The sequence below is a fragment of the Convolutriloba macropyga genome, chromosome 9 (assembly GCF_964194025.1).
Source record: "Convolutriloba macropyga chromosome 9, txConMacr16.3, whole genome shotgun sequence".
Taxonomy (NCBI): Eukaryota; Metazoa; Xenacoelomorpha; order Acoela; family Convolutidae; genus Convolutriloba; species Convolutriloba macropyga.
In genome coordinates, this window is record NC_134476.1 from 24,986,438 (window position 1) to 25,058,526 (window position 72,089).

At 36.4% G+C, this 72,089-nt stretch overlaps 2 protein-coding genes across 2 annotated transcripts in view; both read right to left on the minus strand.

Moving 5' to 3' along the window:
• The window catches only part of LOC142345679 (vacuolar protein sorting-associated protein 41 homolog), a 54,055-nt gene extending 47,253 nt beyond the window's left edge, over positions 1 to 6,802 (minus strand). The window contains exons 1-4 of the mRNA XM_075397902.1: positions 4,188 to 6,802; positions 3,258 to 3,779; positions 2,584 to 2,772; positions 79 to 274 (exon numbers count right to left, since the gene is read on the minus strand). Of these exons, the coding sequence (XP_075254017.1) occupies positions 79 to 274; positions 2,584 to 2,772; positions 3,258 to 3,779; positions 4,188 to 5,882 (2,602 nt within the window). The 5' untranslated portion in view covers positions 5,883 to 6,802. The remainder of the gene's footprint in view (positions 1 to 78; positions 275 to 2,583; positions 2,773 to 3,257; positions 3,780 to 4,187) is intronic.
• A 14,413-nt stretch (positions 6,803 to 21,215) lies between these two features.
• On the minus strand, positions 21,216 to 50,764 carry LOC142345283 (uncharacterized). The gene is made up of 4 exons (XM_075397264.1): positions 50,635 to 50,764; positions 49,238 to 49,406; positions 34,927 to 35,096; positions 21,216 to 21,522 (listed from the first exon to the last, which is right to left on the minus strand). The coding sequence occupies exons 1-4, from the start codon at positions 50,680 to 50,682 to the stop codon at positions 21,304 to 21,306; spliced, it is 606 nt and encodes a 201-aa protein (XP_075253379.1). The 5' UTR covers positions 50,683 to 50,764; the 3' UTR covers positions 21,216 to 21,303.
• Positions 50,765 to 72,089: the final 21,325 nt, after the last annotated feature.

Consider the following 72,089-nt stretch of genomic DNA (forward strand, 5'->3'; position numbering starts at 1 on the left):
TTCATATTTTCATATTAAGCTCATAAACGTATCGTTAGTAAATTTCTCCTCAGTTCAAGCAACTGCTAAACCACTCACCAAAGCAGTCCTTGACGAGTATGTTGCTGCATCCTTCTGTGAGGTTGCGTTGGAGATTGTAGTCCTGTAGGATCTTCACCAGGGAGTCCCTCAGACCAGGGATCTCCAGACCCAACTTAATCTTCTGGATTATTTTGATTGGGTCCACATGTGTGCCAATGTTATTCAGCAGGCCTGATATGTATTTGGGGTTGTCCTAAATGGCATTAATTTTACAAATTTTGTTTAAGAGACACGTTACTGCATTATTTCTAGACTTGAATGCTTGCGGATCTCTTCACGTCCATATTACAATTTCCGCCAACTCATAGAGATTGAAATTGGGTCAACTAAGAACCGCCCTTCACACCATAAGTATAAATCTCCAAAACAGTTTGTGAATCGCATACTTGGAGACTAGTGAGCTGAAAGGCTCTAAGAGCACTTAATGCCCGCTGGGCGCTACCTGTTTATCCCGTTTTTGAGGACGCAAAGTCAAATGGGTAAGACAAAAAATAGGTCAAGCGAAAAATCACATTAAAAAAGACCGACAGGACTAATATAATTGCAACAAACTTCGTTTGAGAGCAATTAAAAATGTATCTCTCGCCTCTCAAAATTGCAGTTATTACGCCCAAACTCAACCGGGCGCGAGCAATCTTTCGTGTTTTCAAAAAAAATCAGTTGTTTCATATTGAAACCTGTAGTATTAGAGAAACCAATACAGCATTAGAAGACGGGTTCTGCCTTTTAATAACAACGCGAAATGACAAAGTCTAAGAAAACAGCAAAAAACATAGCTGGCAGATTGCCAGAAAATAGCCGCAATAGATTCGTAGATCGGCAGTCTAAAAAAACAGTAAATAAGACAGACCAAAAAAATTTGTCTTTTCATTGAAGGCCGATATGTTACATTTTGGTTAAAAATCTGTATAAGTTATTGCTGCCTCTATTACCTCCTCCCAAATAACCTTCATTTAGAGTGACACACACCCATTTGACCTTATCTTTTTGAATTAAAGTAAATAAAAGTCAATTTCAAACTGAGGAGGTCATTTTTGAGAGTGAGGTAAGTCAAGTGTGACCAAAAATTTAATCACGCGAATGAACAAAAAACTCGCTCCACTAAGAGCCAAAAATGACGTCACGCATGCAATTCAGTTGAAATTGCATGAACGAATGAACAAAAAGTGGCTGTGACGTCATATGATCGTAACAAAAATCATGACGACGAAATAAAAAACATAGCCGGAAGAATTCCGGAAGCGACTCGAAGCGTCAAAATTTCACTAACAAAACCGTAATTGCAACGGAAGCCACTAGCTTTTGTACTAAACCAGAAACTCACTACTTCTCCAGGTCTGCTCTAAAAATTGAAATCATTTTTAACAAATGAAAAAATCAATATACCGAAAAGAAATGTAGGTGCCAGGACAAAGCTGGAATGATACCAACTAGAAGGTGAAGAATATGGGCACAATGTAAGGAACACCGTAACAAAGACATTCTTGATTTTTGAAAGTTAAAAATCAATTTAAAAAAATCATTAAAAAGGAATACACTTCATTTTTCAGCACTCAAGACATAGAAAAGATAACTAGTCATCCGATACAAAGATATATCCTCCTGAAGAGAAAAAAATTAGGAAAAAGCAGAATTCAAATACGAAATATTGGAACATGTTGCAAAAAAAATGGTCAAAAAACATTTAAGACTGAATTTACGAAAAAGTTTTAACTGTTTTTCAAAAACTTAACGCCAAAAAATGATTGAATTTTTATTGCAGCGAAATTAAAGTCCCTCATGTTGCACAAAAAGACTATTTCTAGCAATTACAACCAAAATACAAACAGACGAAAATCGGGAAAAATCTACCAAAATCGGATTAGCATATGTACAATTTTATAAAACGAAATTACATCGATGTAGAAAGAGGCGATGACTATATGAATGATAAAAGAGAAGTTGCACTATGAACTGATTTTTGACAAAAAGAGGGATAAAAGATCCAAAAATGAAGAAATTAATACAAAAAAAATAACTAAAAAATCAAGAAATATGTGCCAATTTTCAACTTGAAAGGCATTTTCAGGCTCTGCAAAACACTGTGGCATCAATTTCCGAGATTGACATTTCAATATAGTATCGAATAAAATTTATTTCTACAAGAAACCAAATTAAAAGCAAAAAAATTGGGCCGCTTAGACGAAAAAACGGCTAAAAACGATTATCTATATGTGCAATTCAGTCAAAAACTACTTTTCAAAGTCAAAAAGTCATTCACTAAACGCAGCGCATGATCAAAAAACTTCTCTCGCTTAGCGAAAATTTGTTCACCGAGACAGCTTTTCTCACTTTCGCTTTTAGGTCAAAATCCGCGTGAACAAATCTACTTCCTGTAAAAAAAACCAATACTCCTCTTCGAGTCGTAAAAAACCAAGAGAAGGACAATAATAGCCCCAGCTATCGCTGTGCGGCTATTAAAAAATAGCAAAACTTGAAAATGCGTTCAATTTTTCACTTAACCTTTGAGGACTCGATGAGCTGATCCCACAGGAACTGTTCGTCTACATCTTTGCAGTATGCAATTGCATCCTCCACTGTTAAGATGTCACTCTCATTAATGGCCTGCAGTGCTCTAGAGTGATCCCCAGTCCTCTTCATTATGTGGATCATCTCTTTCGTCAGATGCTTACTCTTGCAAACTTCGAAAGCCTGCAATATAAGTAGTATGACTTGAATTTACCCTAAAAGGTTTTTTGATAGTACAAAAATAATCTTTACAAAAATACAAATTAGCATTAAAAAATAATATAATATACTATCAACCTGCAGACGGAACAGCGGAATTTGATTGACCACCCAATCAAAATGTTTACTGTTATCAAGGTTAATCCAGACAGCACAAAAAGAAAGGATTTACAACAATTAATCATTGTTCATTTATGTTAAATATTCACTTTGAATGCAGAATCAGCATAGTTTTAAATACCTGTTGCTATGTTACCATAATTTAAACAGGCTCAAGTTAAATTTCACAATTGAGTAAACGCCGTTAAAAAGATCTTTCTTCAAATTCACAACTGGTACATCTACGGAAATCTACAAAAGCGAATTCTATCGAGCTTTCGAATTACATAACTGTACTTTATTATCATATAAATGCACGCCGAATGATCTTTTTTCTTGACCGAGCTCACCTTTGGGAAGTCAATTTCAGGGTCCTCTTTTAGGAACCCGAGCAGTTTCTTCGGCTCATACTCTGCAAACAGCTCGACCAGAAGATCCTCATAACCTCTGCACAAATTTGGATCTTTCGAATAGAGTAAATCTAGATAATCAAAAAGATATCTTTTCGCTTTCTGATTCTTACTGCGCCTCAGACAATCCACACAGTGCTTCACAGGCATTTCTTCAGTGTGGTTTACAAACAGTTCCAGGCTTTTGGCCTTGTCAAAATCCATTAAAGCTTCAACTTCAGCTGTCATGTCTGAATACAGCTTTCGTTTCTCGATGATTTCGAAAACGAAGTTAGTAGCACCAGTTGATGAGTTCATGTTTGCTCCCAAAGCGGGACTTCCCAAGATGGCACCCCCATGCAGGTATATTTTGAGAGCTGCTCCATAGTCTCCGATGTGTTGATAAAGTATGGCTAAAGCTTGTTGAAGGGTTCTGAATATCTGGCTCTCACGAGATGAAGGGTTCTTCAGTTGTTCTACTCCCTGCAACAAAACAGCAGTCAGTGAAGTTGTGTCTGACCTCAACTATGACCTATTCGTTCGTGATTCAAGGAACCTACGAGAACAGTCAGATCAATAACTAAGAAATTAAGTGTCACTTTTCCTCCTCGCGCCATCAATCCGACAATTCGAGAGAACAGTCTAGAACTTCACTAGATGTTTTCAGTTGAGACATTGATAAGTTTAAAAATTATTGATCTTTGATTTGATATTGGATTAATTCTGTTTCTGCCCTCCACCCAGCTCAGTGAGCATATAAATAATTTTTACGCCCCAGTCGCATGTGTTATATTTTACATAGTAACGTGCTATATAACCCAAAATTTAAAGAGACGGGGGGGGGGGTGGGGGTTAAAACCGTAAATTGTAAGAAACTAATCGGAAACTTACAACATTGTCTCGGTCGTCTTTCTTCAATTTATCCAACTGATCAGCCACTTCGTTCATTATAATGGTTGGGTTATATATCTGAGCAGGCCACTTATTAACCAACTGAAGAAACTGCTCTTGGTCTTTTTTCAGGAAGATCAACAGAATTAGCTCATAATATTCACATTTCAGCTGTGGTTCTGATGTTGGAATGTACAAACTCAGAATCTTAAGCTGGTCCTTTTTAATAAACCCATGAATAAATTGTTCCCAATCTTGCGAGTTTTTGCCAAGAATTTCCTTGCAGTTCTTGGCTGCCTTTTCAAACTCTTCCTGCTTGAACAATATATCCAAATAGCGCAGCCCAAACTGCCTGAAAAGATCTTCTTTTAACTCGCTTCGTCTATTTTGCGCCTCTTGGATCGCCTCTTCAAGATGTCCGTTGTCGAATAACCAATTCAGTCTGTCAACTAAGGTAGTGGGAATTGCTAATATCAAATCACTTCCGTTATATACAATGTAAATATTCTCTTGATACACGCTAGCAATTTTGTAATCTGCAGCAAAACAGTCTTTGTAATTTGTTAACTTCATCAACTTTTCGTTCACGATTTCATAATCGTCCAATTGTGTCGGCTCAATCAAAACGAAACTTGGAATGTCCTCGAATTCTGATTGGCTGCCATCTCCCGTCTCGGAGCCGTAACCTCCGCTGTCTGATTCAATTTGATCTGGGTAGCACATTATGACGTAATATTTATGAACTTTTTCATTGTACGGTGCTACGCCACATATGAAATCCTCAAGATGTATACATTGATGCAGCTCCAGGCGTTTGTCAGCAACACCTCGTGTGTCTGTCAAGGAACTTTCAAATATTCTGTAAACACTAAACGTCTTTCCCCACCCTATAATCAAAACAGAATCATCAGATTTCCAGCACAGGTGGCAAGGATACAGATCGTTCCGCAAAGACGTGTCACTTTTCTCGATGGATTCGAAATTGTATCTCTGTCTAATGTCGTATATTTGGACTCTGTTTGGTAAAGCGTAAGCAATAAAATACTTATGCCAGGCTATCGTAGAAACCGATCCGTGGACTCTGGTTAAATCAGTTCTCCTGTATTTGAAGAAGACTTTCTCCCAAAAAGAGGGTTTCTCTCCGCCAGTTACGAAGGAACGACTAACCGCGAAGTTGGGATCAAGGCATATGGTTTCAACTTTATAAGGCAAGCACTCTGCAACGTCAAACTCAGCGCTGAAGAACCCAAAGATATTAATACGCCCGTCATTAGAACATGAAGCGTAATATTCCCCACTTTCGTCAATTGATAAAGCTGTAACTGCCACTGGGTGAACAGGAAACTTTCGTTGACTAGTTACTTCATAACCATTATGATCGAATTGATGTACATGCCCATTTTGTGTTCCTATCATTAAAAACCTATCATTAACAGCTACAGCAGTTACTTTGCTCTTCTGGATAATTTTGACTACGTCATTGGATATACGCACGTACTTCAGAACCGGCTCTGCTTCAGCTTCTGATGAGCTCGAGTATGAATTTGATGGAGTGGACGAACCAACAGATGAAGTTCTTCTGATCAGACCATTGGAAATGTTAGGGTCGTTCAGTTGGATGCCACTGACCTGCATTGACATTGACATATCCATCTCTGACGGATGGAAGGGATTCGCAACTGTCATAAAACTCATGCCCCATCTGAATCAATACCTGGGGGTCTTTTCCTGTGGGGACTTTTTGTACCGGAAGGGACAATACTAGGCCCAATTCCACAAACGAGACAATAATAATAATAAAAGTTTCTGGACAAACAATAGGTCCATCCGGGGGTCAACCCGGTAAATAGATCTGTCAGTTTATCAAGTTCAGTTTATTCACTTCTGCAGTTTGAACATTCGCATAAAATTCGCCATGTCCAGGACTCTTTTTCATTGTACTTCAATTAGAAAAACTCCTGGTAGAGGTGTACAAGCTTCTTCTTGTATCTCAAAGATGTCACATTTGAAGAAACCAATGCAGATATTTGCTAGTTGAATTGCTCTGGTCCAGAAACCACATTCGCACTTTTCAGTCAAAAACGTCTGAACATTCGTGTTGATTGTGCACGTGTGCAAACCCACGTCCTGGATTGTGATATAGTCCCTCCAGTTTATGGCAACGCTACCATTTCAGCAAATAGAAGAATCAGATGATGTTCTTGGTAAAGTGACATCGGTAGGATGAAAAGGTTTAACAGAGCATTTTTGTAAGACTATTGGTGCCAAGAACCCATCCAACTGCTTTGCGTTGGACGCTTTCGAGTACAATGAGGTCAGACTTGCTGGTCTTCTACAGTGAAGAGGCATAGCTAATAATTGGCACTACACAACTAGTGAGTGCGTTTCTCTTATTCAGTAGCGTAGTGTTTGATAAGATTCGCTTACACCCGAGGGGTTTGAGTGCCTTGTGTAATTATTTTTGAAATGTTCTGTCCAACTAAGATTTTTGGAATGTTCTGTTACGCACGAAGAAGAGCGAAACGTTTCGAAGAGTCACGAACTTGGAACACGAAGACCCGTCATCCAAAGACCCGTCGTTCCTAGCTTGACGGGCACTTTTTGTTGCTGTATATCCCCAGATGCGCTATCACGTCTTCAAGAGTTCGGCCTCAACAAACATAATTCTCGGAGACTCCCAAATAAAACATCTCAACATCCCAAACTTCAATATTTTGTCACTACCCGGTGCTCAAATTCGCCACCTTTCAGAGTTTTTCCCACCAGCCCATTCCTACGACCGAATTGTTATCTTCATTGGCGGAAACGACCTATTCAAAGGCGATTTGCCGTCAACCCAAGAACCTCACGAAGTAGCCGAGGAACTAATCTAGCAAACGAGCTAGTTCCGCTTGCAAACAAAAAAGTGTACGTCATTGGAAAACCGAATCGGGGAGATTCCTCTGATAACAAAAAGCGCACCCAAGCTACTAACAATTTAATCCAAAAAGATGCCAGTAGGGCCAGCTGGGTATACAGAAGCATCAGTCATAAAGTCTACAACAGCCTAAAACACATTAGCAACGACAACGTCCACCTGAATCAACTAGCCCTTAGTAACTTGGGCTCAATCCTAAAGTGCAAAATCCTAACCCCTGTTAACTTTTCTACTGCCCTGAACGTAGCTGGTCATCTTGAAGAGTTTCAGTGTGAGAGGAATTTCTGCAAGTGTGGCTGTTTCAATCCAACCTACTAACTCAAGGTAACGTATTTTTTCTTATCTACTTAAGCCGTCGGTGCCAGTATTGGTTCTATAGGCTACTTATTAAATAAAATCATTTGTTAAGCTTGGCGTCGGTGCCAGCATTGGTTCCATAGGCTCCTTAACTCTTGGTTTTCAATCGCCATCACCCTCATCCTTTCTTTTCCTTTGTCGTCGGTGCCAAAATTGGTTCCATAGACAACTAGTCGTTTCATCTACTAAAGCCGTCGGTGCCAGTATTGCTTCCATAGGCTACTTATTATAAAAATTCGCGTCCGTGGGTCGAGTACCAGAGCTCACGTCAAAATCGGCCGACGAACGAATTCACGCTGAGATGGCGGCTGTAGAAGAGATGCTCGACTTTCTCAGTATCGAAGACAAGAAACTTAGCAAAATTCACCGCACTGCAAGATACGACTCCACAAAGACAGTCCCACGCAACCTTCTGATACATCTAGAAAACCCAATCAGCAAAGACTTAGTACTGAAATATGCTTATCGCTTAAAGGATTTCAACAAGCAAGTCTTCGTGAGCCTTGAGTTGTCACCAGTCGATGCTAAAGAAAACGAATGTCTGAAAATCCACCGAAAACTAACAGACGAAAATAAGTTTGATCGCAAGGAAATTCGTATTCGAAATCTAACAGTTGAAGTAAAGGTATATGTTGCATGGGTGACCAACACCGACTCCAACCCAAACATTGAAGACTCTTCCTCAGAGGATGAAGATGGGTCTTGACTAACCTCAATCAAAATGCTAACGTTTAACGTCAGAAGCCTTCTAAGCCTTGAAAGAAGAATGGCATTCTCAAACGCAATCGCAACTTTGAAAGACGATCTCCTTTGTCTGAAAGAAACTTGGCTCACACCACATGTGCCAAATACTGCCTTGTTCTTGCCAAATTACAGCATATATCGAAACAATAGGGACCCAGATATGTTCACTTCTAAACATGGCGGTGTTCTAATAGGAATCCGAAATTCGATTGAACATGAGCAAGTAAAACTAAGCATAGTACATGACGATTATGTGGCAATCAAAATCTACACTAAACCAAAACCTATACTAATCTGCTGTGTCTACAATCCACCCACTGGAAGTCCATTCCTACGGTCATCTGCACAACTATCAAACCTACTTTATGAAATTGAATTAACACGCTCAAATCAGATATGTCAAAACTTGATACTGACGTGAGACAAAATTTTTTTCTAAAACTGACTGGGAATCAATGAGCTCAAGTGATGATTATGAGAATGCATTCATTGAAAAGTGGTTTGAATTAAATTTTTCAAACATTGCTAAAAGACAACTTGATGTAGTCCTAGACAACACCCTCGGCCCAATTATAAGCTGCGACTTGGACAATAATCTTTTTTTCTAAATACTCCACAAATCAAAAACCTTGCTGTGATCACATCCCAATCTGCACTTACTTGAGCACGTTCATCCATCCCCACGCATCTGCTGAAGATGTCAAATTTGCTTTCAAAAGAGCAAACTTGGAGCACCTAACTGAGCAAATAACGAAATCACCTTTTGATCCGTACTGCTACAGCAATGTGAACGTCCTGGTTCAAGAATGGTACAAATGGATAAACAAGATCCTCGAAGCAAACATTTCTTAGTCACGCGGCATCGAGCCTCACTTCCCCCGTGGGTAACACCATCAACATCCCATCAAATCAAGAAACCGGGAACTAAAAAGAAACGATGGCAGATAATGAATCTGAGCAGGAGCCTCAAAATAAAGAAGCTTGAAAAACAAATATCAATTGAAATGGAGAAACATCAGTCAAATTTTGAATCCGAAGTTTTCGCAGGTTAACGGTTCTTTAATATACAGAAAAATTTTTGGGCAATAAGAAAGAGTCCTGCCATACCACCCATTGTAAACTATGCAAACACGAGCGCTAGAACCGATCAACACAAAGCAGAACTGTTTAGCTCATTCTTCCAAAAAGTGTACAGTAACAAAGTTGATTACAAACCAGCAGTCTCGAGGAAAAAACTTAATTCTCTGCATATAACAGAAAAATTGATAAGAGATATATCAAGTGAACTACAACTCAACAAGTCAAACGGGCCCGATAACTTTGTTAACATAATTTTTAAATTTTGCTCAGCAATTTTGAGCAAGTCTCTCGTCCTTTCTTTTACAAACAATGTCCCATAAAGGAAAATTCCCTTCGATCTGGAAAAGAAGTCAAATAACTCCAATCTATAAGGAGGGAAGCAAAGCATAAGTGAATTGCTAGAGACCCATTAGTTTACTCTGTTGTGGGTCCAAAATTTTTGAAAAAGTGATTTTGACGAAATATATTACCATTGTTGTCACAGATTAAACAAAAATCAATTCGGCTTTCGAAAGAATAGATCGGCAACCACTCAGCTTTTAATGTTTCTCGACACAGTATATCGCAAATGTGACACAATTTCGTCGGACGACATTAGTTTCCTCTATTTAGATAATGCAAAAGCTTTTGATAAAGTACCACATCACCTTCTCATGAAGAAACTTGAAAGTTTTGATATAGGAGGAAAAATAATTTTGCTCTTGCACTCATACTTAGAAGATAAAAAACAATTTGTCAAAATTGGAAATTGTTATTCAAGTTTGGAGAACGAAACAAGTGGAGTCCCACAAGGTTCCATACTTGGACCACTACTGTTCTTAATTTTTATAAATGACTTGCCAGATGCAAACCCCGATATTGAAAGTTTCGGATTTGCAGATGGCTATAAGTTCATTGTTCATGATCAGGCAAAACTGGACAGAAGTGCAAAAAATATTGAAGACTGGTGCCGAGAGAATGGAATGGAGTTAAATGCGAACAAATGGAAGTTGTTAAATGTTAGAGGTAATCTCACGACATCTATGTGTGGCCAGGAAGTAAAACCAACTGAATTCCAAAAAGACCTTGGTTTAATAATTACATCAAATCTCTCATGGCAAGGCGACTGCGACCACAGAGTGAAAAAAAGCGACCAGTAATTTTTCCCAAATAAAACGAAATATGTCAGCAATCAGCTCAACGTCAACCAAAAGGAACTGCTATACTGGTTATATTGTTCCAATACTGACGTACTGCTCACAAGCATGGTTGCCACACCGCACCAACATGTACAAATTTGAAAAAGTGTAGATCATGGCTACTAAATGGATTCTAGGAAACTCACTTCAAAGTTACAAAGAACGTCTCATTAGCCTAAAACTCCTCCCACTCTGTCACTACGTTGAACTACATGATCTTCTTCTCTTTCTAGCTATTACACGTTATGAATTTGACATTCCGACAGATTATAAAACCCTTGAAAACGAGAGGACAAGGCAACACTGTAGAGGTGAACTGAAAATCGAAAATAACCGACTAGTCAAATCCGAAGGAAACAACTGTACAACGTTGTAAATAGAAATATTCAAAAATTTGGAGGCAAAATAAACAAACACACTATCACAAAAGCATACTGGCACTTTTTCACAACTCAATTCAGACTGACAAACAAATGTTCTTGGTGTATAATTTGCAGATGTGACAATTGCAACAATTGGAAAAAACTTGACAACTGAAACTGGACTGACTCAGGGGCACAAATTGAAGCCCCGGGAAACATAGCCGAATTCTCTACTACTACTACTACTACTACTACTACTACTACTACTACTACTACTACTACTACTACTACTACTACTACTACTACTACTACTACTACTACTACTACTACTACTACTACTACTGTTTCAACACTTTAATTCCAAATATGAAATAAAGGCACGGTTGGCAACAAATACAAATACAAATACAAATACAAACAAAACAAGAAGAGTTATTTGTTTGGTTATTCTGTGAAGTGCTGTACGACGAAATTGTTGAAGGCATTCTTTGACCCGGTTGCTGCTTTCTCCTGCAATCTGGTGAACGATACTTTGTTTCGTACACAGTCTCCTTCGATTTGACTCATCCACGTTTTCCGTTGCCCCCCAGGAGCGCGTCTGGCATGGGCGTATTGATCGGGCGGGTCCCAATCGAAGGCACTGCGGGCTAATCTTCCTGGTTCCATTCTCTGGATGTGTCCGTACCATTTTATCCGTTTGAGCATGATCATCGTGGATAGTTGGGGCATTCGTGATCTTGACATAATTTCATCGTTCGTTGCTTTCTCCAGATATGACACACGTAGAATTCTCCGAAGACAACCACAGTGGAAACTCTCAAGTTTTCTCTCCATTAATTTCGAAAGAGTCCAAGTCTCTGAGCTGTATAGCACGGCTGATAAAACGAGTGCTTTGTACAAATTGCACTTGAGGTGCACGCTGAGCTGCTTGCTCTTCCAGAGATTTTGGAAGTTAGCAAACCGTTGTCTACCTTCTGCAAGTTTGCAATTGACTTCCTGGAGGTCTCCATGCTTGAGGCTGACATATGATCCGAGATACTTGAACGCTTCTATGTTTTCAAACTCGTTTCCGATAACATCTTGTACTTTGCAGGAAAACACGCGTGTGGCAGCTGCTTTAGGTTTGCCACAGTATCTCGATTGATGAACTTTTCGGCCATTGACTGTTTTGAACTTCCTTTCACACTTGTCACAGGTGAGGCTCGCCTCTAGTTGCTCGAACTTTGACTTGTCGACGACATTCTTTGACAAACCGGCTTTGCAGAATCTTGTTTGGTGCACTTTGCGTCCGGTAACTGTACTGAATTGCCGCTGACAGTTCTGACATCTTAAAGACTCTTGATCAGCCACCGCTGACCCACTCTCATTTTCTAGCGACTCTAAATCCGCTACTGCAGATTGTTGTTGTGAAGCTACCAACGCTGGCTTAGCCTCCGCTAAGCTTTTCAATCTGAGCTTCCGGCCATCTTGTGTTTCGAACCAGCCCGCTTTCTTTTTCGTTCCCAGCAGCACCTCCGTGCCGATGGTTAGTCGTGACTGGCTAGATGTCTCTGCCAGGAGTCCTAGTTTGCCTTTATGTGTTCCAGTGAGTATCTCCACGTTCTGTTGGATACTAGGCACTGCAACAACATTTGGGCTGTCGCATTTTACGCCCATATTCTTTGTTTTGGCCACATTAATCTTCAGACCAGCGGCTTCCGCTAGGGCCTCGATTCGATGTAGGTTTTCTTGCACCTCACTGTCTGAGACCCCCACGAGAGCAACATCATCAGCAAAATCTAAGTCAGCCACCAATCTCCCAATGTCTAATCCTCCATGCACCGAGTTAGCTAAAATGTAGTTGATGACAAGGCCGAATAGGATTGGGGACCACACATCACCCTGCCTAACGCCTGTTCTGACATACTACTACTACTACTACTACTACTACTACTACTACTACTACTACTACTACTACTACTACTACTACTACTACTACTACTACTACTACTACTACTACTACTACTACTACTACTACTACTACTACTACTACTACTACTACTACTACTACTACTACTACTACTACTACTACTACTACTACTACTACTACTACTACTACTACTACTACTACTACTACTACTACTACTACTACTACTACTACTACTACTACTACTACTACTACTACTACTACTACTACTACTACTACTACTACTACTACTACTACTACTACTACTACTACTACTACTACTACTACTACTACTACTACTACTACTACTACTACTACTACTACTACTACTACTACTACTACTACTACTACTACTACTACTACTACTACTACTACTACTACTACTACTACTACTACTACTACTGTTTCAACACTTTAATTCCAAATATGAAATAAAGGCACGGTTGGCAACAAATACAAATACAAATACAAATACAAACAAAACAAGAAGAGTTATTTGTTTGGTTATTCTGTGAAGTGCTGTACGACGAAATTGTTGAAGGCATTCTTTGACCCGGTTGCTGCTTTCTCCTGCAATCTGGTGAACGATACTTTGTTTCGTACACAGTCTCCTTCGATTTGACTCATCCACGTTTTCCGTTGCCCCCCAGGAGCGCGTCTGGCATGGGCGTATTGATCGGGCGGGTCCCAATCGAAGGCACTGCGGGCTAATCTTCCTGGTTCCATTCTCTGGATGTGACCGTACCATTTTATCCGTTTGAGCATGATCATCGTGGATAGTTGGGGCATTCGCGATCTTGACATAATTTCATCGTTCGTTGCTTTCTCCAGATATGACACACGTAGATTTCTCCGAAGACAACCACAGTGGAAACTCTCAAGTTTTCTCTCCATTAATTTCGAAAGAGTCCAAGTCTCTGAGCTGTACAGCACGGCTGATAAAACGAGTGCTTTGTACAAATTGCACTTGAGGTGCACGCTGAGCTGCTTGCTCTTCCAGAGATTTTGGAAGTTAGCAAACCGTTGTCTACCTTCTGCAAGTTTGCAATTGACTTCCTGGAGGTCTCCATGCTTGAGGCTGACATATGATCCGAGATACTTGAACGCTTCTATGTTTTCAAACTCGTTTCCGATAACATCTTGTACTTTGCAGGAAAACACGCGTGTGGCAGCTGCTTTAGGTTTGCCACAGTATCTCGATTGGTGAACTTTTCGGCCATTGACTGTTTTGAACTTCCTTTCACACTTGTCACAGGTGAGGCTCGCCTCTAGTTGCTCGAACTTTGACTTGTCGACGACATTCTTTGACAAACCGGCTTTGCAGAATCTTGTTTGGTGCACTTTGCGTCCGGTAACTGTACTGAATTGCCGCTGACAGTTCTGACATCTTAAAGACTCTTGATCAGCCACCGCTGACCCACTCTCATTTTCTAGCGACTCTAAATCCGCTACTGCAGATTGTTGTTGTGAAGCTACCAACGCTGGCTTAGCCTCCGCTAAGCTTTTCAATCTGAGCTTCCGGCCATCTTGTGTTTCGAACCAGCCCGCTTTCTTTTTCGTTCCCAGCAGCACCTCCGTGCCGATGGTTAGTCGTGACTGGCTAGATGTCTCTGCCAGGAGTCCTAGTTTGCCTTTATGTGTTCCAGTGAGTATCTCCACGTTCTGTTGGATACTAGGCACTGCAACAACATTTGGGCTGTCGCATTTTACGCCCATATTCTTTGTTTTGGCCACATTAATCTTCAGACCAGCGGCTTCCGCTAGGGCCTCGATTCGATGTAGGTTTTCTTGCACCTCACTGTCTGAGATCCCCACGAGAGCAACATCATCAGCAAAATCTAAGTCAGCCACCAATCTCCCAATGTCTAATCCTCCATGCACCGAGTTAGCTAAAATGTAGTTGATGACACGGCCGAATAGGATTGGGGACCACACATCACCCTGCCTAACGCCTGTTCTGACATCAAATAAGCGTCCCTTCTCACCTTCGGCTTTGACTCGACATTTGAATCCATCATAGCTGTTTCTTATGATGTTTATCACTTTTTGCGGCAGACCATAGTGTTTCATTACTACTACTACTACTACTACTACTACTACTACTACTACTACTACTACTACTACTACTACTAATACTACTACTACTACTACTACTACTACTACTACTACTACTACTACTACTACTACTACTACTACTACTACTACTACTACTACTACTACTACTACTACTACTACTACTACTACTACTACCACTACTACTGCTAATGCTGAATATCACTGCACTGATGCCCACGTTTAATTCTTTATGACAAAAACAAAACCAAATCATATCCCTCCCCAACTTTTGGGGACTATTGGCTGGTCCAGGCGACTACTAGCACTACTTCACTCAGGGACAGTAAATGTACCTAGGGCATGATGCGCAGATGTCAAAATTGCAACAGCAATCAGAAGCTTGGAGAAGTGAATGGTTGCTAAACCCTGAATAAATAACTACACGTACTCTTCTACTCTTACTACTCTTCCATAACTTTTTTTCATTTCTTTCAGAAAAATGAAAACAACGTAAAAGAACGTAAAAGAAAAAAAGACAACACCTGAAAACAAAGAACTAATGATAAAAGTAGATGAGTTAAACTAACAGCCTCTCCTCTTCACCATTAGGTGCCATCGAAGTTTGAACAATTTTGCGCCACTCAGGTGCCCTAGAACCTCGAGTGCAGAGAATAGAGAGCGAAGCTGTTTTGTTTTCAGCTACATCATAAAGTAAGCATCGCTGTTTTTTTGTGCAGAAAGCTTCAATGCCAGTTGGAGCTTACTTAAGTCGTTTATGATTTAGAAGTTTACTTGGCGCTCCCGAAACAAGCGACTACCCTTATAAGGTAGGTGGCATCTCTAATTTTTTTTTTCATTCTGAAAAAAATTCGAAATGAAAATGGAACCGCTGATTGGCAACAAAAGGTTCACAACTGCCGTAAAGTGTACGTTGTACTAACGGCCAGTTTTTAGCTACACCACACCCGGAAATCAACATGTGCTTAAGAAAATATTATCATTGTGCTGCAAATTGTATTTTGGATGTTATTTTGCCGTAAAATTCCCTTAGTGTGCCTCTTTCCCATGACAATTTTGCCAAAAAGAGCAATTACCGCAAACATTGCAACTACTGATTAATTAAATTTATTTTTCTGTCCATTTTTTTCGTTTTTTGTAGTAATATCTCTGGCATCCATTTTTTTTCAAACAGACGGAATTTATTTCACCCCTAAGGTCTGACAAATTGCGCTCTATATCCGGTAAAAAATCGTTGAGGGAAATTTTTATGTTTACATCCTGTCAGAATGTTGTTTCAATTTTCTCCAATTTTTGCAAATCCTTTATGTCATTCCCATTCCAATCCATTATTGCAATTTATTTGACGTCAGCAATCAATTTTTTAAGCCAATTAATGGCTAACCATTGTAATTTTAATTAATTTTTCCAAACCCCTGGTTTCTACTATTCCTTTTTATGGAATTACCTTATGCATTGGTTTTACCGGTGAGCTGATAAGAAAAGAATAACGTCAATTTGAAAATCTTTTGGACAGAACGTATTGTAACAAGGTTCATCACTCGAGCTTTCGGAAAAGAATATGCAACCAGTAAAAAGATCGCGACAGGTTTCCACTATACCATTTGATGGAATTACAATATGCTTTGATTTTACCGCTGAACTGGTAGGAAAAAAATGACGTTCTTGTAAAATACGCAAAAACTCATTCAGAAATGACCACATGCGAAGACTTAAAGGTGTTGAAGGTCCAGAAAACATTACGTAAACCAACCATTCGAAGAAGCTTAATCCTTTCCATCATCAGTCCCACAACGGGGGAAAAATTTACAAAAAAGAAAAGTGATTCATTATGTTCAACTTACTTATTATGTTCAAACGTATTTGACAATGTTGGTCGGTTGAGGTTTGGGAAAATAATTTGAAAAAGTAAAGTATCCGCTATGCGTTGGCGGAGTCTGAGAACTGTATTCTGAAAAAAAATTGGGTCCTAATTTAATTCCCGCGGAAATCAGATTTTTCCTCACGAATTATAACTGAAACATATTAAGCAATACTCGGGTAACTCAATTCTCAACATCTTGAATGATAATCCTACTAAAAATCACTGTGAAAATATTTGAAGAATAGATTCTGTAACTTACTAATTATTTAGCAAGTGGTAAGAGATATGGAGTCACATATATGGAGATAAGAGAAACAAGAAAAAAAAGATGTTTTTTAATCATGCAGGCAATATGTATAAACATTAAAAAAATGAAGGTGAGGAAACGCAAAAAATATCTCAATAATTAACCTTATTACGTCTGAGTCTGGAAATTTATAAATTAAAAGAAGCACCCGATTGAATACCCCTCTGCTTTTTCACATTGCACTCGAATATATAATTTTATTCTAGAATTGCCCTTCACATGGTAAAGGACCTGTTTTTAAGGAACATGTTTAGTTCCAAACAGATTTCCGTTTGGTTTGTATTTCAAATGAGTTGACTGGATAAAGTTTGTAAATCTAAAAACGTACAATAATAACAGCCTCTGGCGACTGTAGAGAGATACAGTTGTTCAGAAGAGGATACTACTACTACTACTACTACTATAGAATAATATGAAGGTGATTATTGTGAAGGAACTGAATAGCCTCTCTACGAAAGCTTATTTCTTTATCTCGTATATTTCCTTCTTATATTTAACCCACAAGGTCTGACAAATTACTTAGGATATGCAGTAGAAAACGTATGAGGGAATTTTTCAGGTTTTCAACCAGTTAGAATGTTGTTTCAATTTTCTCCCATTACTGCCAATAAATGGGGTCATTTTCATCAATTATTGTGATTAATTTGTTGTCATCAATCAACCCCTGAAACCAATATACTGAAAAAGAATATACATAAATGGGAATATTTTGTTATGTTATTTCCCGACAATATATTAAGGCAGACCCGATGTGGGCTCCTTTTACAGCCTTAAAGAATAAAGAGCTAGGGATACTTATTTCTGCGCGCGAAGTAGACTTACCTATATCTCTAAGACTAACCGACCCTGTAAAACACTGAGAGTAAACTTCTATTATTACGGTGGTTAAGAAGTATAGCACCGCAGTCAATGGTATACACGTGGTGTATCTAACTAATAGACTGACTACAGTTAGTTCAGTTCTCTCTATAGAAAAGAGAACAGTGTCTTCTCAGTCTCTGATTGGTTGAAGGTGCACATTCAGTATTTCCACTGCTACAATATATATATATATATATATATATATATATATATATATGTTTATATATATATATACAGTTAATCGAACAAAAAATATGACACAGGCAGCTAATTTTTTTCAAACTACAAAAAACTCAATTCTGAGTTCAATTTGTAACCCATTTAAAAACCAAATCTTTGACAGCAACATCCTTTATGCAAAATCCTCATATCCATCTAGCTTTTTTGACTTCTTTATAGTTTTGATTAATTTAGATTAGGTTTTGCATACCCAATAAGTGAGTTCAAAAGTCAATAAGAACACTTTTGCACTCAGTTATCAATACGAGTTGAAAATGCAAATTCTAATCAAGCTTATATTGGGATTTCACAAGCAATATAATTATGAGCTAATTGAAGGTCAAATTATTTTTTCCTATAATCAACATTTTTTTGAAACCATATATCTTACAACATCTCGTACAAAATGCAATAACGTTTTTCAAATATATTCAGATGAGTGGTACAATATACAAGAGGAAATATGATATTTAACTTCCTGGCGCGAAATAAGAATGTCAGAAGCGAGTAAAGAAATTGAGGCAAAGTATAAATAATCATCAAAACAGCTCCTGAGCTATCCAGAAAACTGATAATATAATCAACGACCAACAACTTGATAGTTATCAGAAGATATAACCCCATATATGCGAGAAAACTGAAAATCAAAAGTGATGAAATAAACAACACTGTTTTCTTACAAATATTTTGTTGCGAAAAAGATCCAAGGTAACTACGATAATTGAAGAAGCAGTTTCTCAATTCGTAAACAAAGCTATATAAAGAATATAAGTGACGTTGGAAAATGGTCAATAAAAAAGAATAAATGAAGAAGTCTAAAAGTTCTTAAAAATCAATTGGGTCAAAAGAGTTTCGACTCTTAACCAAATTTTGGAAACATTTTATTTTCAAAGATGAAAACGGCGAACTGAAATTCCTGCATCCACTATTCAGCAAATTTAAAAAAAAAGACATCGATCCAAATGATTACAGAAAAGTGAAGACAGTTTTCAGAAGACGAACAGCACTGTTCAAAAGAGCCCATTTAGTCGCAAGAATTAGCTGCAGGAGAAAACTTTTAATTTAAAAAATAATTGCCTTGTTAGAGGGTTGATCAGACTAGTTAATATAAATCTTAAGCTTAGGGACAATTCTTGAATAGGGACAAAAATATAAGAACAAGTCTTGAAAACTCCACTATCTTGTTATCAAAAGCATATAGTATCAAACAGATGTAGAAAAATTTTACATCATGATGTAGTTTCACATCACATTTAGTATAAAGCAGATAGGGCCTGAAAGTATTAACCATAAGTTACATGTCGACAAAAATTAAATGTGAGCGCTAATATAAATTTAAAAGACAAAAATCCGCTCAAGTTTCACAATAATTCCAATTAATTCAGTTTAGCAATATTCAGACTAAATGATATGACTAGAAAATGCAACAAGTTTGGTTGCAGCTCAAAAAGAAACCAAAAATAAACGTAATCGAAATCTGCCAAAAAAGATGGATTAATTTATGCTTTTTTGATATTTTGATAACTGCCATCAACGAGAATATGAGGCAAGGCAAAAAAATAGGTACACCAAAAAAATCATACTTATTTTCCTGGAAACAAATTTGTTAGAGTCAATGAGCTTCGATTTCAAAGCATAAGATTGAGTGAGGCCTCATTGGCAACCCATAACAGTTGTCAATAATCAGACTAAATGATAAGACAACAAAAATTTAGCGCTTTTCTAATATTTTACGTTCATTTTTTTTGTTTTTACTTTGCATGCTATGCATATTGAGACCCTTCCATTCTATCTGGGTTTCCATAAATAGTTTTTTAATTCATCTGATTTCTGATATATATATATATATATATATATATATATATATATATATATATATATATATCAGTACATAAATTTATTTTTTTGTTCTGTAATTAGAAACGTGAAAAAGCCGGAAAATGAAGCCTTTTTTTTGAAAATTTTAAATGTCAGTAATTTGTTGCGAAACCAATTTTTTAAAAATATTTTGTCAACGATCAGCTTACTCTTACATGGGCTTTTCAATGATAACATCCGTTTTAGATATCATCCGTAATAGATTGATCGGCCGAAATTCTCATAAATAGCAGGGCTCGTAAGAAATTTGTAACCCCCGTTTGATAACCAGCTAGAGCATTTAATCAAGTTACCTATCAAATTTTGAAATGGATAAGATTATGGGGTCTGCGTTGGCTATGGTAAGGTGCATATGGAGTATTCGGGTTTACAATAAGATGTTTAGTTTGGCGCAATAGAACTTATTCTCAAAAGCCGAAGCAGGTTGAACCATAGCTAAGATCTTTTAGTGGCGAGATTATTTGCTCGCATTTTATGTGCAGTTAAAACACATTAACTACCAATATTAACGATGATAGTTTGTTAATATTGATTTTTCAGGAATTATTTCCGCTTCCTAACTCCTATCACTGCATTGAACGTTGAAATTTGAGGACATACATTCGTGACAGGAAATCGAGACAAAAAATATTTGTGAAGTCTATTTCCTATGTAATCATAAAAGAATTTTAAAGAGTTGTTTTTAGTTGGCAACAAAAATTTGGAAGTTTATTTTCCATTTCTTTTTATCTTAATACCTTCTTCATGTCAAGGCTATTAGGAGACGCCCTGCCGTTGTATTTGGCAGGAAAATCTGTTTGGAAAGTTTCTTCTCTGTCATTTATATTTCGATTAAATGTGTCAATTAATTATACAAAGCTCATGGTGAATGGTTTGAACATTATTTGTTTGAACATTATGAGACAAACAGTTGTTAAGAGTTTGCCAGTTCGATTCACCTGGCATTGAAGATTTTTTTTCCTCGTTTGGATGTACTCAATGTACCCAGTGTTTTTTTACCCCCAGCTACAAATTATATGTTGTTATATAGCACGTTACTATGTAAGAAAATAGCATGTGCGCATGGGGTCATAAAAAATTTATGCTCACTAAGCTGGGGGGTGGGAACAGAATAGAATCATCTTTTTCAGTCACTTACGCGAGTATATTTAATTGACTCTTACATAAACCTGTAGAACTGAATGTTAGGGTATTTCTAGTCGTAAGTAAAGAATTTTATGTCTAATGAATATTCTCGATGAAATTTAAAGGAGGGCATAGAAGTCAATTCAATTTTCTCGAAAATTAAGACTTGTTTTCAGGAAAGAAAAGAAACACAGTGGAATGTTTGATTAGCCATCCAGATTGTTCCGTCCAAATTGCTTGGCGAACCATTTCTTCCAAACAATTAGTGGTTCATGGAAAGGTTTGATGAGGATAATGAGCAGTATGGAATTGACAAATCCAAAGCTCATTTTGAGGATTCTTAGAATGGGCTCAGCCACTGAATATGCAACTAGAAGATTGTGTTTCTCTCTTTGGGATGACCAATACTCAGCACTGTGATGTCTCTTAAACAAAAAAAACTAACGTGAGTTTCACACTTAAATGCCTTCGGATCAGCCTTACATGAACTAAACAAATTAGTAGTAAATAATAAGAGCGTCAAGAGCGGGGGGGGCATTCATGCGATACTAAACATGGGAACATAAGGAGTGATCATAAGTGAGAAATAGGTGAGGAGGGATTGAATAGTTTGTACATGTAAAGACCTTTCCTTTCCGCTGTATTCCAATCTTTCTTTCTCGCCGCTTTCACAGTAGTCTTAGCGCTGTCAAAACACTCAATCAATTTAAATTGAAACCAAATACTTAACTCCATGCAAAATCAAGACTTGCACAGTTTTGCGTGCGCTTTTCTGCGCTATTAAATTTAATACACAGTCTAATAACGCCTTGCAGTTTTAAACACTGTTTCTTCTGGCTCACTTTCACTTGCTTCCTCGGCTTCAAAATTAATAAACAGGTTATTGGGACTGGAGTTTTCATCCGAAATTGCATCAAAATTGACTATATCATTGCTCTCAGTATCGGAATCGTTTATCAATTCAGCCGCTAGAAAACCAGGGTCGGGTGGCTGCCATGTGTTGGAGATTTGGGTATTGGTTCCTGGAGACAATAGTGACACAAAGAAACTGTTTTCTCACTCAGGACTTAAACTCAGCTGTAAGTCACTAAAATTGCCAGAATTTTCATAATCCCACTCGACATCGTGGTCGCTATAATTTATTTCATCTATAGCATAATCACCCAGTTCATAGTGGCCAAAGGGCAGGGTTTTTATGCCATCGAGTAGTATGTAGCGTTCATTAATAAACGCTGACAAGCAGATTTTGTTTGTAAGTACATTGCGCAACGAGTGGTGGTCAGAAACAATCCGGGTGTACTCTGAACGTACACTGATGCTTGACAGCTGAATATTCACAAAGTCTTCGTGCCTTCTTCACTCGTTTTGCGCAGCCTTCTTCACTCCTGATGTTGTTGCGCAGCCATCTTCACTCCTTTTGCTGACAGTTTTTTACAACCTGAAAAGATAGAAAGAAAACGAGAAAATATAGGCGCAGCTGTTTCTTAGGCGCAACTATTAACTAACAACTTCCTGACGTTTACTAACCAACTTTATATTTTTATTGTAAGACTAATATTATTGATTTCAAAGAGAAGAAAATTACTTGTTGACAGAAATGGAGTATAGCTTTGGCTTCAAGCAGATGAATTCGGTAATATGGTCGCCGGAGAATTCATCCTTGAATTTAAGAACTACTTTCTTGTTACTGGTATTAACCAAGAAATGATCAGACGGGTAGTTTAAAACATCGAAGTGGCTCAGAACTGACTGTGGCTTTTCTGATAATTCCTTGTAGAAGTCTGGACTTTGAACAGAATATAAAAGGCTGTTCATATCACTATTTAGTTTTATAATAGTGCTTATTATGAATAAGTTGATAGTATTAGTTTCTACTCAACACAGCAAACGAAGAACTATATGCAATATATTTAGTAATCAAGAAAAACAGGCAAAGATTTTTTGTTTTTCTTGTTCTATTGAATTTGCTGAAACAACTAATTTTTACTTTTAGTACGTTGAATATTTTTGTCCAAAGCACACCATGAACGAGTTTAGTTAAACAAAAGTTGATACTTATGTTGTAAACGTGATTACCATTGGCTAAAACTCTCCTAGGCTCTGGCTTATGGGAAATTTGAAAGACAGAGAACAAGTGCAAACATGTTCAATTTGAGAAAAACTGAAATCTTTGCAATTTTTTCATTTATAAACACCAAATAAACGCTTACATATGATTACACAAAGAAAAAAAATATAGGAAACTTTCAAATTAAGCAGAGAAAGTGATGCTGATAAAAAGTTTAGTCTTCGTAAAACACCGAGAAAGAAGTGTCCGACTTTCTTTTTTTAGGTGCTCTGCATACTTTTGGCGTCTTCAAATTGTTTGGGGTCCTAGTATTGTCCTCTCCGACGCTCGCTGGAACTGGTGTGTTTGGCGAATCAAACTTTGTCTCTGAAAGCATTTTAGTATTGGGAGTTTCTTGGCTTGTCTTTCCAATTCCAAATATCCAAGGAACTTGATCTCTACTGAGTGCTTCAAAAACGAATGGTTTGTGCTCTGAGGCGTTTTTTTAGCGCTCGGGTCACTCAGCGGAGTTGCTGGTAAGCTTTGTCCTGAAAATCTTGATGGTGATTTTGGTGAAAATTGAATGACTCAAAGACCGGCTAAATTGTCACGAGCATCTTGAGCTGCAAGTTGGTTTTTCAATAGTGGCACACAATCATCGCAATCGTACTTGAAGAGAAGTTGCTTTGTCTCATCGGGCAATGTTGCAATGTCTTGCGCTTCACACGACTGCAGTTATTGTGGGGCACTAGACTACCGGAAGTTATATCACTTTCATGCGTAGGTAAGTTTTTTCCCAGCAAAGGGGCAACAAAAATGATAATTTGTTTTGGGATAATGAAGCGGTCTGAAGTAATCCAATTTTTCATAGAAAAATTTTTGTACTGTTGACTAAAAACAACATAATTCTCGTACATAGTCTGATATACTAAAGTTCCTTGCCAGGACTCTTCAGAATCAGAGAGCAAATAAAAAGACATTCCGAAGTTTTGAAACTTGATAATTTATTCAAGCGAGCAAAAGAGATTAGATAAAGAAAGAGATCGAGAGAAAGAGAGATAGCGAGAGCAACTTCTATTTCTTAGGAAATGGTCTGAGTTGCTGTGAAACTAATTTGATTTAATGGTTTGGGCACTCCCTTAGGTCACATTTGTTTTCAATCAATTAACTAAGATTTTGATCCCCTGTATATTACCCATAGCAAGACAAACTAATTGAAGCTACGTGATATCAGTGCACGAGACAAATGTTTAACGACATATGTATTTATATGTCCCATGTTTAGGTTTATACTGATTTATGCACACGATTTTTCTAGATAGGTTTTGAACTTTCCTTTTTATTGCCCGCTTTCTCTAGTACGTATATGTATAATTGACGGCTTATTATCAACTTGATCTCCGACTTGAATTGTAATAGAGTTTCATAGACCAAATATGTTTACTGCACGTGTTTATTGTTAAAAAACAGGTGCTTTATAGAATTGTGGTTTTCCTGAACGTTTTTCTATTCCCCAAAATTTCTGATACGTGTTTTATGTCTTCAATTTGATCTTTGAACTTTCTTTATAATAAAATTCCATGGTCCACGCACGTGTTAATAATTGAAGGAATATGTGCTATCCAGAAAATTTTCCTAGTTGAAAAGAATTAACAGACTCAAGTACGCCGCTGGCGTACTTGAGTCTGTCTTTTCACACATGTAAACCTGTTTGCAATTAAAAACAGAGACGACACTTGTTTAATCCCAGTTTGCCGCTCCATTTTAGAGTGACTGTTTCTCCAAGGTGGTCGTTTCATTTTAGTTTGAACTTTTACAAAAACTTGCTATCAGTATAACCAGAGAATTGATTGAAAAATGCCGTTTTCTGCCAAAAGGATTCTGAGATAGTTATTATGATATTTCAAAGACGGGAATACGTCTAATCAGTGCCACCCTCAAAACGTATGAAAATTGACGACGGTTACGAATTTCAATAACGGCTCTCAATTACTACCGAAGAATTTGACAAACTTATTAAAAAAGCGCCAAATATTAGGGAAACTTTTCCAATAAAAAAGCGGAATCAAAATTGAAGACTAACGGACCTTCTCCTGCTAAAAAATCGAAAATAGGCTCAACGTAAAAGTTATGGTTGAAGGAATGTTTGAGCGTTCACCTAGTTACTTCAAACAGTTTCAGAAGCAGTTCAAGTTTTTAGTCACAAATGAAAAAATTAACCTGTCAAGCGTGAAAACTTTTGCAGTGTCTTCTCATTTTGATTCAGCATTTTGTCAGTTGACAACAACAACAGAATCTACTAAACATTTTCATGTTCTGATAGACTCATCAGAAGCAGCAAGAAATTATGATGACATTTTTAATCGAAACAATGTTTTTCCCGGTTCCTGTCCTTTCACAACTCTTTGATACTTGTTTTCATCAGCAACAGATTTGGAGACAAAAGGTGATGTCTTTTTAAACTGAAATTAGCGATAGATTTCATCATTAAAAACAAAAAAAACATGAGTCTGCAGCAACAGTGCGGAAGCGTTTACCAGCAATTGTTACATCATCACAACAGCAACTGCTTCAAACCATAACTGCTGGAAACTCAATCAAAAGTAATGAAAATATTGTCAAGTCAGTGAAGACAACGGTGATTCAGAAGTCATTGCAAAACATGATTTTGCTGGGAAAACATACTCAAACTGACAATTTCAGTAGTGAAACCTTACGTAGATTTGAATCAATTTTAACTGGTCCCCATTCTGGTGCTTTTTGCCAGATTATGGATATTTTTCAGAGTGGGTATGGAAATTTGAGTATTGATACTGATTTGTTGTTCATTTGTTTTGTGTATGAAGAAGAAAAATTTTCTTTCAAACATTAGTAGTGTGAGATCATCATCATATGAAGAGCAAACCGTATCAAATCATTATCAGTAAAATTAACAATAAGCCGAAAACTGAAAATAAGATCAGCAAAATAAATACAAAACAGTTCACATAGTTTTGATTGTCGTCTTTGAGTGGGCTGGTTTTCTAGAACTTGACATAGCTGAACGTCTCCTTGGGTAAAAACCAGTCTTCGATGTACATCGTTATAGAACAATATTGTTTGACCCACAGGATCGGTAAAAATCAAATTCTTGTTTTTGACGAATAATAGGAGCCAATGTGTTCCAGCAATGTCAGGCGTTGATGCATTGACTATTATAACTGAATTTGGTTGCAAAATTTTAGGGAAATTGTTTGCTGCAAAGACACCTAGAAATTTGTGCTTCAGGAGCTTGCTGCGCTGAATTAAATCGTTTACTTCATCTTCATACATTTGTTAGTCAGTATATTGTTTTTCGACACTCATCGTGCACTGTCAATGTAAATTGTACTTGTTTTTTCGCCAATTATAGAAATTTCAATGTTGTTTGGAAGAACCGCTGAGAACTTCAGCTCAAGGGCTATTGAACTGTTTGTCAGCTCGGGTGAATAAAATCATGGGAAGCCTCTTGCGTGCTGGTTAAGTCAAAAACCATAAGCAAATTGCTTTGATACTCGCTCAGTTTAATTCCATGACCGTTGTCAATATAAGCCAAGTCGGATATTAAAGACATTAAAATAAAGATGTTTATTGCCATTTGTTGACATTGGACTATCCGCTACAGGCAGTCCGTTGCGATAAACATATATTTGTTTGAGACAAATTTCCGATATTGAAACGGGTTGAGTCTGTTATTCCCTAGGAAAGCTTCGTTAGTGTTTAAGCAAATTGCAAGTCTGCGGATTGGCTCCATCGAGAAAACATCCTCTTGCTTCCAACTATGAAGACCAGCTGAAGCTAAAAATGTTTTTGTTATGGTTTCGAAGTAAGGATAAGATGCGGGACTACTTAACAAGGTTTTTCAATGGCTGACATAACGTCATCATTTACCGTCATCCTTCGGACATACAAATCGGCCTATGAAACTTCTACCTTGTTGTGTTTTGCAGCGTCAACGGACATGATGACAAAATCATCAATAGAGCGTCTGAAAACAATGCGAAGCGTAACAGCGTTAAGCAGTTGTCAATCACAGGTGAAGGAGTCAGTAGGAGCACCTGCATTGTGTTTCAAATCAGCTCCAGACGTCTGAACAATTCTACATTTGATTTCGAGAAAAAATTTTTGTAATCTACAAAATTAATCCGATCAACAGAGACTTCAAACACTAACATAGGTCCATTCGGACTGTATACAGGTCCCAATTTTTGGCAGAAACTTCCACCAAACGTTACCAAGAGAGCTGGTTTTCCAAATAAATCCAGAGAACTGTGAGTTGCTTCTGATGGCAACAAATAAGCGATCATCGTTAACTTTGGCGAAAAAATCTGACTGACTTCTTTTCAGGGGTCTCCCAGTTGAACTGATGTTTTTCCTTTTGGTTACTGCTGTTGACACTTTGGATGAGCTCCTTGACCAACTTCTTTGTCTACGGTGTCGTAATGTTCTTTTCCCTGATCCACCATTTTTTCTACTGTTTTGGAAATTGTGTTTTTGAGCGCTTGCTGTGGTGATTTTTTACTGCTTACTACGTCCAGTAGCTCTGGAAAACTCTGTTTCAACAGTTCCTTTCCAATACCTTTGACAGTCGGTAGAATGAATTGACGTGCTAAGGGTAGAGCAACACGACCAATGCCCGCGGCCAAAGCTCCAAAGCCACTACCTCTTTGTGGGTAGTATCCAGAAAAATGCGGCAAAGAAGTTGCTTGATTTGCGTAGTATGAATCCATTTTAACTTGAAAACTTTTTGAATTAAAACCTCAAGAGAAATTTTCCTGTTCATGAGAAGGGAATCAAGTCACCTGTTTCTGCTCGCAGTTCAATAGAAATGGACTGAATTGTGTTTGTCGATAGCTTTTTGTAATCCAAGATCGAAAAAACTATTCGATGTGTGGGCTCAACTTTGAACACACTGCCTTGTTTCGACTCGAAAAGGAAGTGCTTTGGCATCACCCACGTACTGATATTCAAAAATGTTTGAATACACAAATATCAAATGTTTACCAGCCAACGGATCTGCTGGTAGCTATGCATAATAAGCTTTCGTGTCGTCACTTTTCATTAATTTAACTGCAGTCATGATCGTTTTATAGCCAATATGGATACCATTGCCATCAGGAACTCACTCAGAACCAAAGATACCTGGGTTTTCTTCGCTTAGAAACGTAATCCTTTCATGTTTTCTACGCAAAACTTCGTATTTTCCAGAATTTTTTTGTTTCTCTGAAGAAAAAGTGAGGCAGTCTGGCTGTACGCTTAATTAATGCTGATTTACGTTGTCAAATGTCCCTGGAATAAACGCTAGTATTGATCCATTGAATGGTCGTGAGATGACATTGGCTTCTGCAGCCCTTTTCGTAGCTTCTTCATATTCTTTCAAGCTGAAAACAATAAAATCCCCCTCCAGAAAGTTTTCAATTTTCGTTGGAAAGATAATTTCTTTTAACGCTACCCTCCAAGTGCCAGAAGATTGAATTGATCTCAGATTGAATTTCATCCTTAAAAATGTTTCGAAAGGACGCTAGAGTATTTGATTTTAATGTTTGCATCGATGCAGACGATATAACATGTGCTATGAACTCATCTTCAAATTGATTGCGCGCCACTTTTTTCGCTGCGTTCACGAGCCAGTTGTAATTCTGGCTTAAAGAGTTTACCCTCTATTTTTTCTTTGTTTGCGTCAAAAATAGAGTAGAGTGGAGTTGACAACGTCGGAATATCTGTAATCTCAAATACCTCGTTAATAAAGGATTGTTTGTATCGTTTTCTGAACGTTTTGTTATTTTTGACAATTCTAAGTGAGTCTCCGATATAAAACTTGGGTTTTTGAAGGATAGTAGTTTGAGCACGTAGGGAGATTTGGGGCAAGTTTAGTGGCCCATTTAACACGTGTATTACTTGTGTTCACAAACTGATCCAATTTATCGATATAAGTGCAAGTCCACCTTTCTTCAAGGTATCTGTAGATGATATCTTTTAGCCAGGCAACATTTCTCTTCACAAAAGCAGACTTTTCTTCACTAAAGGTGCTATTAAATTGAATGTTTTCTCACACAAGCTTTTGGAAGCTCCAAGAAACTCTTTAGCATCGTCAACCCATACTTTTAATGGTTGTTTGCACTTGATCTTTTTTTTGAATGCTTGGGCTGCCTCTGTTGCATATTTCTTTTCATTGGTTCCACTCTTAGATATTGTGACAGACAGTCAACTGCTACCAAAAGATATTTGACATCTCGATTGTAATTTGCAAGTTTATCAACATGAGCTCAATCGAGAGACCAAATTTCATTTATGTCCTTTACAATGACTCTTAGTCTAGGAAACTTTAAACGAAATGAGCGGTATTTTGTAAGGAATGTTTTTTTTCTAAAAATAACTTCACTTTAGCCATTGACATTATGCTTGGGGCTACTGAAGTTGTTTTGGGCTACCAAAAGAAGCAAGGCCTTTTGAATAAAGTTGCTCCAGTTTTTTCTCAGAAGAAGAAGGGATCCAATTTTATCGGTTCGCTCTGTTTTTTGTTTGGCTTTTTGATTTTGTCATTTCTTACTGTTGTGGCTCGTTTTGGGTTACCACTTCCTGATTGTGGACTTTGTTGGTTTGGGGAGAATTCTTGTTCACTTTCATAGGCTTGTATAATTTGCTTGGCGTAAGTATTTGCAACGAGTTCAGGCTCAATCAGAGAAGAGAACAGCTAAAATTTGGGAGTACTCTAATTGATCAATTTTTTTAGTAGGCTGTTGTAGACCATACAAAAATTTGGATACATGTACACTTGTTGGTTCTTGATTGATGTAGAGTTACTTGCTTTCCTCTGTAATTGTAACGGCTTCTGATTGGAGGATAAGGTCAAGCAAGATTTCTGCACGTCGGATTTTGTGTTTTTCTTTCAGTTTCAATAGCGCCATTTTTGATTCAAAAATTGCGGGGGCACTTTCCGCTTTTTTGTGACAACTGGATCAATTTCGGTCTCATCAATAATCGAGTCAATTTTTTGGGCTCTTCTACTTCTTTTTTTCCGCTCAGTTAACACTGGTTCTGTTTGAACTACTCCATCTGCTCTTCCCACGCTGCCCTCCGAACTTAGCATATTTCTTTGCATGAATGTTAACTGAGCTGCTTTGTTTCTATAGGCTTGGTTGTCCAGAATTTCGCCTTTTTTGGTTGTTTTGACATGAACATTCGCTTCGGAATCAGAACGATTTCTTCTGCATGCTTTATGGTTTCTTCAAGTACAGATAACAAGCAAAGCTAACCGTTGTTACTAGTTCTATTTCTCTTAATAAAATTTCCTTTCTTCCCTCAAACTTGTCTGTTTAGATAAAATTTTTTCTGAATGAACTTCCTTCGGTTTCCATTAGGTTTTTGTTAATGGAAACGTTACCATTAACTACGCTCAGGAAGCATTCGCAGAGAAAACAAATAAACGTTTCAGTAGCTGACTTGATTAACTTTTTTAAACTTGATATCCGCTACCTATAGCATTTGCTGAAGCATACATACTTCGTTCACTTTCATCGGTTAGATTTGTAATAACAGCTTTTGCTAAAGATAAGTAAAAAAATTGAGGAGCCTGGAGGCAAAATATTAGAAGAGTAATGCAATGCGTCTGAAGTTTCTGGGACTAGATCAATTAATAAATGGCCAAAAGGTTGCTTTGTTGCTAACTCGTAACTTTCTCTCAAAAATTGTGTGTTGTTGAGTTGTCGACCAATTACACCATTTTGTTGAACATCACGAAGCGATTTAGAAAAAACAATGTGTGTAGTATTAAGATCAGTTGTTCTGGACCATTTGCTCTTTTGAAACATGTTGTGCTTCACTTAAATCACACTGATTTTTTTGACGTCCAGTTAGCGCTAATTTTGAAAAATACGAAAAAGATGATGAATTGTCAAATACCAAAAGGCAATCATCTAGTTCTGATATTTGCTCAAAACTGTAAAACTTCATAAACTGAAAGTTTATTTTTCCCTCAATGAACTGAAATTTAGATTGATCATGCTAGCAGAATTAAAAAATCGATTCAAACTTGGGTGAGAAAGCATTGTGAAGTAGGATTTTGAAACTCATTCAAGTATTTCCACAAACAGTCATAAAAAGTCTATCGGTAGTTGAATTTATTTTTTTCATAGTTTCGGGTTATGTGAGCGTATCCAATTGTAAAAACACCAATTTGACTACAGAACACCTATAAGGAAAACTATTATGAAAATTTGGGTAAATGAAACTACCTCAGATCTTTGAACTCTGGAGTTAAAAAACCGCCAAGATCGCCTTTCTGGTGATTTTTGTCAAAAACTAAATCAATAATAGCTCCTCCAGCGTCAATGGTGTCCTCGGGTTGGTTAATTTGAAAAGTTTTTTTAATTAAACAATGAATTGAAACTCAGGCTCATGCATAATTAATTGACAATAAAAATTTCATAACAAACAAATTTCGGGTCTTCATCCGTTTTTTGGTAAGCAGTAGTATAGACTGAATTCACATACTCAGTTTTATCTCTGAACAAAACTAACTCTTGATTTCAGCCGGAAGACTTTCATCTGTTGTACATATCTGAACTGGTACTGCATTTTTGGGCATAGGTAAAGGGTTTAGATTCAGTCTTCGCGCTTTCTCTTGCATAGACCTGGTATAATATGAAATACTCCTAGAGGCAAAAGTACTTTTTCAGGGTCTCTATTGCTGTATCAGTACATGTAACTTGTTTCTTCCTTAACACAGTTTGACCACGAGTGTGACTTTTCTCTTCTTGAACAAATGTAACAGCCAGCTGGTCTTCAGCCGTTATGTAACTGTAGACTGTCAAATTTGGAGAAAAATTCACTTGAAGGAGAGATGAAGTTGATTTTTCCAAACGACGACTCATTCGTCAGCCAATGGTTAAACATTTTGGACTTCCCAGTAGCACAGTGTCTGCTTCGTTGTCGTTTGGGACAACTTACCGCATGTAATTCACAAATTGGTATTTCGCGATATGTTTTTTAGTTTTCAGCATTTGGACATAACAACGTCTACAAATTGATAACATCGTTTTGGAGTAACTTCTTCAAAGTGTCCGCTTTTTCAGTTTTTTTTCGCATAAAACTTGGCAAAGGGAAAACGAAATTTAATGCTGTGATAAATTTGCTGCAAATGGCAAGGGGGTTAATCTCCGCCCGCCCAAGCCAAACTATGAAGAAATTTTGAAACCCACTGGTAAGACTTTTGTTCACTTGAGGAAAGTATATTGAATGAGCTTGGAAGTCGGAAAGAAACAGTATTGCTGTAGTTATGAGTACAAACAGAAAGCTCTTTGATTATAAAACCCGACTTTTTATGTCGAAAGCTTTCAATATCAAGAACAACTGGTCGCAGTTTCAACATTCCAATAAATTGAACAAAATTTTCTTAAAAGTTTTCTCATAGAGACAGAAAGCTATGCCTGTCACGTGACCGAGATACTCATTTGTGACTGGAAAGAGCCAGACTTAGGATTAACTTGGTCCTTTTTCGCTGTGTTCAAAGACAAAACCGGAAGAGTCATGGAGAATAGCATGCAATCTTAAAATTTTGTATGATTTGAAATATTTGTCAAGTGTAGAATTGTCAAAACCAATGAGACCACCATAAGGTCTTAACATCACTGCAATATCCCAATCAAGGTTAGGGTCCAGGTAAAAACAAATTGCTAAGTAATACAGATACCTTTCACTATACCCTGAATATTCTTTTTTCACTTCCTGATATAGCTCGTGAACCCTTTTCAAATCTACCGTTGCAATTGTTGCCATTCAGTGCTCCTTGAGAAATGACACTTCAAGCCTAATCACCCAATTTCTGTTGTATAGGAAAGAGGTATACATAGAAAACAATAATATTGAGAAAGAAATTGCAATTTTATCCGACCAAACCCATTTCACTATTAAGGTTTTCAACGATTACCCATTTACGATAACTCCCACTATCCTTCCACCCCTCTACTGTTATGCCCGCTTAGGATAGTCCCCTTTAATCCCATTTTTATTCATCGTAAAAATACCCACTTGAAAATACCCCCTATATTCCCATGTTTAAGTAGCGTAAAAATACCCATTTAAAAACCCTCTAAACTCCCATGTTTAAGTATCGTATTATTACCCACCCAGCATAGGGCCCTATATGCACACGTTCAGGATCCCAGTAATGCCCACTTGGGATCACTTCCTATATTCCCATATTTAAGTATCGTAAAAAATACCCACTTAAAAAAAACCCCTATATTCCCATGTTTAAGTATCGTAAAAGACCCTATTAATATCACCCCTATATTCCCATGTTTATGTAGCAGAGGATTACCCTCTCACCATGACCTCTTGAAATCAATTATTCAAGATCCTAGGAATGCCCACTCATGATCACTTCCTATATTCCCATGTTTAGTATCGCATGAATACCCCCACCCCTCGCTCTTAACGCTCTTATTATTTACTACACACATTTCTCTCAGCTCAAGTTAGCTTCGGCGCTCATAGTCATCAAATCCAACTCAACCTGCGTCAAACTATCTTCACAAAAACGTATGATGGGGGGTGGGAATCAGTTGAAAAGGGGGGTAATGATCGTAACCATTGGGTATTTAGATGCATGAGAAGCTAAGGAGAAGTTAGGGTATAAATGGATCTAAGAAGGGGGGTGAGGGTAAACTGGAGGCAGAAGTTGGCTCCCAGAACTCAACCAACAAAAACCATCCTAAACCCCCCCCCCCATCCCCCAATCGTATAACAGTCTTCTAACACCCTTAAACTGAAAGAGTGACAGGTAATGATGGCAATTATCTGCAATTCCTACAACTTTCGGGTGTTTTTTGTTGGACATTTATTTGAATTTAATTTACCCGGCCAATTTTAGTTAACCATTAATTTACCTTTAGCGGAGTAATTTCTATCATATTTTAGAGAACTTGGCTTTATTGATCTTGACCCATTCAAATGAATCTAATACCAAATTATTTGTCCCCATAACCTGCAATGATTTTTTGACCCCATCGGATTAATCCTTATCCTGTTCATACAATTTTAAGTCGCTGATTTTCCTATTTAATATGTAACCACTCTGATCTTACTTCATTTGACGCTTAGCCAAATTACCCCCCCCCCCAACCTTCTTTTTTCATGGTTAATGGTACCATTATAAGTTTTAAAACAGGTCTGATAAAAAATTTAGTTACCTATTGGCTCCCTATTTTACACATACTTTTCAAAACCTATCCAAAACTATCAAACATACCCAGTTTATAAAAGTTACACTATTTTTAGAAACTCCCTTTAGTTTGCCCAAATTTGCAAAAAAAAGTTACCAAATTGTTTCCAAGTTGTCCCATGTTTTACCCAATTTACCAAAAAAAATTACCCAGACTCATATAAAGAAACCTCGAAATGCCCGCCGGATAGGAGAAAAATAAAGACCTAAATGTTTTTGGTAAATACGGGTAATAAAAAAATGTTTCTTCTAACTGAAAAGAAGTATATATATTGACAATTTTTTCGTTAGCATTCGGCCGGCATCGCATGTCTCTATTTGTTTGGAAACGAAGACAATTTAGCATAGGGAACCTAGTGGGAACTAGTTGGCTTTGGTGCAGCCATAGTCACAGATTCTGTCAAAGTTTCAGCTATCTCAGGAATATAACGACAAACAATTAATGAATCTGATTGAATAATGTTAGAGATTTAAAAAAGTCACATGCTCACAAAACACAAAAACGAGCATTTCTTCTGAACTCTTTGTGAATTCCCTCACCTGCATATGTTCCCAGTTATTCTCATAGAAAGTATCATAGTATTGATGATTCATGAGAGTTCCGAAAGAGAACCATTTGCCTTCGAGAATTAGGTCTTGTAGTACTACGTGAGGCGTAACCAAAAGAGTCCAAGAAACCAACAGCAAAATGAACACTCGAATCAACAAGCCTGAAAGTCAAACATGCAAAATCAATAGTTTGAGGTTTAAAACTTCGTGAAGATTAGACCTGTCTCCGTTGTTTTTAATCACATTTTCGGTAATTTTTATGCATAATTTTCGTCAATATTGCTATTTTTGAATTCAGGCTTTTTGAATCAAAAATGGTTATAAACTTGCTTTTTTTCTAGCCCACCTTATTTGAATTTGCCCTAAATAGAGATCTGAAAACTGTTGACAAAACTACGAAGGAGGGTAAATTAACTGCCGCTTACTACAAGAGAACTCTTGAATCAAAATATAGCCCGTTGTTGGATAATCTAATGGGATCTTTCATTTTTGGTTTATTGAAGAAATACATCCGTCTCTATTTATCGATATCAAGATTATTCGTCAATATATATAATATATATATATATATATATATATATATATATATATATATATATATATAATCTATATCGCGAAAATTTGGGACAATTGGGTGTTTAGTTGGAATTGCAGCTATCTCAGTGCTAGTTTTGTTCTGTTCAAGGACTCTTACAACAAAAAATTCTTCGGAATGTATGGGGACAAGATCTTTTTGTTCAAAATATTTTGGTAATTCTGTTCTTTTATGTTAAATACAGGCAAGAATGCAAATCTCATACGCATGAAACTGGCTCAAATGAGCAAAATGCATATTTGATTTTCAGGGTGAGCTCATTGTATTTATTGCTTTGCAAATTCTTGTTGTTACTTTAAATTAATTTTTGTATTTTGCCTAAAGTTGTTTTTTGCTGTCTCCAGACCTAATCTCACTAATCATTAAAATTCAATTTCCTTTTTGCAATTGGCAGGAGTAAATCTAATTCACTTTTTCACTTGATATCTAATGGTTCTTATGACTTTGTTCATAATTGCTTTTTTTAAAAAAAAACATTGGAATTTTGAACTTTACATATTCTAAATTACTTCTGCCATTTTTTTTTCTGTGTCTCTGTAAGGAAAGCTTGATCTCCGTTGTTATTTGAAATGAAGTTCAATATCTATGGTAATTTCATTTAGAACTGGATTTCCTGGCTTTGGCAGTACTATTTTTTTTTTTAAAAAACGTGTTTTTTATGTTTGCGCATTTTTGAGGCTCAATTCTGTTTACTTGACAAACTTTAATTACGATGACAGATCGAATGGGCGCTTAGAGAAAACGGAACAGAACATATAAAGAATCTTTGGTGATGATTTTCTTATGACGGCTGCGACATCGGTTTATCGCAAAGTTTAGTGGACTTTTAATTATAACCAGTTTTTGTCGTCCTTTTTGCAGTTGTCTAAAAAATTTCGTCCAAATAAAGATACATTTTTTCTCCAGCTGAATAAATGAGCCAACTTGACGATTTCAGTTCATTGTTTGATTTTTTTGATTCTCAAACAGAATAATGAATAAAATTGATTTTTGAATCTACCCTTTTGTTTGCTTTTGTCATTATTCTAACTAGTCTCCTTTTTGGCAGGTCTTATTAACTTTTTGCTGAACATACAACATTTTTGTAATGGTCATGTGTTTTGATTATCTGGTCCATAGTGCGGTTTTAAAGTTTTTGAAACTGCATTTTGGTAAAAACTGCTTTTGTCGTAATGTTTTTGTTTTAAAATTTCAATTGATTTTTGTAGCCTTATGATAGTCTGCTTATGACAATCCCAATTATTTTTCTCGGGATTTGCAAGATGTTTTGTTTTGTTTTACAGAAGAAGGTATACGTTTTTTAAGAGTCTCAACAAAAATCTATTTAATATAATCAATCAATATTTGAACTTTCTCACTAGTCTTTTTTCCGTCAATGTTCAGCCAGTATCTGTAAGGACACATCAGATGATCTTCCCAGTGATCTGAAATTTCATCATTACCTGTGTTCTGTTTTCTGCTAAAGTTTTGTCGGCTTTGAAACTACGTTTCCTCATTTTGAAAATTCTATTTCTGAACACCTGTCCAGTTTCAGTTCGGTTTTTTGTTTCTTTGCAACAAAATTATTGTAATGGGCATTTTTTTGCATTGTAAGAAGAGGAATTAAAAATTAATTTATTAAGGGATTTCTGAGCAGTGCTTATGGTTTTAACCGCAGCGGCACCGTTTTCTTGTTAATTTGTTTTGAAAATTATGATTTCTTTTCAAATACTTAATTATTTTTTTCTTTTTTGTAGTTTTCAAGCTTTTTTTGAATAAGGACATGTCTCAATTGCTTCCTCACTAAATCTAAATAAAGAGATTCATTTTTTGCCACAATGATACCTCAGTAGGAAGAAATTAACTTTTTTAATGATTTCAGTTGATACCTAATGGCTCTATTCAATTAGAAAATAATGATTTTTAAAGTTTAAAACTTAATTGATCTTCCCGCTTTCTTCTGTTTTTGTCGAATTGTTACACAGTTTCATTAATATCAGGTCCCCAGACTTTGCTTGTTTTGTTCGAGGTTTTACCTAATGCCATTTTCTTTTTGTTATTGTGTTTTCTATTAATTATAGACGTCGCTTTTTGATTGTAATTAATGTTTTTTATTTATTGTAAGTTGCAGGTCGTTAATGGCAGGTCTCATGTGGTGGAGATCTTGTTGATACTGTTCTCCTAGTTTTGTCTCAAAAGAAACGCGTTTCTTGCCGTTCTATGAACAAATCGAGTTTTATTGTGAAAACTCTAACCATCTCTGATGGCAATCGTGGTTTAAGGAATTTTGCTTGAGATTCACTCAATGAGACGACTTTATCTTCGAAGCCTTTCACGTAGCTGAATCGAAACTAATTGAACTGCTCTACAATTTATCATCCTCCAGCAGATCTGCATACAATGAAGTGCCTAAGAATTTACTAACAAAGGAAACCAAAAGTCCCAGTGGTACTATAATAGCAGATCGAATCAATTTATGCATTGTTTTGGGAACATTTAATTCGAAATATTGATGCAAAGCTTAAAAAAAGTGATATTATATTGATCAGGTCATTTCCATGAAAATTATCAAATAGACAAACAAAAATTGATCAAAAATTTACGATCGTAGCAACTTTGCTTGCTTCTTTTGCCTCGATAAGGATTGTACGTCCTAGATGTCATCTCAAGTTAATGCTTCCACAAGTAGAGTTTCATCAAAAGTGGACAGCAGTTGCTTGAATCTTGATATAGATCTACTACCTTTTTTTAAAAAAAAGGTTGAAGTAGGGGAGTGGAAACGACGGGACACTCGTGTCCCTGGTTATATATATATATATATATATATATATATATATATATATATATATATATATATATATATATATAGTCAAAACTTTGATCCTCTTTATGTACTGGATGTTTTTTGTTGCAAAATGATCACACTTTTGAAATACAGAACTTTTGATAACACTATTAGTAATGAAACCCTTATGCGAAAGATCTAATATAAACATCTGGTATGAGAAAATTTGAAAGCATACATGAAAATAGCGTTGTTGGCTGAGGAAAATATTGAATTAGCCGTACTATTAGGCCGAACTCCAAAGGATGTCGTGAAAACTTCCCAAATTATTCATCAAACACCAAATTACGACGCGAATGCAAAAAGGAACGGAGAAAGAATGGTTGAAGACAATCAAACACAACATATTCAAACAAATATTTAATCCATCGATCTTAAACCTGTAGAATATATTTGAAAACACGTTTACTAATATGAAAAACATAGTTGTCGTCATAATGCCTTTGTGGAATAGAAAACAGAGACAAGACGAATCAATGGAAAATTTGTATTGTGCAATCACAGAAATTGCGGTCAAATTTAAAATGGAAACAATTGTAAATTTCTTTTCTTTTACAAGAACAACCGCGAAACTAAAAGAGAAATGCTTAAGAAAACAGTTTGCCCACAACGCTGCCTTTATATCCCAAAAAATCAAAAAAAAATGAATTAGATTTGAAAAACAAAACCTTAGATAGAAAGCAACCCAGACAACTTTACAAAGAGACAAGCATACAAGGGTGATACAGTTTCAACAAAATACAATCAGAATATCAGTTTTCAAAACAAATCCCATAACATCGAGTGACTACAGAAATTGCGGGCTCTTGTTTGAGACAGGTCAGAAAACCCAGAGTTCAGTGATTGAAAACAATGTGTCAACAATTTGAAATGAACTCTTAACAATCCTTTTCCACGACGAGTGTGTGGATCGGAAAACAGATCATCTTACAAACAGCGAGATAAATAAAACGTTAATAAAGCGAAAAGTAATGAAGAGCCAGACGGCGTTAACAAAATTTGCTCGCCGAAATCTGAAGAATTGTTATTCTATGATACGTCTACAACAGATACTTTGTCTTCTGCCTTAGAGAAAAAAGAAAGCCCATGGACAGTCTTTAACAATTCGATAACCCAAAAAATACAAATGACGTCACTCAGTACCTTTGGAACAGTTGCACTTCAACAAATCTGAAAAAAAATTGACAACAAGCCCATCAAAAATATGGGTTTATGAAATGAAAAATATTGAGTCCAGTCAAGCAGATGGTTAAAGGAACTGAGTTGTACTGGATGCTCATCAACCGCTGATAAGAAGAGACCTCTTTCCAAGGAACGGGTTGAAATTATTACACATCAGGGCAAACAGTAAGGCCCCTTTAAGAATATCATATATCTGCGTAGAAAAAGCCATAGTTGTAAAGAATATTTCCAACCTAATAACTTCTTTGGGAACGCAAAACACCATGTAGACAGTACAATTGTGAAGTAACAATTCGCCAAGGGGGGTAGAAGAGTACCTATTCCTAGAAAAAGTTCATGAAGAACTTATTATGTTAATATCTGTTGGTAGCATCAAAAAACTAGATAGTTGAGTGACAAGTTCTTTAACGGGTTGTAATCACCTTCAATGGGACAAAATCAACAAAAAACACCAATACAAAAGTGTTTATAAACGAAATTCAATCACAAAATAAATAGCAGATGCCAAACAACAAGTTTTTTTGGACAATAATAGCAATGTAATCAATTAGGATCAGAACATATTGGAAAAGAAGCGTGATTTAGCACAATAGATCTAAAATACTTGCACAGTCCTAATGAAATATATCAAAAAATCGTAAAACAATGTAACTCTAATATTGTGGATACAAAAGAACTTGCACGCAATGAGATAAAACCGCTTTTTGTTGACTTACGAATATGCTAGCGAAATTTCAAAATCTATTGACATCATTTTAGCACCATTTCGAATTACATTGCTTCTTAGAACATATTCAAATAATTACACCAGGATCAGAAGCAAAGCAGGCCTCAGATCTAGACAGATCTAGCTGAACAAAGCAATTAAAACATATCAAAGTAGATTCACACGTGGAACCGATAGGCTACATCCATTTCAATTCATCATTGAACGCACACACGTTTCACAATACGACAAAGCAATATTTGGTTAAAAAACAGAAATGACCAATAGCTAAACAAGTTATGCGTTCAATTGAGCAATGAAAACAATTTCAAGCACATAAAACAAAATAAAATCATTGCAATTGAAAAACATTAACAAATATGGCAATAGTCGAAACGAAGTGGAGTGATTCCACTCATCGAAAACAACCAGGCAACAATGAATTTAGACTCGTTTTTTTTGCCATTTGTTTGCCTAAAATACACTCTTTTACACCTTTGCAGATATTTTAACTTCCAACATGGACTCAATATTCATTTTTTTACAGACAATTCAGTTAACACTGATGATAAATTTTTTTCTGAAAACCTTAGCACATTACGAATTGTACTTCATAAAGTGGACGGTTTTCTCAAATTCTGACCCAAGAGACAGGCAACAGAGTCATATTTTGTCCAAACGTTCCGGTCGAGAGCAGAGCGAACTTAGCAAATACATCGACTAACAAATCAAGAACCACGGATTTCCTGAGTTTGTTAGATAGCGTGTTTAACAAACACCTGATTGCGTACCCTACATCAAAAGACGCTGTTGTAACTTAAATAAAACTTTTGTATCTAGAATAGATGAGGATATATCTTTAAATTTATACACTTACATACATTTATACTGGAAGGACTTGCACGATAGACACAATTGCTTAGGTATAGACAACAAATTAGCCATTGTCCAGTTCTAAAAAACGCAATTTTCGAAGCCCTACAAATCGCACACCCGGGTAGGTGGGGAAGGACGCATTTTTTGCTTAACGAATGATGGCCTAACCAAAAAGACTTGTTCAAAGCCAGCGAATGTGGTCTTGGTACCTCTAGTAGAAAGGCTTTCAAAAAACCGAAATCCAAAGTTTAACCACTGCTAAAGTGCAAAGAATCAAAAGAAGTTGAGCTGAATTTTTTAGTTTCAAAAATTGATGGTCAAGGCCAAGAATTTTAGACGTTATTAGAGATAGACAGGTTGCGTGGTTACTTTATTAAATGAAAATTGCGTGGTTACGAAGTTGCGTGGTTACGAAAATTGAAACAAAAACATCGAATGATAACGTAAATAAATTCCTAGAAGCGTATATCTAAATACATGGGGTCCCACAAAACATACGAATAGACCCAGCCAAATGCCTAATTGGTAATGCAGTCACCAAAATCCCCCAAAGATACAGTAAAAATGCCATACCAGCTGCAGTTAAAGATTATCGCGCTGTAAGTATAGTTGAACGGATGAGACAAACAAAAAATTGTACAGAATTTAAGGCTGAATTGAAAACATTTTTGTTCAATTGAAAATCCATAGCAAAGAATTACGAAACTACGAAACAGTAACCTCCTAATGCACACTTTCAAAAACATTCTAATACACCTTTAAGTAGTTTAGCAAAGTAAACCAACCTCGGGTACTAAATTGTTCATGACTCTGTACAGCCTGAACAGCACATTTATTTGACGACCGATAGACCATTATATAATGCCGTAGCGATGAAACAAGCAGGAGGGAACTGATCAAGGAGGCTACAGCTGGACATGGTAGAGACACAACTCTTGGAAAACATTGTATTTATCATACAAATATCAACCAGTACAGCGTACGGAATTGTCTGCTAAACTGGCCATTGCACAACGAATAGACCTCAGTAGCCACATAAATTGATTTTCAACTGTCTAACGGAAAAAAAGCTGTATGTTACGAACCTGAATTTTCGGAAGTCACGACAGGGAATAGTGATATTGGAAAATTGTGTGCGCGAGAAAAGCAATCCACCCCTCATGTGCAAAAAACCAATAGAAGAATTGAACAATAAAGAGGGCAAATCTACAAAAGACAAACTATTCCAACTCGTTACCGTACTGCAGTAGAAGATGACAGGCAGGATTCTGCTGAAACACAGACAACAGACACAATCTGAAAAATAACACGCCCCGCCCCCATTAAAACTTTATAATCAAATGTCCAGAGTATTGCCCTTGAGGATGCCAAAACTAAGGAAACCACACTAGAGCGTAGAAAAAACTTATAATAATGGATTAGCTACAATAATACAATCATTTCAATTATCGAATTTATAAAATTTTTATCGGTATGCAACTGGCAAAACAATTCCAGTAAACGAGTCAATGTAGCAAATATTGAGGATTCAGGATCTTTGATTTTTAGATGGAGCGAAAGGAGCATAAAGGAATAAAACTTCTCGTGGACCCAATAATGCCTCCAAGCCCCTGAGGAAGATGAATACTATAGAAGAAGAGATCTGACACATTTTACTACAAGCTATCTTCTCGACTGGTACATATCAGTAACCCCATCAGGAGCAAATATAATTGAGACAATTCAAGATGTCATAAACGCATTCAACGCTTCCATCCCTTCCACAAATTTTGCACTGACAAGCTCAAACCCATCGACCTCCCATTTCCCGACCCAGAATAATTTAATTTATCTAAAGAAACAGAACACAGAGAACGTTCAGCTTGGGAGGCTGAGAAGAATTCTTCACTTGAGGGAATTTTCTTCTATAAACTTTTAGATACTGCAGAGAAAACAAACTCCTTCTAGTACTTTTGTCCAGGTCTAGAAAAGACGAAAACCACTTGGTTTTATTTTTTGCATGCGCACTTTCATCCAAGGCTGTTGTTTTTTGGCGCTTTGATCTGGAATAAATAACATTCTGACTGTAACTAGGCAAGAACATCGGGTACTTTTCATCTTAATTCTACTTAATCACAATCAACAATTATACAAATGCGTAACTGAAGCGCTATACTTAACAATTAAATGCTTATTCTCCAAAAGCGATAGCCTGGTAGGACCATTAAGCACTTCTGATGATTTAGTTATCTTCAATCAGGCCCAATTTTCTTTTTTTATTACACTTGTACTTAATTTTTATATTTGTACTTAGCTTTTATGCCATAATTCAATTTCTTATTTCAAATACTTAAGACCACTTTCGGTGTTATTTACACTTAACTTTTCTTCATCTAAATTGTCGCAAAGTTGAACATTTTAACATAACATTAACCTTTTCGTAATTTTAGCTAACATAATCCAGTTTAAATTTGCAGTTAACCTTATTTAGATAACTATCTGGCTAATTTTCCATAAATCAAGCAGTACGTCATTTTTACAATCAAGGTGCAGTCCGCAAACTCTTCCACGAAGGAAAAAATCTGGTATGTAAGTAAACATTACGTGATACTCGGGTAACTGGATTTATGTATACTGGATACTTTGTTCTTCAATGTAAATTGATTTTTATATATTACATCATGGTCACGCTTATAATGTAACTACTTTTGACCTTGCATATGCAGCTTCACTTTTTTTGTTGTGCTCTTTTTAGAGCAACATTCGCTTGATTATCGATTGGAGGCATAAAACGGTAAATTAAACTGTCCATTTTACTCCTTTTTTTCCTTGTTGGAATTACTCAACAAACGAAACTACGTGATCATGCAGTATGAAAAGATACATTTAGCGTATTACATAGCGCAGTCAAGCAGTAGAGACTGTTTCAGAACACTGTTAGCAATAAAACCTTTCTAGGAAAGATCTAAAACCGAACCTCCGTTACCATGGGAAAATGGACAGCATTCGTGAAACTATTGTTGTTAGCTAAGGAAAACATTGTTTTAGCTATGCTTTTAAGTCCATCTCTAAAGGATCTTGTGCTACACTCGGAAACTTTTTATGAAGAGCCAACAAACCAACCCCTACTGTAAAAAATGAACGGTAGAGGTAAACAAGGGTAGAAAAACATGGGAACTTCGGAAAGTGTGTGGTGACAAACCGCGGAGACAAGCAAATCTGAATGTAGCTTGTTGATCAAATTTTCTTAGACAGGGAAAGGAGGGTCGAAGACTTTTCAACAGACAGAACCCAAGCGCGAGACAATTGAACCAATTGTACATCATGAATCAATAAAACTGAGCATATCTTAATCACAAAGTGGAGTAGCGTACAGAAACAAGTCTGATCAATGGAGCAGTTTTATGGTGCAAAAACAGGCATTGCGGAAAATTTCAAATTGGAAAAACTTGAAACTGAATTGATTCTGGACACTTTTATCTTTAATAAGAACAACAGCGAAAATCGAAGAGATTTGCTTGAGGAAACTGTTAGTGCAGAACGTCAGACGAAAAAAAACCATCCTATTTAATCGACGAAACTGCGTTGTCTGTTGGTTAACATTTTTCAGCTTTGTATAGCACTCTTAACATTTCAGTGAATTTTTGTTTAACACACTTATAAATATTGTTTTGGTCCTTTCATATGGTTTGAATTTTAGCTTAGAATATTTCATTTGGAAAGTACCAGTTTTTTTCGTCTTCTACACTAACATAGCGTTTCAACTTTTTCGACTCAATCAAAGTGCACACAAAAGAGGTCAGGTTTTTCAAGTATTATTTTTCGTTCAAAGTCATTCAGCTAAAAAAAACTGTCATTGTTTTTCGTTTTCACACATAGGTGAGCTCATTAATGGTGCACTCTTGAAGGTCTGCAGTTTTGTGTTATTTATCTTCTTAGAGCTTTAGCTCTGCAAAACATTCATTTGGGCACCTAAATAGATGAGACTTTGTTGTTAAACCAATTTAGGGGCGCGTACTTGCGGCTTAAGGGCTTAAATGAATGAGATGTAATATATACGTTGCTAATTTAAAAACTTCGTTGATAAACAAATTTTGAGATGACAAGGCGGCTCGGTAATGTGCGATGGCACATAAGGTTCCGACCCCGCCCATCCACAAATTTGGCATAATTGTCTACCAAATGAGGAAGAGATGGAAAAACCAAAAAATTATTTTTTGGGAATCCCGAAAAAACCAAAAAAAGTTTTTCAAAAAATTGTGTATGAACGATAAGATAGCCTCCAAAGCAAATAACTCAGTGGAGTAAAAATTGAAGCATTAGTTTGCTGTGATATGCCAATTTTAGGAAAGCGAGTCAAGACGAAAAGCAAAATCAGACAACAACAACAACAACAGACATTAATTACATCAAAAACTTTTTGTCCGTTTTAAAAAACCAAATTCAATAACAAAGTCAACATACCGTCAGATAAACCTAAAACTAAACAAAATAAATTACAATTCACCAGAAGAGATATGGACCAGTCCATAAAAAAGTTTGGTAACAATTAGACAAAAAAGAACAAAAACAGTAAAGTTAAAAAATAAAGTTAAAAAACAATAAACTTCAAAGTAATGAAAACCGTTAGAAATCATGTAAAATATCCCAAAGGTTTACAATTTCCAAAGCTTCTATAGAAGGGCATTCGGAACTGTCGTTATTAATTTTTTTAAGCAGCTAAAAAGAACAACAACAAAACAACAAACAAAAATTCAGTTGAAACTTTCCAGAAAACGCTGTCAAAACCATCAAGCCATGTTTTGGCCCTCAAAAAAAATTCGATTGCGCTTTCTTCATTTATCGATATTCTAGTATGTGGCCATTCATTAGTGAGACTAGGTACAAAGCAAACAAAAAGAGAAAAGGGCAAAAACATGTAATAATTTTGATTTTTTTTGGAAACAAAATTATATCCAAAGTCATGAAAGAAAATAAATATAAAATAAAATATTTAAATAAGGTCGTTCATTCATCCAAAGGAAGCCTTTGAGACCTATACTTATCCAGAATATTTTTTTGCGTCTACAAAAAGAACTTGAAATATGACAAATATCAAATTAAATTACTTTCTTTGTGAAAAACCGTTGTCGAAGTCAGTATGGTCATAACGCAAAGTCATGTCGAAGTCAGTAAGGTCCTAAAATAGATTTTGGGACATCAATCCTTTTTGACACTTTCCCTTGACACCCATAATGTCATTTTCGACCTGTAATTAACGAGATTAGGTAACAGAAAGAAAAATAACCAGAACAAACTTGCGAAGTTAAAAATTTTTTTTTAGTTTTGGAAAATAATTGTTTTCAATGTCATGAAAGCCAACAGCTATCTACTAATATCAGAATATCGGCTCGTCAATTTTTCCGTGAAAAGCCAGTAAAACCTTTCACCATACAGGACATTTCATACGACCGAAACGACAATGTAAAAATGACAGTTAAAAACATAATTAAAAAATTCAATTAATTTCTTTGACAAATAAGTGTTGAGGCCGTTAAAACGATAATCTATATCTTTCAGGATGTTAATATGATCAATTGCGATTTACTTTGAACGCTAATAATCTGATATGAGAAATGCCAATATTGTGATAATGTGACTAGAAAACGTGAAAAACTGGCAAATAACTAAAAACAAAATAACTAAAAATCTGAAAACTGGCTGATAACTAAAAATCTGAAATCTAGTAGTATCAAGGCCAGAAAACAATAACTTGCAATCAACAATAACTAGCATAACTGCAATCATGACTAAATTTTAAATTAGTAGAATGAAGAACCATTCTTTCTTTGCTGACACTGAGCTACAAGTTGACCAAATTAAGAAAAAAATAGAGGAAAAATTCATTAAGCCATTACTTCTTTAAAAATCAATTAAATTTAAAAGTTGAAACGATCATAAACTTTCAAGTAAAGAACTAAATGCATTAGCTTGGATCTGCTTAGGAAGCCAATTGGACCTATCACTCCTGAGCTTTGATTTGATATGTTCTGTTCTTTATTATTAAAAAAAAGTCTTTTTTTTAAAAAAAAAAGACAGACTGATTACAATCCGAATTCTTATTGGATTGTAACAGTCCAAGATTGGCCCAAAACTAGCCCCGCTAATTTTTATTGTCCACTAGGAACAATTGATTTTTCGAATGTTGTAGATATAGATAATTCTCAAAAATATTTTCCGCATTTTTGATAAACGAGTAAAGTTAGCAAAAAAACGGCAAAGTTTTAATTACAGAGCAATCTCAGCGGAAGTTGAAGTAAGAATAGCCCCCTTTTGAGTCTACAAAGATTGTATTAGTGTTGTTTGGGGGTGTACTGCCGGCAAATTTAATCAAAGTGGACTAAAGTAGCTTATTTTGTGTTGTTTTGATGAAAAAGGCTGAATTTTGAAATATTTATCCAGAGTTTTTGACCAAAAAAAATAATAATAATCAACAATTCTTGTTTGTCTTTAAAAATAAAATCAACGACACTATTCTTAAAAATTTTAGCAAATTTTGGCAAAATTGACGAAAATTTAGGCAAAAATTTCGAAAAATGTGAATAAAAACAACGTGAATTCACTCTACTTTTCTCAGAAATTTCAACATCGATAACTCCCTGTAAAAAAAGAAAATTTAAAAAATCTTTTTAATTCCGTATTCTACGCTGGACGAGCTTTCCAATGATACCAGTCTCAACTCTCTACGATGAACAAAAAAAAACAATTTGAGTTTATAGTTCCTCCCCCCTCAAGAGGGGTCGGAACAAAAAATGGCTTTGTTAAGTGACTGAGTGTTCAAGATATAGGATGAAAGAAGGGTGTATCATGACAAGAGTGACGCGCGGAGGTTTTATTGACGGGCGCTCCTTTAAATGAGCAAGAAAACGACAACTAAAAAAATCAATTGAGACCGAGTATCAATCCTTCTCTTTGCACGAGTCCTTTTATACATTTCAATCAGGGCATGCAGTTTTCACTACCCCAACGGGCAGATAAAGGAAGATGTTTTAGATATGGGAAGCAGCAATGCCCAGTTCAGGTGCTGGTGTTGATAACGTTGAACGAAAATGGAGCAAAAGCAACTTAAGCATCTTTAGCTGGCATTTTCTTCAAGCATATCACAAACTATATCATAATCTGTTTTGTGATGGTATAGTTTTATGCTTTGTTATTTGAGTCCTGTAAAAACTAAGCTTTGCCAATTGCTCATTTGAACGCCAAAGTAGATTTTGAAAAATTTCAAGTATTTCAAGCGGTCTTAGGGCGAATAATTGCGGTGTTAACTGAATGAAGGATTAATATAGTGTTCAATTATAGGGGTTTAAAATATCAGACTGAAACAAGTAGAATCCTGATTGTAGGAAGTGAAACATTTTCTGTAAAACCTGTCACAGAGGATGTGTAAATTTGGCTCAAAATATTTTCCGGAATGGATCACCTGATGTGCAAAATTAAGTGAATGGCGTAAGTCAAACGAACAGAAACAATCACATTTTGTGGCCATAATTAACAAAGCAGCCCAACGTATGTATGATTTCATGTGATCAATTCAATTGCAATGCCTAATTTCAGTTTCACGTTGAGTTCACAATAGCCACCTGCAATTTATTTCGAGATCTTAGAATGACAATTTTGAAACAAAAAATATTATAAAAGAGACCTTTGGTTTCTCAAAGACATATCTTCAGATAATTGTGTTGGTTCCGCTCTGGTCTCGAGCTTGTCTGGCTAAAAATGCCTCGAATTTTTGTTCCTATACTCACCAAAACGTTTCATATTGTGGTACGACTTGCTTTACATTTATAAGTAAATGTTTTTCAGCCGTTCTAGAATTGCGTAACGCTGTGTTATTTTTACTTTTAGAGAGTTGGAACAATTTAATATACAGCTTTAATTCCCGGGTCATCCAACGTTGCTTCAAAACCTCAAAACTTAAGTTCACAAACTTCTCCAAGAATTATATTTTGAGGAAACTCTTCAATAGTTTTATATGGTTAGCAGTTCATTTCATTGCTATAGTTCTATACTAAATATGATAATACTATTTGATCATTTTGAAAGAAATAAGTAATGTTTTGCTGATTAATTATTCAAAAACATCTCAGTTAATGATGCTTACCTTTACGTTGAATTTGTTTCGAAGCTTTCAGTTTTTTCACGCACCTCAAATAAAGCAGAGCAGATATGGCAATGGTGGGAAAATGAACCAATGGAATGCGCCCGTATATCTCGATAGCAAAGAGGTGTTGTCGGAAGCATGAGAAACATTCTTTAAAGTCCCCATAATCCTGAAAAGATAATATTTTATACGAACATGCTAAACATTCTGAACATTTTATATTGTTGAGTAAGGGATTCTAATTTTCCTTAATTTTGAAAGTCCTTTCAAAACTTGTAACTTTCTTTGGATTGTGGTGGGTATCAGCAGATTACTATTTTATTTACTTTACCTCATTTAGAGTATTATCTTCTTCATATAATTATATAGTATACTATAGTATATATACATAACTTACTATAGTATATATACAAGTCATTACACGACTAAAGCCACATGGTACTGTGTATATATACTCCGCATGATCACCATTTTCCGCACACAAGCATTAGAATAAGAAAAATAAGCGAGACACGAAAAAAAGTGACACGCACAAACGTTAGTATTTACGTCGGTTGTTTTCGCTCTCTAAGTGTGCGTAAACTGGCAACAAGTCTAATCTGATCTTGTTGCCCACTCTAATCTAGTCCTTTGATTTGGGGGATTAGTCGGTTCTACTTCTTTTCACCCCTATTTATTTAACTAAGCATATGTTAACACCACATTGCTTAACCCCTCAATCATTTCATCCCTATATCATTTCATCCCGCCAATTAGCAGTCGACATTAAAGGCATGTTTTGCCATAATTAAGTGGATAAATTAATCCCACGTTCGGTTGTGATAGTTTCATAGCAAGTCCCACGGGCCGCTGACGCATGGCCATGGCCCATGAGGCATGGGCAGATGATTATATTGCTAATGTAATAATCCTTATTTTATAGAAAGATTAAAATAGGGGTGAAATGATAGACGGCTTACAAGAAAGAGGGGTTTAATGATACAGGGGTGAAAAAATTGGGGTTAAATGATAGGGGTTAGTCGAATAGGGGTGAAAAAGCGGGACACCGATTAGTCGCCAATTTACGCACTGCATACGCAAAATTATCATAGAGGACGCAACAATTTTAGCTTCGATTTATTCACATTTCGTCTGCAATGTTTGCTTTGTCGCTGATTTCAGCAAATTGGTTTTAAAACGTAGTGCATAAATATTGATTTGTCAGCCAGTTTGAGTTTTCTTCTTTTCTTGTTCTTCTTTTCCTTCGCGAGCAAAAACCACAAAATATTGTCAGAGGAGTTATCATATTTAAAAAAAAGTTTGGTTCCGGTGATTTTTTTAGCAATTGTGCTCTTTTCTTAAGAATACTAAGTTACAACTTGCAACAACTAAATCAAAAAATATTTTCAATTACATACCTGATTGTGTTCTGTGACAACGTAGTGTGACAATATTAGACCAGGCATTAGAAAACACAACAAACCAACTGCAATATAGTAAAATATGCGTTTTTCGTTTGATAGTAGATCTTTAACTCTGTCGCCATGACAAATTAACACATAGCGCTCGCATGCTAGCGCAAAATTTAAGGTCACTTGTGACCAGTAAGGGCAAATATCAGTAAGAATGTGAACAACTTTAAAAATTTGGCGGAAACTTGGGTGTTTCCAGAGACGATGTTTGTATATTGTGCTATCAAATTGGTGATTTTCAACTTTGTCCGCGTAGTTATTGAAGCTTTTATTGAGAAGCAAAGACGTTAGAAGTTGCAGAAACTATATATGCTTGTTTTCAGATATTCCGTTTTACAATCGGTGTATAAAACATTAAAAGTCTTTGTGACAATTGTGCGATTCTGGAATGAAATATAAAATACAAGAAAAAACATCTTCTCCATTGATTTATCCAAGTTGTGAAAATCTGTTTATTGCAGCAAGGATGATGTCAAAGCTACAAATTTTTTGATTAACCAGCAAATCCGATCAAAGCGGGAAGTACGTGCAATTCAAGCGTGGTAATTATGAACTAATGTTTTAACAAAGGAAAGGAAAAACACTAACAATTTGGTGCAAATGTACATTGATTAATTATGGTATGTGAACAGCAATGTACTCTCTCGTAGCAGTTCTCTTTACTATTCAATGAGGCTCAACCGACAGATATGAAAAAAACAATGGTAACCCGGGTTGATCATCATAGCGAATTCTTAGTAGTCATACTAGGTCACATATTTCATACAACTCATAGAAAATCTTGCAGCAGCTTCAATTAACCAACTATGGCTTTTCGAATGCTTGCATTCTTCGGGCAACATTATCTATCTTTTATGATTTTATTGATTTCAGGCAATGACTTCTTTGAAGTCATACAAAGGAGCGTACTAGGAAATACGTTATTGTTTGCATGACGTCTTAATGATCCTTGTATGACTACTAAGAAATTTCAACCCGGGCAGTAAATTAAATGAATGGGAACTAACTTTTCTCTGATTGGAATCTTCTGAACTGAAACCTCCATGTTTGATAACAATTTAACAAAAAATATGTGGAAATTGAATACTAGATAATTAATACTCAGTGTTAGTCTTTCAGTCTTGGATAGATTTTTGTACCATGCGTACTTATCTGACTCAAGCATAATACTTTAGTGTCGTAATAACTGAAGTTATACTTCAATGTTTTTATCACAAAGCTGAGTTGGTTTGACAGGCCAATAGTTTGGGTAAATCTACTTCGCGCCCGGAAATTAGTAGTGCAATCTTACTTCACTTAAAGCTGTAAAAAAACTCATTTCCAATCTGCCTCTCAATCATTGTTGTTATATTCAAGATCTAGTAATTCTTTATATTTTGGCTACGTTGTTGAACACTATTCATATAGAACAGTTACGAACCGTTATAAATTTGATCATTGAAGCTTAAAAAATGAATGAAAGTTTACAGGTTTTGAAATCCTAAATATTTGTCTTAAAAGTTAGACTGAAGTTAAATTCCACTGATATCTGGGAGACCAAGTTACACGTTCCGTTTTGTGCTACTATGAGCGCTCTCAATACGCGTGACACAATGAAATCAGCAATCAATATAAGACACGCAGTTTCTTCAGCCTTGACCTTTTTTGAAGTGACTGGAAACTGGTCCGAAAGAAGTGACCGCAATGAATCGCAATTCACCGCAATGAATCGCAATTTGATTCACCATGGTAAGAAACCTACAAAAAATGGTGAAATTTGGATTCTGACACGGCACTTGGTATGGAAGCATCAAAGAATTGTACGAACTAGCGAAGTCTGTCTACGTGTATCAAGAAACAAAATCTCGAGATAAATTAGAAATATTAATCACGCCACGAAACAAACTATCATTGATATTCCTATGAAGTATGCAACGCCCTATTAAATTTTCTAAAAGCCCTTTTTTTTACTGCTACATCTTCACGGATTTGATGTCTAATTTGGTCCATCATCATCAACGTGATGATTGTGATGGTTTTTTATGAACATAAAGGAACATAGGAGTTTTCTATAATAAAAAATTCCGAAAACAAAAGAAGAACTTCCTTAACAAACTCCATTGATGCGTCGATAAAAATGGCCGCAAGTTTAAACATGACATTTGATAAAATTTTGTCTGAGAATAATCTTTTTCTTATTGACTTGTCAATCGCAAGTTAAGTTTTTGTACCTATAGATCTGATTATATTATCCTCTATCCTCCAACTGAAGAACTCGGTTGTACCTGGGCAAAACATGATCCTTGCGAAATGTGACGAATATAAAAAACCATCTCCGACCTTCGGAGCTAAAATCTTGTATGTCAAACATCTTGAGCGAACCTAATTATATTCTTTACATTCTGGTAGAGGCAAATACTACGAATAAACGCTAAAATTTGTGATCTTTTAGAAACAATTCCAAAATAGAACTCAATTTACTGAACTCTTTTGAATCGTGAGCAGGGCCACAGATATTGTGTCCGTACTAGCAACCAACCTCCAGCATTTGGATGTGCGTAATATCGAAACCTGAACTGCGTGAATTATGTTTTTCATTGCAATGAGTTGTGCACAGAAGAACATTGACAAAATGGGAGACAGCGGTGCCATTGAGGAGCTACAAATAACAAACCACTTTCCTAGTATCTTAGTATATGTGAAAAAAGCCATTCTTCAACAAACGTTAATCATGATCCCTATCAAACTGCTGGATAATAACTTTTGATTCAGAATCAGAACTCTACCATGAAGATGTTAACAACGCTACAAGATGCAAAATTTTCTCCATGATTCAAGTCTTAGGTGAATGTGAAATTTTCCCCGAGGTTATTAGAGAAAAAGCATGCTATTGTGTTTTCCAAAAACTTTAAAAGTTGACAATGCCAACGGAGAGATAGTAAATTGAACAATTTTACGAAAAAATTATTTTCAATGATTCAGAATCATGCAACGAAAAGAGCAAACTACATTGGGAAACAAGCAACATCACATTTGTCGTGACTGCAATGTGACAAGCTTTTGAATGTGACAACATTACTAGAGTTCACAAAAAAGAAAAAATTTCAATTTGATCAGCGTCATAAACTTCAAAAACCATCTATTTGAATATTTTCTCAATTGACCGTCGGCTGTTAATTAATTCACCGGACTCCACAATTGATTTTTTAAAATTAATTTTTCAGTTGCCATTTGTTTTGTTGATAATAGAGATGTTCGCCATGAAACTGTTTTCCCTTCAAAACAATTCGAGCACTGCCGGTGCGAAAATAGCAGTTCATTGAATATAATTCAGAACGTTTTTTACAATTTTCCCTCAACTATTGAGGAGCATTAACAGATTCATTTTTGTTAAGTCTGGCGCAGCTTCTCGAGAATAAACAAAAATTTTTAATTTTTTTTTCAAAATAATCCCTCTAACAGCCAGTTTTACTGCAGTTCTGTCATGCACCCCTTTTCTCCTAAACTGAAGAGTGATAAAAGTTATTTTTAAGTCATAAGCAACATCTCTAATCCAGGATTGAAGCCATAATCAACATTCCAAAACAAAAGAGAGAAAAAAATGAAAACTTCAACAAAATTCCATCGTTTTGAAAGATCAGCAAAATCAATAACCATTTTTTATTGAGCGCAGAACCTAAAAATGACGATAAAAACATCCTGTAGTTTTCATTGGGAGTTGCGTTGAGATTAAATGGGAATAATTCAAAAGCAAACCCAGCTATTTTGACTAATAATGGTACGTGAATAAAAAATCAGTTTCAACTAATAAAACTGTTTATGAATGGTGCGTGAACAAAAAGAAAATTTAGTCCGTTTTAACCGGGCAAGTTGTGAAATTAATCTTATCAAACTCCAACTTAAGTAGTTAAGTTTTGTTATTAGATTAAAAAAATGTCCACTTAAGTTGCTCAATATTTATGCGTGTGAACTCTGCTTACTTTGTGATTTTTAAATAAAATAAATTTCAAGAGCACTTACAAAGCTACGTTTTAAAATGTCCAGCTCAAAAGGTAAATATAATCCGCGTGAATTCTACATACAAGGATATAAAATGGATTTCACAATTCGTAAGCGTTGTTGAAAACCTCATAAGAGCTCCAAAATTGCTTTAGGGTCAAATAACGCGTTATGATAGACAGCAAACATAATTTAGAAGCGAAACCCGGGGTTTGGAGATAATTCGAAATTTGGATTTGACACTAAAACCTTCAGTTTTGAGAAGCAGTATTTCTTAATTGTTTCTTAAAAAAGTTGAGGAGACAATCACTCCTACGGTTGCACGGTTTATTTTGTATTGAATCTGTTAAACACTAAGGGATTATAAGTAACATAAAATCTTTATCTGAAAGTCACTTGGCATGGGTCTTTTTCTATCACAATTCTGCTTATAATCACCTAGCACCTAAACAGATCGGATTTGATTTGTTTAGAAAATCATGGAAATGGAAAAACAGAAATCTCAGCGAAAAGTGGTTATTATATCTGAAAATATTCCATGATGTCGAAATAACAAACAGATGCTATTGCAGCTTCATTGGCTAAAAGCAAAAACCATTTTTTGTTTCAATTGTTTTTGCACAATCAAAATATTTCATTTTGATAGTTTAGTTTTATAAGACGGAGCATGGGCAGTATTTTTGGGCAAAAAAAGTCATTATGAAGTCCAATCCCATCGAACCAGCTCAGATCACCATCAACCCAATCTGCGGGCTTGTATAACTTTTTAGAGACTTATAACGGTTTGATATTTAGGCATCTGAGCGAAGTCATTATGAAGTCCAATCCCATCGAACCAGCTCAGATCACCATCAACCCAATCTGCGGGCTTGTATAACTTTTTAGAGACTTATAACGGTTTGATATTTAGGCATCTGAGCGAAGTTAGTGCTTGCGGACAACCAAAACGAGCGGAAAGCGTAAATCATGTTACGCCACAGAAAAAGTGTTTGAAAATGTGAAACTATGGTAACGACAATAACTGACAAACAATTGCACTGCAACAAATAGTGTAGGAGTCTGAACACTTCGTTTTTTGGACTCATGACTAGCGAAGTGGTTCAAGATATTTGCCCAAGTCTCTAATTGACGTTAGCAGGCTCAAGTAACCATTTTGAAACATGCGTTGTGCAAGTTCAGTCAAAACTTTTATTTGCAAAACTGATTACAGGTTTTTTACTGCAAAAAAAATAACAGCCACATACTGCAACTGCACTCTCATGCTAAACACCATTTTGGAGCTGACGTTGTAGGTGTATTGAGGGAACCCAACATATAATTTTTTGAATAAAATACAGGAAAATTAATTTTGCAGAAAATCAGCCCTTTTCTTTTCATGAAGAACTTTTTTGGAACTTCTTATGACTTTTGAATCATTTCTGCTATATATATATATATATATATATATATACATATATATATATATATATATATATATATATATATATATACATATATACATATATAAGTATCCTTATATATATATATATATATATATATATATATATATATGTATAAGTAGTATCGCATATATACAAGAAGGTCGGGGAGGGGGGAGATCCTTTGGAGATCCGTTCGGCAGAGGGGGATCACTGATCCCTTAGGGGAGATCCTTCGAGATCCTTTCGGCAGAGGGGGATCACTGACACCTTAGGGGAGATCTTTTATGTTAAGAAAGTGGTAATTGCGCTACATGTATCTGTCTGGTGGCTTATTGTTGGTATATATATTTCGCGAGTGTGAGGGAAGATCCTTCTTGTTAGCGGTATTTTCGCTACATATATTTGTGTGAATATATTTTGGTTGGGAGTTCAAGTGGTCAATCCTAGGAGGTACGATTAGGATTCATTTTGCCAGAATAATATTTGTAGAAAAGGATGGCCAAAATGATAGCACCCATTGATCTAAAAAAATATTCATGAAATTTACCTGGAGATAAAGAACAATTATCCGAAGTACGGTGAATGGTTTCTGTATTTTCTAGCTGCTTGCCAATACCTTGATCCTGATATTGATTTGGAGGCAACATTGAAGCTGAGACCGTATGGAGGTCTAATTGGAATTGATAATTCGTCGCTGGACAACTACTTCAAATCGTTCAAAATACTTAGACTTCATGCAATACTCCACGATGCATCGGGTTTTATAGCAGAGTACAGTCGTAAAGGACCTGGATACTCCTATGTGTTACCTTGTCCAATTACGAACGAGTATTTGGGTTACATCACGGGATTGGCTTTTTATTTGTTTGCGAAGACGTTCAAAAACAATTTGTTCACTTTGTTGGAATAATGAAACAAGAAATAATGATAATGGATTTTGAAGGTTTTTGTTACAAGAAAACTGGTTTTATAATAAAAGAGTTATCGCTTTGTTCAAATAATTATTGGGAAATAATTCTTTTTCTTCCGCCAGTTTCCTACAGCTCACTTTCCGCTAGTGACAGGAGATCTCATAAGTGGGTTACTAAATTTTTACATGGTTTGTCTTGGAACAGCGGTACTTATCCTTATTGGTTTCTATCACAAATTTTTGTGGCCATTAAACTTCGGTTTCCGTTAGGGAAATTTTATGCCAAAGGGAAAGAGAAAACAGAATCACTCGAAACTCTCTTTCAGAAAGAGGTAATAGATTTGGAAACTCTTCTATGTCCAAAAATTGAAGATATTAAATCGCAAATTGATAATATTACTTGTGCTCTGCACTCTTTCTACCTACCGGAAAAGCAAAAGAGGAAACATTGTGCTGAAAAGAAAGCACAGCTGTATTTCTATTGGATCTCTCTGCCATCCAATGAGCCGTCGAGTGATGAAGGCAGCTCCGTCAGTTCTTCAAGTGAATTTATCTCCAAGTTTGACAGTATGCAGTTACATAACGAATGATAATCAGTTGACATTGACTTTTTTAAAAGAAGAGAAAAAAGAATCACGGGGACAGAATATTTTGCGAAAACAACAGATTCTCTGCAACACTAAAGCAATTGAGACGCTGAAGAAATATCTTTCATTACTTGAATATTTTCAAATGTATCATGTCGTTACAACAGAAAATGAGAAAACTGAAATTAACACCTTTACCTACGCGCAAGTGGCCAGCACCAATTCAAAAACCTCTGGACGATGACAATCTCCCTGATGAAATTAAAATGTTGGTCAGTGAGGGCAATGTAGAGTCTATTGTTTACTATGGAAGTGGTTACGGAATGCAGGCAAACTATAAAGTGACTTACAAAAAAGACGACAAAGACTCTAGATATACTACTTATGAATTTTTTCGGATTGAAAGAGAGACTAACAAAAATGAAATTTAAACTAAAAAACTGAGTGTAAATTCATTTTTGCAAATAACTTATTTTCAAATGAATGTTAAAGAAGACCAAATAGACTCCGCTAATGTAGGGGGTTTGAAAGCTTTAGTTTTTGATGAGGAAAATCAAGAGAGGCGTTCGTGGAAGTTTTTTAATTCTCGGCTACCACGTTCCGAAGTCGTCTATTTTACTCAAATTTTGATAATACTTTTTCTTATCTTAGTGTCTTTAACCAAGCTTGTGTTTTCCCAACTTGATTGTGAGGAATCAACATTTCGGTTTTCATTGCTTTCGTGCACAGTCGGCTATGCTCTTCCAAATCCAAAGCTATGAACAAAATAATATCCACAAGTGATAGGCTTTTTATGGCTGTTTGTGGTCCGTCGTGTTGTGGAAAAACAGAACTTGTATTCCAAATGTTATTGAAAAACACTTTCTATCCAACCTTTAGTTCTATTTACTACTTCTATCAACACGAGCAGCCAAAGTTCAGCACAATAGAGCGTAAAGTGAACATTGTTTCACTAAGTTTTCTGGATTCGAATTCATTTCTCAGCTGGAAAAATGTCTGTTTGTGTTTGACGATTCGTGTGAAGAAATTTTCAATGACAAAGAATTTTCAAAACTTGCAACTGCGGGACGCCATAGAAATATTAGTGTGATTTATGTTAAGCATAACTTATTTCAACAGAGTAAATGGTCGCGAACGATTGATCTGAACACAACCCATATCATTTTGTTCAAATCACCTAGAGACATACATCAGATCACTTTTGCCGGAAAACAGTTGAACAATACAAATTTTTTGAAGGAAAGCTATGAACTTGCAACAAAACAACTTTTTGGACACTTACTCATTGACTTAGATTCAAACACATTAGACTCCTTGCGTTATTGTTCAAATATTGTACAACCAGGTCCAACAATTTTTTATCTACCGTCCTCCAAAGCGGTTATCACTACTTTGACAGATGAGAGAGAAAGAGTTATGTATGCTAAAGCAAATGCTCGAGCTGCCCGAGAGCAATTTCAGAAAGTTCCTCAAACAAGCACAAAATAGCTTTATAAACTTTATCTGTGAGTGTTTGCTCAATGTGATCAAGGGCAACGTTCCAGTGAACAAGCAGTTACTTAAAAATTAGGAGAAATCATTTCAACAATTATTATCAAAGAAAACAAGTTTGGAGAAAAAGCGAAACGTTTTAGCCAAAAAACCAGAACTCATTCGAGCGTTGGGATTGTCGTGCTATATTTACTTGAAGGCAGAATAATGCATGCAGAAGAGTTTGTTTTGATCCCTAAAAGAATGTTCATTTCAAAAAACCCAACCAAGGAAGAAATATTTGATAATCCAATGTATCAGCAAAAAGCACCTCAGTTAGCACTCCTACAGAGAACTAATCCGAATTTTGAACGAAATAATGAGAAAAAAGTACAAGATGCGGACACTAACACTGATAGGCTGATCAAGAGAACAAAGAGTAGCGGTGATGTAACAAGTGATGCAGACGATGTAAGAACCGAATCGTTTTTTAGTGATGATAGAGAAATAGGGCCAATAGTGAAAAAAAGGAGGGATTCAGCATTCGACTCAATAATGCTAGAAATGAAACTAGTGGATGAAAACAAAACCAAAAGAGCTGCAATTATCCTTAATAAAATTTTCAATTCAAATAATGTTTCTATTAGTGAAGAGACTAACATTTTGCACATTAACGATGAACCTCAAGGAGTAGATGTAACAAACTTTTTGTACAATTTACAACAACCCACAAAAAAAATTGACTTGTCAAAGTATTCCAAAATCTTGAGTGTACTTGATATATCAGCTGACTTGGTTTATAATACTCACGCAAAAAATGTTGTAGATCAGTTTTACAGTGAAGATGAAAAGGAAACTGCATCCAAACAACCAAAGCAAAAAACAAAAAAAGAGCGAGAAAGAAGACGATCTGAACCAACGGAAAAACATGCAAAGCCAAGACTCGATGAAAGTAAAGAGAACACTGCGGAAGAGGCGCGTAGAAAAGACTGCGATATCTATTGACGATGTGCCGAAACTTGATAAGCTCTATTTAAACGGTCCTGCGTCATTTGGAAGCGCGAAGAGATTGCAAAAATTGAGTAAATTATCATTGAAGAAAATTAAAATGTATCTGGAAACGAAACCATCTTTCAACAAATACCGTTCACGTCGCCTCAGGTTTCCAAGGCTTAAAGTTGTTGTTAACGACATAAATGAGATCTGGTCCGTAGATCTAGCATATGTTGATAAACTTGCAAAATACAACGGTGGTGTAAAATATCTGATTGTGGCTGTTGACTGTTTGTCAAGATATCTCAGGGTTGAGCCACTGAAAACAAAATATGCCACAGAGGCAGCACAGGTCTTCAAAAAGATGATCAAGCATAAACAACCTGAGAAAGTTTGGGTTCATGATGGTACAGAGTTCCTAGGTGCCTTCAAAGCCTATGCACTGAACGCGGAATTCATTTATACAGTACGTTCAGTGAGAAAAAGTCTGCTTTTGCGGAAAGAAATATAGGCTCTTTGAAAAATATTATCTACAGATATTTAGAAGAAAAGTGGACTTAATCATATCTAGACAAATTGGATGCAGTTGTTAAAACAATCAATTCTAGAGTAAATCGAACGATAAAGCTCGCTCCGAACAAAGTCACGAAGAAAGACGTTCCAAGACTTGTGTCCTTGACTGCAAATACAACAAATTCTCAAAAACCCAAATTTTATATTGGTGATTTTGTGCGCATTGTGAAAAAAGAGGAGACTTTCGGGAAGGGCTACAAACAGTCGTTTACTGACGAGATATTTAAAATCGCATCCATCCCGACATTGCATCCTCCCACGTATTCTCTTAGTGATGCGGATAAAAAAATTATCCAGGGTAAATTCTATCAACCCGAACATCAACTAGTACGAGAGTCTCCTCTAAAAAATGGGAAGTAAACGATTCAAAGACGAGTTTACGGTACATGTTAATTCTAGCGCTTCGATGGAGATCTTTGATCAAAACACACTAGCTTCGTTCAGAAATTTTTTCAACGATGAAATTCAACTATCTGGCGACTGGACGGTAGCTCTGAGCGAAATTTTTTTCCGACCAAAATTCAGCATGTGGTGAATGGAGGTTTGATAGCATATAGTCTTAAGGGTTACGAGGACTAACAAATAATCTCATCTGATGCCAAGGTCACTGTTGCCAAGGAAACTTTGACACTGTTGCTCAACTTTTATTTACTATCAAGCGAACAGTTGGACTACCTAATTTTTCGTTTCGTGAAATCAAGAGTACTGGAAAATACGAAATACTTTTCGGTAAAAATGAGGGAATCACTTTTCCTAGTGAAGAAATACCCAGTATTTTGGGTTTTTCAGGAATTCCAGATAAACATGGTGTACATATTGGGTACAAAATGAATACAGCTACATCAAATAAATTAATGAAGAGCGATGAGACAAAAGCTTATTATGGAGAATTCCCTGCTGATCTGTGCGCGGGAAAGCATTTAATATTCATTTACACAAACACTATCGAGTATCAAAATGTTGGTGATGCTAAGGCGCCTTTATTACGTGTCATTGATTCAAAACAACGTTTGAAAAACGGTAGCGTGTGTGAACTTGAACCAATACATAGAATAGTTTTTTGAAATTTGGTCTATAAAAAACTATTTTTAAATACGATTCAATCAATTGCCAGAGTTACGTACCGAAACAAGTCAATTAGTCCCCTTTTCAGGGACCGGTAAAGTAATATTGACGTTACAGTTCAAAAAATTTGTTGATTAAAACAATGGAATCGTACTATACCAATCAAGCATCTTCGTTGCCTTATTTTTCTCGACACTATAGACAAAGAGGAAGTGGCTTTGGAGCTTTAGCAAGTGGCATAGGTCGAATCGCCTTACCGCTTGCACGAAAATTCATTCTACCCGCAGCAAAACGTGTCGGAAAAGAACTTCTCTTACAAAGTGTGCCAGAGTTAGTGGATGTTGTCAGCAAAAAAAATCCGCAAAGCAGGCGTTGAAAAACACTATTTCGAATACAGTTAAAAGCAAACAGGAGGCTCGTTAGCACTGCGAATGAGACGACAAAACCGAATGAATCGGAGACGGTCTAAACGATCTGGCTCAAAAGCTAAAAAAAGTACTAATATGAGAAAAACAGTCATTTCAAAAAAATAAACAGCCAAAAGAAGTCGGTCAGTTAAAGATGATCGGTAATATGTTAACAACAGAGGCAATACATAGTTCCCTGGATTTGTTTCAAAAACCAGCGCTTCTTGAAACTTTTGATGGTAGTTTTTGTCAAAAAGTAGGGCCAGTGTACATCCCTAACGGACCCATGCTCGAATTTGAGGTGGCTGGTGACAGAAACAATTTTATTGACCTACAAAAAGTTTTCCTGGAAATCAAATGCAAGATAGTTCAAGGTTCTGAAGCCGATTTGAAATATGACGCTGGAGCTGCAGCAGACGTCACCAAAACAGACGCCCCTTACTTCTGCAATAATTTTTTACATTCGCTCTTTTCTGACTGTACAGTATCTGCCAACGGATTTAAAATTTCAAATGCAAATGGAAATTATGCTAACAAAAGTTTCATTGAAAGTGAATTTTCTCATAACAAAGATGCTAAAGCAACTTGGTTGGCATGTCAAGTTTATTCATACGAAGAGAAACCCAGGGCAATTCTGGCAGCTGAAATTAACAGACCAAAAGATTTGGTTAGACAATCTGCCGAATGCACTTTTTATGGAAAAGTAGCTGTAGATTTTCTTTACTTGCGATCGACATCTTTTGAGTGGTGTGACGCTGCGAATTTTTTTTCGACGATCAATAGATGATTTTGTCACAATTTCCGACGATGCTGCAAAATCCTACAAAGTAAAAATTATAGAAGCTAATTTGTATGTGAGAAAAATGACGTTGAACGATGACGTGGTTTCTGCAATTGAAAAAACTTTACTATCAAGTCCAGCGTCCTATCCGTATTTGGAGACCATAACTAAAACGTTTCTTGCTCCTACTGGCTTGCAAAGCTGGAAACAAGAAGATGTTTTCATTTTCAGCAGGGAGCCAATTCGACGTCTAGCTATATGCCTTAACACAAATGAAGCGTTTTTAGGAAGCAAACAACTCAATCTTTTCCACTTTCGTAAATTCAATCTGGAGCAGATTTGTATTTACCGAAATGGACTTCCTGTTGATGACAGTTTAATAAACACAACTGATGACAAACGCTTATATTTCAACACAATGTCAGACTTAGCCTATATTGACAATGGTCATGGAATTAAATTGTCTGAGTACCCGAGCCATTTTATTATGGTGTTTGATCTCACAAGCACTCAGCAGGCGTCGCATGATTTTATTCACCTTGAACTAACCAACTGTTCAATTTCAATTGAACTCAAGTTTTCAGTGGCCTTGCCAAGTAATATAGAAATTTTCATTATTGGTGAGAAAGCTAGTACTATTTTCATCGATTCGGCTCGGAAAGTTTCTAAAAATCATATTCCGACAAACTAATGGATGAAGACCAAATAAACAGCCTGATTCAAGCATGTAAACTTCTAAAGTACAAATTTTGTGGTGTCTTTGCAGCTGATAGTTTTCCCTTGAAATTGTCACAGAACAGATTCATTATTGTGAATGTATCCAGCTCTGATTCTATTGAAACACATTGGACACTTTTGTGTAGGAAGAATGGCAATTACGTTATCGCTGATCCGCTTGGACAGAAATTGACATCATACAAATGTTTGTACAACAGACTGGCCTCCGCTGCTCTTGATATTCAAAACGTGTATGAATTGCTTAGAAATCAACCTATACAAACACAAAACTCTATTCTGTGTGGCTTATTTTGTATTTATGTTGCTCATTACATTTATAACAACACAGAAATTGTAAAAATGAATGATGTTGATTTGATTCGATTTGCGCTTCATATGTTGCTCTAACTAACTCTACTAAAATTCTATTTAGTTGAATAAAATTTTTTTTAAAAATTTTATTTTCTCTTCATACACTATGCGTACAAACAAAACATCAGTATCAACAAGCAAATTACCATATCCGCTCAAAAAAATGTCCATTATTTGGCAGAAAGCACTTGAGTGTGGCCCAGACAAGATATTTTGAAATCTCTTTAGGGATTCACTTGCAAAGCTATCAGTTTGAGTTTGTTGGTTATTGGACTTTGTAATACAATTTTGCAATGACTTTTGATGGAGTTGAAACTGTACGCTGCTTCCTCGCTGTCTTCATTCAACGTCACGTTGCTGCTGTTGTTGACCTTTTGATTAGCAGCTACGTTTGAGAAGTTTGGCAACAGTTTCTGAATTGAGTGGGAGTCTGTGCTCAAATTTTTGTTGTATTCAACCGCCAAAACAAGCTTTTGAAAAATTTCTCCATTCAGCTCTAGGGTTTTTGAATTGGCAAACAAAATCTTGAATGTCGTGTCTGTATAGCTTTTTTCAAACTTTGATTTGTCTGAAGACTTTGTCACGTCTGATGTATCCAACAAAACATGCTAATGGTTAATTTTCAAATTGCAAAAAGGGTTTTCAAAATGAACACACACAGCATAATTTTTTACACCATTCAACTCCGGTTTTTCATTGCAAACTGAAAATTTGAACGCCTTCTGACATTGTTTGAAGTATCCCGGCGATCGTTCAAACATTGCTTCAACAATTTTGGTTAATCTGTTGAAGCAGCCGAGGATGAGGACGCTGATTCGTATCCAAAATCTTTTTCTGCTAGTTTAGGTTTTTTAGCCACCGGTTTTTTAGCAACCCAAGTATCTTTTTTCCCTTCTGCCTCTGGCACCGAGTTTCGTATCCTGCCACTTTTTCATAAGTTTGTCAAATTCCTCTGTTGTAAGGGATATTCTCTGTTCAAATTCGTATTCATTGTCTTTTCTCTTAAATAGTTTAAAAAAGACATACGTCCCGGTGTTTTCATGGGTTTTGAGAGTAGCTCTTATCAACTTCTTTTCTGTTTTAGATATATCGAAATAGCAATCACCGTACTCTTTGTCTTTGCTTGCAGTGAAAGGCATTTGTACCAAATTAGCTTGGAAGTGTTTGTTGTAGAACGTGGTCAACTGTTAGCGAAAGGTTAAATTATTCAAATGTTCACTAATCATTCCAAAACGGTACTGATAAGGGTGTTTCAAGTGATTTACATATATCACATGTCTTTAGAGGCCCGTGTATTTCCCATATAATTTATATATCGCGGAGTTATATTTAGATCAACACGAGCTATTTCTTGGCATTGCCTTGATAACCCACACGCACACACACACACGAACACACACTGGTAATAGTCCCTAACACCATGGGTTTCAACGAAACTGACTGATAAGTGGGGAATAATACGTGGTAGGTGTGATAATTCCCTCGTAACAAGGAACCAAAGTGTGGTTTCAATTACAAGCAACGTGCTCCCCACCTCAGGCGCGCGGCATGCGTGGGTTACACGTGTGTGGTCTACTTATCCAACTTGGTCCAAATTAATGCAAAACACCTGGCGTTCAATTAAATTTTGTAAATACATGTGCAGTTTTAAGGCGTGTGCCTAATTCTACAATAGAAAAAGCAGTAAAGCACATATGTTTTCAATCAAAATTCAGGGCCAAAATAGTTGGCCTTTGGGTGTGGCGGCGGCAGATAAGAGAACTGCCACTGGACTCACATTGTTAACTCACATAAACTACATAGGGGTAAATTTCCCGCTACATTTTATTTCATTTAGGTTTCGAAGCAGCAACTCTTTAACTTTGTTGAAAGTCAACTGTCTGACCAGAAGTCAGATTTTGTGAACAAATATCCTTGCGCTTAAGATACCTTCACAACTTTTTCTTGCTCAATTATCAAAAGCATTCAATTTGCTTATCTTTTCTTCAAAGCATTCCAAAATTCTTTAAAACATTATTATCTCTTCAAAATTCTTCAAACACCGAAAATGTCTTCCCATATCCTGAGTGACCAAAACAATGTCCGGGAGCGAAAAATTGTGTACCAAACCTTTCACGAAAACTTTGTGGTTTTTGTCCAACAAAAAAGGACAAACGAGAAAGAGGAGAATTGGACAACGCTTGAACACTTTATGATACCCAAATTCTTCATTAATTTCATTGCAACCTTGCCGGACAAAAAAGAAAGTGAAGATTGCGGTGGAACCTTTATCACTTCAGGCGGGTTCGTTCCACTTTTGTCGTTAACACATCCTCTTTACCCGTATGACATTGTGACACTGCCAAAAGAAACTCGAACTATTCTATACAAATACGATTGTGACTGCGCGCCCATTTTCGAAAACCAGTTGGGAGTAGTTCGGGCCTGCAATGACCTAGCCGATTTATGGGGCCTTCCACATTCTCCCGAGTCACCACCACCAACACCAGGATGTGTTTCAGCGCCAACTTCTGATCCTAGTGCCTCTGTGACTCCAAAGAGCTCACCGTCTCTGTTTTCACCCGTTACAGAGGAGAAACTTTCATGGAATTTTGGCTCACTACCAACTGCAAGTCAATTGAAGCAGAATTTGTCTGCGACCGACTTCAGAACACCGTCTGGCTCGACGACACCAACAACAACTTTGGAGACCGGTTCACGCTTGGTTGCAGCAACAACAACAACAACAATAACAACACCCGACAACTCCGAGACGCCAAAAGTCACTCTTGCGCCAAGAAAAAGAAGGTCCATTGGACCCTGTGAAAAACTCTTTGATTAGAATTTCTGAAAGGAAACCTAAACTCTCAGTTTGATTGTGTGAAAAATTGCTTATTGGAGTAATCAAAAATTGTGTTTTATAAAAATGTTGAGTCAACTTCTATGATTAATTTGTTTCGATTTTGTAAAGGAGATTAAATATTTTTTGTGTACAAAATAAAAATTTAATATTATTAATTTGGTGTTGAAAATAGAAAAAAAATCGAAGGACTAAAGACAAACTGAGTTTTTTTTCGAAAACCTGTTAAAGTGACTATATTTGCCAAATGGATTTATAGAGCACAATATCGTCTACAAAATAGGACTTGAACAACTTTTTTGAGAAGTGGTGTCTTTGCCCATTTTCAAACCATTTTTCGAACAAATTGCTCGAAAAATTGGAAAATTTTTGAAGGAAAACGAAATAAAAACAATGAAAACGAAAAAGTTGAATAATTTTGTGAGGAGACATTTTCCTGAGCGCGAAGTGTGCTACAATAAAACTCTTAACAAAATTTTTGGGGGAGCACAATTTCCGGGTCAGAGAACAAAATCTATGTTCATTCATATATTTTTGTTTTTAACTTATCACCCTACAAGTGGAAGACTGATGAAGAAACTACTGAGAACTCTCTCATATGATGTAAAACAACACGCTCTAAATTATTGGTCCCCATAAACTTTTTGATATCTGTAACAGAAAAAAATTTATTTGTAAAAAAACAAAAATTTTGTGAAGACTATAAATCTGGAAAAAAAATTTTTTCTTTCAGATAACTTGAAAACATGGAATTTTTTAACGTTTCAATGTTATCCCTATGTTTTTTACTACAATTTGAAGGTGTTACTTTTGAAACTCCTCATAAAAATTTTTAGAGAGAAAACACTTTTTTTCTGAAAAAAAGATCATTTTTTCAGAAAAATTGAAAAAATGATGATGTGGTTGTTTTGCTGAAAAATACACTCACAATGAGTTTTTCTTACAACCTTGTAACAGAAATGAAAGGTTATGATGATCATGGCTTAAAAACCCCGGGAACACGGTTTTCCTAAACACCTGTTTTCAATTAGAAACATGTGGCTGCCAGATGTTTTGAAAAATCATGTTCCCGAGGTTTTTTTCACCGGTCTTCATAAATCTCTTCATAAAAACCGGTCTTCATAAAATCTCACACTGTGAAACGTTGATCATAAGAATGATGAAGCTAGCTGTTCGCCAAGTATGAGTTCCATTAAAAATTGCGAAAAAAACAAAAAAAGTCAATTTTTTTTCCAATTTTTAAAAACCTTTTTTCTTAGTTTTTTCAAATCTTTCAACCCTCAACTGATTTTGCTACAACCTCCAGTAATCATTGATGAGACTTGTCATACTAAAATTCAAATCTAGTTTCTAAAAATGTTTTTTTATTCAATGTTTTTGCTGAAATAAACTGTGATAATCAACTTTTTTATCCCTAAAAAGAGATATTCAGTTGCACCAGAACACCAATAAAGCTATTTAACCATATAAGGCTCGCTAAAACACGTCATTGCATAGTAATTACGCATATATTGCATAGAAGTTACGCATATGTCTCCGACTATTACGGCAGAACTTATGAACTTGGAGTGCCAGTGTACCGCTGTGAACACTGTGATTTCACTACAAGAGATCTACGAACTCTCGAACGACATTTCGGAAACCGACATAATCCGTTAGTACATTGTTGTCTCTACTGCTCTATTGGCTTTGATTCTACTGATCGCTTTGCCACACACATAAGAGATCAACATGGACTGCCCTCGAGAACTAGTGAAACAAGCAGAAGACCAACAGAATCCGCCTTTCAAGGAGCACTTCAAATTTCACTATTGATGGAACGGAGGACGACCAAGATCTCATGGAGTTCATGCTGAGCAATAGAGACATCATAACTGACCTTATAAACAGCGAAGTTTCAAATGCAGCCAAAAAATTTTCGTTTGTTGTGTCCCTGGATCTCTACAAAAAAAGAAACGAAAATGACAACGAAGAACAAGCTATCGAAATCTTTGCTAGCTCTAAAATGACTAAAGTGTACTTGGATGGACTCTCGAACGAAGATTTTTTCAAGATGTTGAGTAAGATGTTGAACATTCTCTTCATGTTTTCGTCACAAGGCAGTAGATGGATTCTACGCAAAGTAAACAGACTGGAAATCAAGGTAGCCGCCTTTGCCCCCGTGCACCATGCATCGTCATATATAGCTCTACCTGGTTTCCTGAACGGATGTCGTTCATTGCTCAACATACGAAACCATTTGGATCACAACTGCTTCGTGTATTGTTTCGTTGCCGCGTATCACATCAAAAATCGAATCAATTTACTGACAGAAGGTCGATCGGGAACTGAAAAGACGAATCCAGATACGTACAAAAATGCGGAACGACAGCCGGTTGGAGACTATCAGATGCCCATGCCCATAAACAGGATCCCAGACTTTGAGGACGCGAATGGTGTTCGCGTCAATGTTTTCGGGTAAGTGTTTCTTTAATAATATCAATAAAAATTAAATATTCCCGCTAAACGAATCAAAATGTTAAAACTGTATTGGTCTTCATAAATCTGTTTTGTTTACAGAATCGAGGGAACACGTTTGGTGATGATCTACGTTTTCAAAAAGCCAAACAAATCCTTCACAATGGACCTTCTTCTCCTCCACGATGAGAATGCCCATCACTACGTTCTCATCTTGAATCTGGAACGATTTGTGGCATACTTCAAAGGTATAGCTCACCGTGCAGCGCAGCGTATTTGTCGAAATTGTTTTCATTTGTGTACAAACAGAGAAACTTATCAAAACCATGTTAAAACATGCAGTGAACAAGCAGCAGCAGAAATTGTTCTGCCAAAAGAAAGCAACACTTCCCTACAGTTCCGAAACTGGAAAGCACGCTGGTTTTTTCCTATCGTTCTATACTTTGACACAGAATCTTATCTTGTTCCAATCGCTACAGCACAACCCTAACGCTCTACTTCCTACACAGTTGCAATTGAAAAACATGAACCTTGTGGTTATGCTATAGCAGCCATAGAACACGGTAAAGCAACTCCTGTCTACTTTGAACTCAAAAGAGGTGACAACTGTATGAACGAATTTGTAAAATCTTTGCACGTACTGGCGCGGGACATCTACAACCGAAAACCAGCTTTCTACGGACCCTACCGAGGACCTGTTCCAGCGCGTGAAAATAACAAAAGATGTTGGATCTGTGAAAACGAAATAAACGATGAGGCTGAGCTTGTTCTTGACCATTGTCACTACGATGGTCATTTTCTAGGGTGGGCGCATCAACTCTGTAACACTCGTCGCAGAACATCTAACTTTACGCCAATGATTGGTCATAATATCAAAAAGTATGATACATACATGTCTCGCACTAGCAGAGTGTGAGCCGGAAACGAAGTTCGAAGTTATACCTTCTACGGACGAAAACTATATATCACTCTCTGTCGGAGTGTTCATAAAGAATTTTGAGTCGGAGGCCGGACAACAAGTACTCATCTTCGAATACATAAGGTTAATTGACTCGTTTAACTTCATGCCCCAATCACTCGAGTCCTTGGTAGCTAATCTGCCTGACAATTGCTTTGACATTCTACGCTCTAAGTATGTATCTTACTCCAATAGCGATTTTCAACTTCTCTGCCAAAAAGGTTTTTACTGTTATTCCTACATCACATCAGAACAAGTGTTTGAAGAAAAAGTGTTGCCTCCATTATCGGAATGGAAAAATACATTGCATGGCGGTGAAGTCACTATCAGAGAAACCGACTACAATCATGCTCAAACAGTGTTTTCAAAATTTGGTTGTCAAATCATCGGCGACTACCACGACCTTTATCAAACCTGTGAAACTTTGCTCTTGGCGTGCGTCTTTGAGGCTTTCAGAGATATCTGCTCTGACACGTACGGTTTAGATTGCGCACAGTACTATGGAGCATCAAATTTATCCGGAGATGCGTTCTTCAAGGTGTGCAAACCCGACCTGCATTTGCTAACCGAGAGAGAACAACTTGAACTTGTAGAGAACATGATGCGCGGAGGAGTGTCTTCAATCTATGAGCAACGACTCTTTCAAGCAAAAAACTGCCATCTGCCGAACTATGATGCTTCTAGGCCGTCTACATATCCGTTGATGCTAGACGCAAATAACCTTTAAGGCGGAGTAATGCAGAACGATCATTTGACCTTGAAGGATTTTGCGGTAGATGCACACATCACGCTCGAGGAAGTACTCAAAATTTCGTCAACGGCACAGCATGGATACATAATTTAATTTGATATTGATTATCCACCCAAATTTTATTAAACTCATCAAGATTACCCTCTGGCGCCATCCAAATTGAAAATCAAACATTCTTGAGCGGTTATCAGAAAAATTAGAAAGTACAGATGCACTTACCTGAAAAGTCATCTGGGCCAAAACTCGTCCAAACGCTGTTGCCTAAAAACCGCTACACGCTACATTAACGGCTTGCACAATTCTACAATTCAATGGGGCTCAAAATCACAAAACTTCATCGGGCATTAAAGTTTGAGAAAGCGAACTGGATGAGACCCTACATGGAGCTAAATACCAGTCTCCGGATTGGCAAAAAGCTCTATAAGGGCATGAATAATTCAGCGTTCGGAAAAACGTGCGAGTCGAACCGTGATCAAGTCGTTATTGTTCGAAATATTCAAAGTGTGCTACAAAGAACGCAAAACTTTCTTTTTAAATCGTTCAAAATATTTGGAGAGAGCATGGCTGCGATGAAAACTGCTCAAAACCGAATTTATTGGAACAAACCCACTATTGTAGTGGCATGTGTACTTGATCTGGCCAAATTACACATGTTCCAATTCCATTATACAGTGATGAAGCCAAACTTTGATTGCAAAGTTCTCTAATCGGATACTGATTCACTGCTATGTCGAATCAATACAATAGACGTTTATGAAGATATGAGCCAAAATATTCATATTTTGCAACATTTCGACTTCTCTAATTATCCACCACAGCACCCGCTCTTCTCCAAAGTGAACGAATATGTCGTCCTGAAGTTTAATGAGGAGTTTGCCAGCGTGCCTATTCAAGAATTTTGTGCTCTCAAGCCGAAACTCTACTCAGTAATTGCAATTGGTAAGTTAGTTTTCATCACACTCACACGTATCAATATACAGCTTGTTAGTTGGGACTGTTCCTAATGTTCAATATTTTAATTTAGATGGCGGGGAAAAGAAATCAGCTAAAGGCGTCACAAAATTAGCACAACGACAACTGACGCATGACAGATTCAAAGAAATTTTTTCCTCTGGTCGTTTG

Excerpts from the sequence above, each read along its gene's own strand:
- LOC142345283 (XM_075397264.1), bottom strand. The coding sequence starts at position 50,682 with ATGCCTGGTCTAATATTGTCACACTACGTTGTCACAGAACACAATCAG. Across the intron at positions 49,407-50,634 it reads TTGTCACAGAACACAATCAG|GATTATGGGGACTTTAAAGA; the intron begins GTATGTAATTGA and ends TTATCTTTTCAG. Across the intron at positions 21,523-34,926 it reads ATAACTGGGAACATATGCAG|AGACATCACAGTGCTGAGTA; the intron begins GTGAGGGAATTC and ends TTTTTGTTTAAG.